This window comes from Pinus tabuliformis, chromosome 8, assembly GCF_031772625.1.
Source record: "Pinus tabuliformis cultivar Carrire ecotype Pingquan chromosome 8, CPIR1, whole genome shotgun sequence".
Taxonomy (NCBI): Eukaryota; Viridiplantae; Streptophyta; class Pinopsida; order Pinales; family Pinaceae; genus Pinus; species Pinus tabuliformis.
In genome coordinates this window covers 466,972,391-467,044,479 of record NC_142294.1, presented here as the reverse complement: position 1 = coordinate 467,044,479, position 72,089 = coordinate 466,972,391, and the positions used below count along the sequence as shown (strand labels likewise).

Here is a 72,089-nt window from a genome sequence, read left to right as displayed (position 1 = left end):
TTGATAGAGGGTCGATGTATTTTCTCTTAGTAACAGTAGTCCACAAATTGTCAAAAGAAATTAGCCTCCAAGCTAGTTTTGCTGCTAAAGATTGGGAGAAGCATTGAAGGTTTTTGATCCCCCAGCCTCCCCACTCTTTGGGACGAGCCACTTTATCCCAGGCGATCCACGGAGTGACCTTTTCTGACTTGGAACCTGCCCACAGAAACCTGCTGCAAAGTTTATCGATTTGGGAAAGGACTCCTTTGGGAACCCAAGTCAGGCTAGCCCAGTAGACAGGCACAGCCATAAGCACAGATTTTATTAGCACAAGCCTTCCCGCCCTGGAAAGCCATCTGAAGCTCCAGTGTTTCAGCTTGGATTCGATTTTAGCAAGAATCCAGGTCCAATCTTTGTTCCTGTAGTTGTCCGGTTTGAGAAGAAAGCCCAAGTATTTGAAGGTATCCTCCAGCGCTTTGACATCGAAGTTTAATACCATCTTCACGCTGTGCACCATATCTCTGGACAGACCTGAACACGTAAGAGAGGATTTCTTCTCATTTATACAGAGTCCAGTCGCCTTCAGGAAAAGGTCCATGATCCTTTTGAGCGTCTTACAATCCTCCAGGCTGCCATTACTGAACAGAATTATGTCGTCCACGAATAGAAGGTGGGTAACCCAGAGATTTTCAGCTGCTTCAATGCCTTTGAGAGTTCCTTGTCTTTTAGCATCCTGGATCATAAGGCTGATGCCCTCTGCAGCCAACAAAAACAAAAGGGGAGAGAGCGGACAGCCTTGACGCAAGCCGCGTTCAGGGTTGAAAAAACTGGAAGCCGCTCCATTAATCAGAACAGCTATGGAAGAGGAAGAAATACAACTCATAATCCATTTCACAAAGTCATACCTGAAACCCAGATGAGTTAGCAGTAGCCTGAGAAACAGCCAGCTGATTCTGTCAAAAGCCTTTGACAAATCGATTTTCACTACAACTCCTTTTTTTTTCCCGATTTTGAGACTATGGAGAGTTTCTTGAGCAACTCCAACCGCTTCATGGATTTGTCTGCCGTCGAGGAAGCCAAATTGCTCAGGGGATATGTTTCGGGAGAGAAAGGGTTTTAATCTGGAGGCAATGACTTTAGCTATGATTTTGTAAACACAGGTGCACAAGGATATGGGTCAGAAATCTGCAAAAGAGCCCTGGAGGTCAGATTTGGGGATAAGAGCGAGAAAAGTGGAGTTGAAGGGGTGGAAAATTGATCCCGTGCACCTTGACTCTTCTACAACTGCCACAAGCTCATCACCAATGAACTCAAAAAAGTGTTGGAAGAATTCGACAGTCCAGCCGTCCAGGCCAGGGCTTTTGTCCTTTTGCATGGATTTGAGAATGTCCTCTACCTCTTCCTTAGAAACAGGGGCCATGATGGAATCGTTGCCTTCCTCCTCTATGAACCTAGGGAAGAACTGAGCAACTCTTATGACTTCAGCGATAGTTGCTTCCTCTGGTTCTTTAAAGAGATTCTTAAAATAGGAGTTCCCAAGAGAAGCTAGCTCTTCAAAAGAAAGAGCCCTATCACCATTGGCTTTTTTCAATTCCCATATGGTGTTGGAATTTTTTCTCCCTTTTGCATAGTTCTGGAAAAACTTGGTGTTGTCGTCCCCCGCCTGCAACCAGATCGCTCTACTTTTTAAGTGCCAGCTCTCTTCCCTGGCCTGAAGAATCCGCTTCCTTTCCAACTCCAGATCTTTGAGTCTGGCCCGAGACTCTTCAGTTCTATAGCCAATACCTCCTGTATCTTCAAGAAGGGCTATTTCCGCATTGACATTTTCCAGAGTTTTTTCTTCATTTAGTTTCTTCTGGTGAGCCCAATTCTTGGAGGTGGCCTTCATCCTTGTTAGATTTTCCATGAAAGCCTTGCCACGACTTTCATCTTCGCTGAGGTTATCATTAATCCAGGTGTTGTGGAAGAGGCTGATATAGGATGCGTCCAGAAGCCAGGATGCATTAAATTTGAACGGAGTGCCCGGTTTTGGGAAGGCACCCTTCACTTCGAGGAAAACAGGGAAATGATCCGAGAGACCTCCTTCCCCAACCCAGTGTCTGAAAGCCTGTAGCTTTTCGGACAGCGAATCACAAATTAGGAATCTGTCGAGCTTCTTCCCAACCCAGTCTTCACCTATTCTTCGGTTTCTCCACGATGGACGCATCTTGAGCGGAGTGACATCCACCAAAGGAGAGGAGGCCAGTTTATTTATAAAGAAATCCGTGAGAGGGTCTGCTCGTGCTCTGACCCCCCAGGACTCTGTCATCCCCAGAGAAAAGTTGAGGTCTCCGCCGATTACAAGATTAGGGTGCGCCATAAACGACTTAGCAAAAAAGGGGTTCCAAAATCTCTCCCGATCCGTAACAGGACCGTATACATTGATAATGAGGAAGGGGATGCAAAGTTCGCTGGAGAATAGTTCCACAGCCAGAACATTTTCCCATCCCCACGACGAGATCTCTCTAAGAACCTTCGAATTGAAACCCAATGCCACCCCTCCTGAGTGGCCATTGGCGTCTAAGACATGAAAACTCCAACCCGGAAGAAGCTTATTGAGACAGCCTGTGACTTCTTCCCCTTTTCCCAAAGTTTCTTGGAGTAAAATAATGTCAGGTTTATTGGACCTGACCAATTCCTTCAGAGCTAGCTTTTTGGGTTGGCTAGCTAGACCCCTACAGTTGTAGGATAAAATGATCATCGTAAACTCGCAGAGGGTGTCCGCTTTGCTCTAAGCACCCCTGGAATAGATAGCTGCTTCCCATCTGCAATGTCTATGACTGCCTTCAACTGAGCCTTCGACAGATCAGTTTTCCTTCCTCTTTTGTTCCTCAGTCCAGAAGTCTCCATATCCAGCTCCAATCCACTCAAAGCGAGCCCTTTTCCTTTTCTATTGGCCAAAGGTCTGAGGTTATATGGGGGCTCAGGACTTCGGACAGAAGGAGGGGCAGAGCAGACAATCTCGAAGGGAAAAGAGGTCGGCAGAGGGGAGGAGGGGATGGTCATAATAATGCTGTCAGAGGAGGTTTGCCCCTTCCTCAAATCCAGCGATTCATTCGAGAGTTGTCTTAATGGACCAGCCTCATCACAACAAGGCATAGATGGAGCAATAGAAAGACATAAAGAGGAGGGAGGGGAAAGAATCAAACTCGCCTGATCCTCACCTGCCATTTCAGAGATTAGAGAGGGTCCCCGGGAGAACATCGGATAAGAGTTGTATTCATTTGCTGTTGACCCCGGATGATCCTGGAAATCTATCTTTCTTTGCTCCATGACCAAACCCTGGGAAGATGCCAGGGGATCGCTTTCCATTGTCAGAGCCTCTGTTTCCTGAGAGATCGCCTTCTGGTTTGCCTTCTGGGTGTTTCTGCTTCTCCTTTGTCCTCTACGTCGACGGTATCCAAGCGGACATTCCCGGGCCAGATGACCATATTGATGACATCGGTGGCATCTGAAAGGGAGGTTTTCGTAGTCCAAGATCTGAACGAACTCCAGACCTCGATACTTCAGGTTCATAGCGTCCGCCAATCCCGCCCTGGGGTTTAGACTAACCAGAATACGGGCGACTCCCCATTCATGAGTTCGAAGGTATGTTCTATCAATGTCGAGAAACTTCCCCAAAGTGTTACCAATAGAGGTGAAGGCAGAATCGGTCCAGAATTGCATAGGGAGGCCCGGAAGTTTGACCCAAACTGGGGACTCCACCTCTTTTTCTTTCTGGGCGTCAAACAGGGGCGTCCATCTTTTGAAGAGGATTGGCCTCTTACCGAAGCTCCAGTTTTTTCCCATCACCCAGTCAGCGTGCTCCTTTTGTTCGAATCGAACACAAAACCAACCTCTGTCCAAGTTTTTGATTTGTTCTGGTTGTCCCGGTGCCTCTTTCCATTCCAACTGAGTCCAGTCTTTTATATAACCTACCGAGAACTTTCTTCCTCGGACTCTACCGACTAATAAAGTTTCTGAGGCTTCAATAGCCTGGTCAATGAGAATATCCACTCCAAACACACAGCTAGGATGCTCCTCCTTCATTCTGATGGGATTGATCTTTTTCCTCTTTCCATCCCCACCGACCTTCCTGGCTTCTCCCGTTCCTGTCTTCTTAATGGCAGGATCAACTCCCTTATCTGCCTCATTCAACTCAGGATTATTAGCGACATAGTCTCTGTTTTCTTTTTCCTCCTCCGCAACCGGCCTTTTTATCCCAGCCCCTGGGATAAGAGGTAATCTTCTCACTAGATCCTCTTTTCCGATACCTGTCAGCTCCCTTCCCTTTTCTATATTAGAGGGGTCTTTGGTCAAGATGGTAGTCGGTTCTTCCAATGCAGGTTTTATAGCAGATGCCTGTTCCTGGCCTCCTGACTTCAAGCTCCCTCCTCCCACCACCTTGTCAGGAGACCGAGGGTACCCTGTTTTATTCGGGAAGAAATGTATTAGGTTTTTCTCGGAGACGTCAAGACCCCAGCAGGCAAGAAGGTCTTCTGGTGCTGGGTCTATATCGACGGACTCAAACTCATGAGCCATCTCGCGATGAGCACCACTTCCTGGGTCCACCATTAATATTCAAAAACGATATCTGTCATAGCATCCTCAAAAATGCGGACCCACATGCTTGCTACAAAAACCAGCTCTCCGCCTCCCTGCACGCACTGTTTCCTTCTTTCAATCTACGCTAACACTGCCAGTGGAATCCCTATTTGTCTGCATTCGAAGTCGCACAGAGATGGGTCTTCACTAAGCTGATCTAACTCCGCGGGAAAACCCAGTCCTCGACTTCCATGGCTGCATCTGGCTTTGCCTGCCGTTCTGCATCTCAGTTTAACCTTATCACAAAGGCATTACCAAAGAGAAATTTCTTTCTTTTTTTTAGAGAGAATCCCCTCGGTATAAGGTGCAATAGTTGTAGATATGTTATCAAGGCCTATTGTTAATGCATTTGTTATTCTTAAGCATAACTCAATCATGCATGAAAGTTATATTGAACAATATGCTCAAGGAAAAGATTTTAAAGATGTTTATGCAACTTCGAGTCAAGGAAATCATGTTGAAGAGTTGGATTATCATGTGCATAACAATTTGTTGTATCATCTTGGTAAGTTATGTGTTCCATAGGGTGAAAGAGTTAGTGTCATAAGGGAAGCCCGCGATTCTATGTTGGCCACTTTGGTGTAGGCAAAACAGTTGCTCAAATTTAGAGGTATTTTTATTGGCCTCGCATGAATGAAACTGCATCAAGATATTTTAAAGGATGTTCCATGTGTGCTACTAGCAAGCCAAGCAATAGGAAATTGGGTGTGTACACTCTACTTCATATCCCTTCTCGTTCTTGGGAAATAATTTCTATGGATTTTGTTGGGGGATCACTGATGTCTAGGAAAGGTCATCATTATCTATATGTTGTAGTCGATCGTTTCAACAAAATGTGTGTGTTGATGCCATGTAAGAAACATGTTACAGATGAATAGACTGCAAAGATGTTCTTCCAAAATGTATTGTTCACTTTTGATTACCTACTTCTATTATTTCAGATCGAGGTTCTCTATTTATCGGGAAGTTTTGGTCAAGTTATGGGAACTCATTGACACAAATTTGAAGAAGATCACAACATTTCATACACAACCCGACGGCTAGGTAGAAGTAGTGAATAGAATGGTAGTGCATCTCCTTCGAGGATATTGTGGTAAGCATCCTAAACTTTGGGATGAGCATTTTCATTACATCCAACATACCTACAATTGTGTCAAACATTCATCTACACAAGTATATCCGTTTGAAGCTTGTTTGGGTTATTTTCCAAAGTCTCCTTTGGATTTTATATTTGGTAAAGATATTACAATAGATGGGCATAGTGATGTGGACAAAGCCAAGAATTTCATTGAACAAATTCAACTAGTAAAGAGTACAAGAACAGTTGGAGAAAAGAAAAGCCAAGTACAAATCAAGACATGATAAGCATGGGTTGATCATGATTTCCAAGTGGGAGATCAAGTTTCATTGTACATCAGCAAGGAAAGACTACAAGGTGAAGGTAAAACTCTCAACCCAATCAGATATGATCCTTTCAAAATCTTGGAGAATATTAGTAATAACGCTTTCCAATTAGGTTTTCCACCTTACATGCAAATTTATTCTGTTGTGAATGTGGAAAACTTGAGATTGTATGGGCCTCCTATGATTGATGATCAAGAAGATAATGTTAATATTCTATCTATAGAATATTTTTCTCCTAAATATTTAAATAAGTTGCAAGAAGACTCAATTCTTGACAGGACAATAAGGACTTCATGCAGAGGCAATGTGGAGTATCTTCGAGTGCGGATCAAAGGAACTAATCCAAGTAAGCAAGGTGGATAAAGATCGAGAAAATGAGGGATTTGTACCTTCACTTACTTGCTGAGAAAAAATAGACTTTTGGTTTTCCAAAAGATTTCAGTGGGGAGGAATGATCCAAGGGATCAAAAACATGCTAAAAAATTCAAAGTGCTCAAAATCTCCCAAAATCCGCATCAAATCATAGATCTCATCATTCTGATTCCAACGACTCTTAAATTGCCTCAATAAAACATCGTATGAGGAAGTTATTATGTTCTGAAGTTTTTTGAAAACAATAAAAAAGGTCAACTTGCAGGGTTGATTGGGAAGTGTATAGCTGCCACGTGGCAATTTGTATGATGCCATAATGTTGATGTCATCAACTGAGTGGGATGTATAGTTGACAGGTTGGACCTGTGATAGAAGGGCACGTGGTGCATGACGATTGGTTGAAATGTTGATGTGGTGGACCAATCATAGGTTTCCACGTGGGCCAATAAGAGGATGCCATGTGGCCCTATGAGAGGCCACCAAGTATTAGGGTTTTCACACCAAAATTTTGTTATGGACCGAAATGGACCTCCATAAGGTTCAAACTGCCGACCGCATAACAACTAAGAAGCCACCTTACCAACGTGCCACGATGTTTCTTGTTAAAAATTGGTGGTGATTTCTTATTTAAGGTGACTGAGTTTGGCGGTTGGTGTTGTTAGCACTCCAGGAAACTCTCCGAGGTTGTAAGTCGGAGATGCTTGGTAACATATGATCTTTAATATTGTTCTCTGAACTATTGGAATAAATGATGGTTTGGATCAAGCCAGATAACCATTTCAACTATGTTTTTACCCAAGACATGCATGAACACCCCCAATAACACAAGGCTTTAGACTGCTAACGCTCAATAGTTTGTAGATTTAATGAATAGATGGAGAGCACTAATTATGCAAGAAGATTACATACATGAACCTATATGAATGGCTAGCTACAGGCAGCAAATGAACTTACTGACTATACTGGCAGATGCATATATAATCACACATATAAATGGCTAGACATAGGCAACAGAGAAGCTTGCAAATCTAATATATCAAAGCAGAGATAAGATGACAGTTATCTGGCCTTAAACACACAGAAAACCTAAAAAAATTGTTCGAGTGCAAGCATAGAACAGGAGAGAAATAGACATTAAACATGTAACAACAAAAGAAGCTGGTATTACTAAAAATGAATATGAGAAGCTTGAGTAGCAAAGTCTCATGAGTCTCCAGAAGTTGAACCCTTGTTACATGTAGTTTTCTACCTTTTAGAGGCCCTTTACAGTGCTCCTGAGCTTTCTAGAAGGCTCGGAGTCTTAGACTTGTCTGATTTGTCCCTTAACCGTTTGATTCCCTCAATAGGTAGGCATGTCTCGAAGGTTTTCCTCTTCTGACAAAGGAATGACCATATTCAGATATTTTGGGCAGCCTGCTGTGATGCCTGGGAGCTCTCTCGTGCCAAAGATGCCCCATTATGTTTGTTAGGATGACTGCTGCGCTGGCAGGACTGTTAATGTTCCATGATTTCGTTTGATTTGGGTTGAGGCGTGCAGTGGCCCTTCTCCTTCCCTTTCCGGGCTCTGTTTGCCAGCCGCCGTCTTTCTGCCGAATCCTTCTTCTGGTATGTAACATGACTGCAATACTCCTCTAAGGATGGCTTGCCACCTGAACTAGCAATGGAGTGGCTATCGTGCCTATGAAATCCCTGTACCGGTCCCTTTCAGATGATAGTCGTGAATGTTTTTCTGTTGTTGTGGCTGTTCGGGTCATAAACAACGAAAACGCTGCAGTACTGTTGAATCCCGCCCATCGCTGTCCTTTTCAGACTTCAAAGGTCCATAAACATGACCAATTCCTTTATCGGGTCCACCCTTCATGTCGCTGTCGCATGTCACACTGCCCCAAGGTTCCTTCGTATTTTGTTTATACAACGAAAATGCACCAAAAACCATTGAAAACGACTTTAGCGCGGACCTGAAATAACATGCAATAGAGTGTTATATAACTGTCAGTCCAGTTATCGCGTCGCAAATACGTATGTGCCCTCTGGCCCTTGGTGAAGCGCCACATATTTGCGATCCTGCGATGCGAAGTGGGTGCTCCGATAGTGATCCTTCATCGCTGATCACAAATCGCAGTCACACTTGATCCACGTTTACCCTACCGGCTTACCTCCGCCGATGCGATATTGCGATGTGATCTGATCGCAATCGCATATCACTATATGTAAAGGCCCTGCCCCCTGGCCTTACCAATCTGCAATCTACCGATTAGATTTGGGCCATTGATCGGCGAGATCGAACGACTGTCGTGCTTCCATTGTTTAAGCCTGCGCCTGTGGGTTTTTTTGTGGTTTTAGAGTGTTTTAGGCCTCCCGATAGTGTATTTCCGCCCTTCCAAGGGCTCTCCTCTTGCGATGGTTTTGACTTTGAATGATCCTCAAGAGGATTTTGAAGACTTTTGGGGCATACTTGGATCCTTTTTGATCCCTTTGTCAGTGGAGCTAACACTGGCTCCTTCTGGGGATGAAAGCCTCCCTATGAGGTTTCAAGAATCACAGATCAATGCCTTTCCTGTGAAAACAAAATTAAATCTTCGCCCTAGTGTTCCATTGGGCATGGAGTCTATTTTGCAAAAGAAAGAGAAAAAATAAAAACTGGAAAAACATATTTACAATGACAAGGCTTTAAAGCCTTAAACGAAAAAAGGTTTTAAGAACCGCCCATTTACTGGGCCATCAAAAACTGCTTTTCCTCCCATGCTCTTCAACATGAAGGTATTGTTTCCTTGGGTTTGAGAAATGATAAAAGGCCCTGTCTAGAAAGCATCAAACTTCCCATGATTGCTTTTCTTTTCTTTTAGTGCATCCCACTTCAGAACCAAGTCTCCAACCTGAAAATTATCTGTTTTTGTCCTATTGTCAAAAGCTTCTTTGACCTTTTCTAATGTACTAAAGCCTTTTCAACCAACTATTCTCTGATTTGATGTACCTCTGCCAAATCAGTGATCCTTTATGCCATGTCTTCTTCCTCATTCTGTTATTGTTGCAGGAACTTTGCCACAGGGAGAGTCAACTGAATCGGGAACACGGCCTCAGTGCCATATACCAGCTTGAATGGAGAATTTCCTGTGGATCTTTTAATGGTCACTCTGTCAGCCCAAAGTGCATATTTGAGCTTGGAATCCCAATTCTTTTTGTTGTCCTCCAACAGCTTCTTAATTATCCTTATCAGACTTTTGTTGGAACATTCTGCTAGACCATTTCCTTGAGGGTAGTATGAGGTGGAATGAACTAGTTTAATGCCCATTGAGTTACACATTTCCACCAATTCTTTTGCTTTGAAGGCTGCTGCATTATTTGTGACTATTTATGTTGACAACCAAATCTGGTGAAGATATGCTCAATCAAAAACTTCATGACCACATTATGATCAGCCTTTCTAGTAGGGATTGCTTCGATCCACTTAGTAAAATAATCAATGGCTACTAATATCCATCTGTGCTGGCCACTGGAATGTGGATCGATTTCTCCAATGAAATACAAGCCCCACTACTGAAAAGGTCCTTTTGCGTGTACTGGTTTTAAGGGCAAGGACTTCAATTGTTGTTTCCCTTCGAATCTTTGGCACCTGTCACAAGATTTAACAAATGAAAAGACATTAGAAAATAAGGTGGGCCAATAGTACCCAACTCTGAGGATCTTGTGGGCTGTAGTTTTCCAGTAATGATGTCCTCCACACATGCTGGAATGAAACTGTTGCATAACTTCCATTGACTGTTCTTTGTCTAGACACCTCAAAAGCATTCCAGATGGGTCCCTCCAATAGAGCAGATTTTCATGGATGCAATATTTTGCTGCCCTGAGTTTAACAGTTCTGGCCTGACTTTGAGTAAGGCCTGGAGGGATTTCTAGCTTCAGCAAGAAATTAGCTATTGTAGAATACCAATCACAAGAAGCTAGATTCTCTGTCAATGACTGCTTTTCTCCTGGTTCAGCTGCTTCCTCTTCTTCTGTTTGACCATTCTCTGAATTCGAACACATGAGGTTCATGTCCAATGTTCTGCAATTTTCTTCAGCTAATAGTCTGGCAAGACCCTGACCTCTAACAAGCTTAGTGGGCTTTAGTTATATATTAAATTTGATTAACTTCGTGATCCATTTAGCCCTTCTTCCATCAGCATCAAGTTGTGTTAAGACATCTTTTATTACAGCAGAGGGTACATATGAAACTATTTTGGAATGCAGAATATAAATTCTGAAAGCTTTCAAAGACTTGATAAGAGCGTATGCTTGTTTCTCAATAATATCATACCTCAGTGCAACATCCCTTAAGGTTTTACTAAAAAATGCCACTGGATGCTCTGAGCCTTCTTCATCTGCTTGCAATAAGACTGCTGCAAGGGTGTCGTCAGAGGAAAAAAGAAAATATGTGGAACTCCTTGCTGTAATCTGCACTGACTGATTAAAGTGGGAGCCTCCATAATTGCCTTTTTAATGGACTCAAATGATTTTCTTGCTACACCATTCCATTTGATCTCTGACCCCTTCTTCAACATAAAGGTAATATGCTTCACAAGTTCTGCAAAATTTGGGATAAACCTCCTTACAAAATTAATCTTGCCCATAAAGGACTGGATGTCCTTCTTCGATCTCAGGACAAACAAGGTCTGTATCACTTTTACTCTTTCTGGGTCAATTCGGACACCTACAGCAGAAACAATATGTCCCAACAACTTGCCTTCTTCTAAAGAAAACTGTGACTTCTTAGGATTTACTGAAATCCCAAACCTTCTGCACTTCAAAAACACTTTCTTCAAATGTTGCACATGGTCTTGATGGCTGCTGGAGTATACTATTATATCATCAAGGTAGATAAGGACAAATTTATCCTTCTCTCCCACAAATGCTATATCCATAGCTCTCTGAAAGGTGGCTCCAGCATTCATCAACCCAAAAGCCATCTTGGAATACATAAAGGTGCCCCAAGGAGTGGTAAATGCAGTCTTCTCCTGATCATCTGGATGCACAGCAACCTGATTATACCCTGAAAATCCATCCAAGAAAGACATCACTTTGGCTCCTGAGACCTTCTGCAGCAAGTGCTCCATCTTGGGTAGAGGATAATTGTCTTTCTTGGAGCATTTATTTAAGTTTCTGAAATCAACACAAAGTCTGATTTCTCCACTTTTCTTCCTCACCACTACTAGGTTGGCTACCCACTTGGAATATCTGAGAGGGACTATGATTTTGGCAGCCAGCAACTTTTTTATTTCTTTTTCAATCAGAGGGAGGAGCATAGGATTTATTGGTCTCAACTTCTGTTTGAAAGGTTTGGTGTCTTTCTCTAGAGGGATTTTATGCTGGATGATCTTCTTGTCATATGTTTTCAGGTCACCATATTCCCAGGCAAAGACATCAGCAAATTGCTTCATTAAATTGCAATACTCAGCACTTTGGTCAGCAGACAGATGGGCGGACAGATTTATGTATCTTGGCTGACCTGGACTCCCTACATCATGCTTACAGACTACAGACTGATCTTCATTTTGGGCAGCCTTATAAGGTACATCGTTTTGGTCAAACAGTCTTTCTAGAGGAATTAGACCCTTAGGAATATGATTGTTGGGAAGCTGGACAATGCTATCTTTGCCAATTTTATTTCTAAGCTAGGATTGGGGGGTCTCTTGCAAGGCTTCATTTTCTTGGTCAATTTGCATTTTGGAAAATTCATCAATGACTTGCAGAAACCTATTTATCTCATCATCATCATCAAAAATTTCCAATGCTGGACATTATCAGGCAAGGAAGGTCTATATTTCATTTGGACTTCATAAACTAGTCTGCGAGGCATGGGAGGGATAAATAGACTAGCAGACACAACAAGGGAATCAACAAGCTTATTTTTGGCTCTAGGAATATATGAAATATAGAAATAATCAAAAGAATCTCTAATCCTCCATACCTCATCTCTGTATGCTTTCAGCCTTGGGTGCTTTGCTTGAAATGTTTTATTTACTTGCTGAATGATCAAATCAGCATCTCCAAATACCTTCAGATTCTGGATTCCTCTATCCTTTGCTGCATTAAGGCCCAGTATCAGAGCTTCATACTCTGCTATATTATTGGTGACTTGGAAGGCCAGCTTAAAAGATAGTTGTGTGCTTTCTTGTTTTGGAGATATCAGCACCACCCCTACTCCTGCAGTCTCCCTGGAACATGCTCCATCAAAGAACATCTCCCAAACCTGATTTTCTTGCTCCCCCTCAGCCTGAACAATTGGTTTCTTGAGCTACAACGAGGCCTTCTGAGATTCTTCAATTTGGAGGATACATGCTCCAAAATCAGTGTCCACCGCATAAATAGGATGATTAGAAGGATTATTTTCATCACTGATGATATATGCCAGCTGTGCTTCTCTATACAATCTCCTGCTTTCTCCTCCAAAAACTGGGACAATGGCATAAGATAGGTCATTCTGCAATGTCCCACCTAGTCTCTTAATCCACCCTCTGGACAACAGCATGCCAAACTTAGGAGGGACATCTGCCACCACAATATCCATCATTATGCTCTTCATGGGCAGCTGGGTTAGGGTAATGGCTAAATCTTTAATCAATCCCAGACATTTCACCTTTCTTGAATCAAATGAGAATAGGTCATGATATGGTCTAGTGATGTCAAGGCCTAACTCTTCCATGACAGTTTTAGGCATCAGATTGTGACTGGCACCTGTATCTAGCAGGCAGTTGTGGAGAATTTTGTCATGAATGGTCAAGGAGACATAAAAAGATGGAGAATTATCATTAGCAAGTTCAATCATTGGGCTTAGCACAACTGCAGGCCTATTGTTAGGGTCCCACCCTAACCCCCTTATTTATGTCATGGGATCACGCCATAGTCAAGAGTCAATAAAGCCCATATTAATATTTGTAAGTGGTTAACCCGCAATTAATGACGGGACCACAGTTAGTTGCAAATGGGCCGTAGTATTAGATAGATGGTATTAATAAAACCCATGGTATTGGCCTGTGGTATTGCATGTATAAGTCATATATAAAGGATAGAGACTCCCTGGGAGGAGTATCGTGTCTTATTTTTGTAGTCGAGCTTTGCTCTATTGGAGGTTGCCCCCTCGAAGAGGCAAAGTGAACATTACTCTTTGAATAATAAAATCATTGCTATTCTATGTTCTGGGTATCTTTTCTTCGCATATTTTGTATTTGGGTATCATTTTGCAGGTTAAGAGCATAACAAGTGGTATCAGAGCACTTTCCAGGGCCGGTGGGATCGCCAATTCTTAGCAAAAAAAAATTTGGCTAGAGACGTGTTCCGGCGTCTTTAAACCACGGGATCTGTCGTTGAGCGCATAAACCTGCGGATTTGGGGAGGCATGCACGCAGGAAATACAAGAGGTGGTCACGTCTATTGGACTCCCTTGTAACCCCTGTGGGTACCCCTTCGAGTAGTAGCGCATTAGACAGAATCACGCACGGACTGTCTTCCACGTACCCTCTGGGTATATCGGAAGCCCCTAGGCTCCCTTGAAACCTCGCCATAGATAAACCGTCGGCCGTCTTGTGGCTACAGTACACCGAGAACAGCACTCGGAGAGATTACTCGCCCGTACGATAGGGTAGTCTGGTTGTACAGCTAAGGGTACGGTCGATCCTCCTTAGTTAGAGCCCTGAAACATTGGGCCGAGTACTACTACCAGACCCTTATGTATATTGCAATCTGTAGCACCTGACACTCCTCAAGACCGTAGTTCCCTTTTCTCTCGGGGGATCGCACATCATCTATTCCAGATCCACTGGTGCAAAGGGGTGCAGAAGCAGCCGACATCAGTCCCGCAGTCTCGAGTTTGCATATCAGTCATTCCGATCTATTAGAGCCAGCCATTCCGCATTCAGATCTCTCAGATCCACCAGATCGGAGTTGTTGTGAAGGGTTCCTATACCGAGGTATAATTTTCGCAGGAAGTTTGGCCACATTGACATTTTGAGGATTTGGCGACTGCAGTATTGATAAGGAAGGAGTAAAACTCCGTTAGGAGTTTTCAAAAAAAAAAAAAAAGTCTGAGATCTTCTCGGGTGCTTATTTGTTATCTAGCCCATCAGAATTAATCAGGACGACGAGCTGAGCACGGTGGTACCATTCAATTATTAGTGAAAAATTTTTGGCGGTCCCAATTTTTCATCAGGTTGGTGTATGGTAGAAACTAGAGCTCAAGCAATGGCCAATGAAAGACTGGACGAACTTGACAAATCCATCCAATCCATCAATAGGCAGCTTAACGGACTATCTCTCCAGGTCCAGCAATTACTCCTGAAGGACAAGGAGCCAGCCCACGAGGAGGCGTATAATGACAATGTATACAATGAGGGTGAGTCTAGCCACTCTCCTCGCGTCTGGCACACCCACCCACCACCCAGTCAGCGACCTCCCAAGTTTGATATGCATAAATTTGACTGTTCTCACCCATCCACATGGATAGCACAAATGGAGCAGTATTTCAAACTGAATCATATCTTCGATGATGCGACTAAGCTTATGTTGGGGAGCATGTACTTGGACAATGAACGGTGGCAATGGTGGGAATGGCATCAACGTTGCAATGGACCTTTTAAGATGTGGACCCAATTTACCAAAGCTCTTCGAGACTGCTTTGAACAGGAGGACTCTTTTTTGGGTCGTCTTACTAAGCTCCGACAGACAAGTACCATGGATGAATATATTACAGCTTTTGAAGTCTTAGCCTTCCGCACTTGGGGTCTCTCAAATGATTTCTACACGGAATGTTTTATCAGTGGTCTTAAAGAAGCCATCAAAGGTCAAGTCTTACTGCACCACCCTCCCACTTGGACAGAGGCTTGCAAGGTAGCCCGTAACGTGGAACGTGCATTAGCAGCCCAATACAGTCGCCCAAATTTCCCCACTAAAGGTCATCTCCCACAGGCTCACAACACGACTCAAACACTTAAGGTCCAAAAGGTGTCATCGGCGGAAATGGCCGAAAGAAGGAAGCAAGGACTATGTTACTACTGTGATGAAAAATACTCCCCAGGTCATAAATGCAAGGAGCCCAAATTTTTTCAAATAGATGCCACTGACTACAGCTCAACAGAGGAAGATCCACCACTTGAGGAACATGAGGCGCTAGAAGAAGACAACCCAAAGGAGAATGTTTCTGACGAACCAGTTATTTCGCTGCATGCGTTGGTAGGGATTTCTTCCCCTCAAACTCTCAAAATCAAGGGTTTTCTTAAACATCGCCCAGTAGTAGTCTTGATTGATAGTGGAAGTACCCATAATTTCATCCATAAAAAAATCGCAGAAGCAGTGCATTGTTTTGTAAGAGCAGTTTCTAACTTCCAAGTCCAAATTGCGGATGGGGGCACAATGAAATGTGAAGGCCGCTGTGAAAATGTCAAACTTCAAATGGGGGATTATCAGTTGAAAACCCACATGTTTGCCATACACATGGGGGGTTGCGACATTGTCCTCGGCGCTGAATGGCTCCGCACGCTTGGGCCAATCACAATGCATTTTCAGGAGTTATATATGAGTTTTAAGCATAACAACTACACACATACCCTCCGTGGACTCCAGGCGGGAGCCCTCTCTATCATCAGCTCGCATCGGATGGAAAAATTGTTAAAAAAGGGCAATCATGGAGTGGTAGCTCAATTTAATGCCATCCAGGTCGTCGAAACCAAGTCTCTGCCAATTCATCCTGAGATGCAACAGATTTTAAATAACCATCTGCCGGTCTTTGACAAGCCTCATGAGCTTCCACCCTCGCGAGGGGAACATGATCATAGCATCACCTTGGTTCCAGGGGCCCAACCCCCAAATGTGCGGCCATACAGATATCCGTTCACCCAAAAGAATGAAATAGAAAAAATCATCAAGGAACTTTTGGAAGCAGGTGTCATTCATCCCAGTATTAGTCCTTATTCATCCCCAGTGGTCATGGTACTCAAGAAAGATGGGGAGTGGCGGATGCGTCCCGACTTTAGGGCCCTCAATAAGTTGACAGTCAAAGATAAATTTCCCATTCCGCTGGTTGACAATCTGCTGGACGAACTCAATGGGGCTCAATTCTTCACTAAGCTGGATCTTCGCTCAGGCTACCACCAAATTCGCATGAAGGAAGTCGACATTCCCAAGACTACTTTCCGAACTCATGAAGGGCATTATGAGTTCCTGGTCATGCCATTTGGTCTTTGTAATGCCCCCTCTACTTTTCAAAGCCTTATGAATCACATTCTCAAACCATATCTCAGGAAATTTGTCCTTGTCTTCTTCGATGACATCCTCATCTATAGTGGCACTTGGGCTGCACATCTTCAGCATGTAGATCTACTCTTACACCTGCTCCGCAAGCATAAATTATTTGTCAAGATGTCCAAGTGTGCATTTGGCATGGAAGAAGTTGAGTATTTGGGCCACATTGTGGGGCGTGAAGGTGTCAAGGTGGACCCCAAAAAGATCCAGGCAATGCAAGAATGGCCTCAACCTAAGTCTTTGAAGAGATTGAGAGGATTTTTGGGTCTCACAGGCTATTATCGTAAATTTGTCCGCAACTATGGCCGCATAGCGAAGCCCCTCACTCAACTCCTAAAGAATTTTTTTTTCTTTTGGAATGAGGAAGCACAATAGGCATTTACCGCTCTCAACAATGCCATGTGTTCCACTCCAGTCTTAGCACTACCTGACTTCACCAAATCCTTTGTCATTGAATGTGATGCTTCGGGGACCGGTATTGGGGCGGTCTTAATGCAGGAAGGGTGACCTTTGGCCTTCACAAGCCAACAACTAAGTGGGAGGAATCTGGGCCAATCTACCTACGAAAAAGAAATGATGGCCATCTTACATGCCGTCGAGACCTGGCGACCTTACTTATTGGGGTGACGTTTCCAAATCCGCACAGATCATCACAGTCTTAAATATTTTTTGGAGCAATACCTATCCTCCCCACAACAAAATAAATGGCTCGCCAAAATGCTGGGATATGATTATGAGATAATTTACAAGAAAGGCAAAGACAATAGTGTAGCAGATGCCTTGTCTCGCCAATTTGAGGAAGAAAGTACTCTGCTAGCAATTTCCCTCCCTATTCCAGAATGGATTGAAGAGGCTCACAAGGAATGGTTTTCACACCCCGGGCTATCCCAACTCATTTCTCAATTGAAGGTAGATCCAAATTCCACCAAGGGCTACTCGTGGTAGGATGATATTCTTTGCTACAAGGACAGAGTCGTAATATCCCCAACATCCACCCTCAAAGGTCGCATTTTGGCAGAATTGCACTCATCGCCCATTGCAGGACATTCGGGCTTTCAGAAGACGTATGCTCGCACCAGAAGATCATTTTTTTGGACAGGCATGAAAAAGGACATCCTTACTTTTGTAGCAGAATGCGATGTCTGTCAACGCCACAAAGGGGAAACAGTCAACACACCAGGCACATTACAACCATTGCCCATTCCGACATCCATTTGGACGGAAATTTCTATGGATTTCATTACAGGTCTTCCAAAGTCCGGAAACAAGTCAGTCATCATGGTGGTTGTGGACCGACTATCGAAGTATGCTCATTTCTGTGCACTACCCCACCCATTTACACCAACTTTGGTCGCTCAATATTTCATGGATCAGATTTTCAAATTGCATGGCATGCCCACTTCTATTGTGTCCGATCGCGACCCGATCTTCACCAGTAATTTTTGGCAGGAACTCTTCAGGATACAAGGCACTCAACTAAAACTCAGTACTTCCTATCATCTGCAAACGGATGGTCAAACTGAAGCCGTCAACAAATGTCTAGAAACCTACCTTAGGTGTTTCACTTCAGAAAAGCAACACCTTTGGGTACAGTGGTTACCTCTGGCTGAATGGTGGTATAACACCAACTATCATGCCACCACCAAAATGACTCCCTATGAAGCAGTATATGGTCAACTTCCACCTTCCCCTACTTCTTATCTCAAGGGGTGCTCCAAAGTACAAGTAGTGGATCAACTCCTACAACACCGCGCAACCATGCTCGTCCATCTTAGAGAGAATCTTCATCAAGCTCAGAACCGCATGAAGCAACAGGTAGACCAGCATCTCTCAGAGCGCCAATTTCAAGAAGGGGATCAGGTCTTTTTGAGGCTACAACCATATAAGCAAACATCACTCAAAGACAAGGGTTGTCAGAAGCTATCTCCAAAATTCTACGGACCATACCAAGTACCTCAGAGCATTGGAGAAGTGCCTTACAAGTTGTCTTTGCCACCTACTGCAAAAATCCATCCAGTTTTCCATGTATTGTGCCTCAAGAAAGTGATCGGGAACAATTGCCGAGTTCAAACCAGTCTACCTGAATTGGACGAAGAAGGGTCAATCTGGCTTCAACCCGAACAGGTTCTAGACACAAGAAACAAACACCTGCGCGGCCGCGTGATTAAGGAAGTCCTAGTCAAATGGAAAGACACCTCTCCGGAAGATGCAACTTGGGAACCAGCCACTATTCTTCAGCAGTTTCCGCAGCTTCAGCCTTGAGGACAAGGCTAGTCTTAAGGGGGAGGGCATGTTAGGGTCCCACCCTAACCCCCTTATTTATGTCATGGGATCACGTCATAGTCAAGAGTCAATAAAGCCCATATTAATATTTGTAAGTGGTTAACCCGCAATTAATGACGGGACCACAGTTAGTTGCAAATGGGCCGTAGTATTAGATAGATGGTATTAATAAAACCCATGGTATTGGCCCATGGTATTGCATGTATAAGTCATATATAAAGGATAGAGACTCCCTGCGAGGAGTATCGTGTCTTATTTTTGTAGTCGAGCTCTGCTCTATTGGAGGTTGCCCCCTCGAAGGGGCAAGCGAACATTACTCTCTGAATAATAAAATCACTGCTATTCTGTGTTCTGCGTATCTTTTCTTCGCATATTCTGTATTTGGGTATCATTTGGCAGGTTAAGAGCATAACACTTATCATCTTGCAAATTGACAAAGTCAATGGAGGTTTGTGTGGCTTTCAGCTCAAGAGCTTCAAGGATAGGCTTTCTAAACACTTCACTCTTAACCAGTTCTATCAGAGGCATAGATATTTTTAACTTCTGAACTTCTGATTCAAAGCTGAAAGATAGAGGTAACTTGTCAGAACCTCTTACCTCTTGAACTGGTGCTTTGAGGATGACTGGATCAGCTGCTGGTCTTCTTTGTCTGCTATTCTGGATCTCTGTTTGGATGGCAGCTTTTTGGGCAGGATTCTCCTTGACATTATTTGCATTTGACCTCAGATTATATCTTTGCTGCTCCTTAGTTTGTAGAATAGCCTCTCTGTCCCACCTTTAACTGTCTTTCTCCTGCAACAAAAACTCTTCGTATGCAGCCAATGTCAAAAAGGCATCACTGCCTTTATCTTGCATACAGTGAATTTCATCCTCATCTTCAATCTGTTCCTCCTCCATGACTACAATTTGGAAAGGAGCTTTAACTCTTTGATACTCGTTAGTTTCTTTACCCCTCTAAACGATTTGCATTTTCTCATTTGTTCTTCTAAATGGATTTGAATTTCTTAGAGCAAATGTATTTGGGAGCCTTGCCTTCCCAGATTTCTGCTCAACCTCCAGCTTAGATATTTTAGCAGCCAATGACTCGATCATTCTAGTCATTTTATCAAGTTTGGTATCTGAAGATGAAGCAAAGGAAGAAGAAGCCTCACCTCTCTGCTTCCTTCCATCATTGTGACTTTTGAGCTTTTTTGCAGCCATAATGTTAGATTCTACCTCTAGTGCTGCAACCTGCATTTCAGCTAGGGTAGCGCATCTTCTTTCTCTCAGCAGCAAATAGAAATCAGAGTCAAAGGCACTAGCGTAGGCAAGTTTGACAGAGGTGGGGGTAGGCTTTACCTCAGCTGGCATCTTACTATACATATGATTGAATCTTTTATTAAAATCGGGCAAGGATTCCCCATTTTCCCTCTTCAAGTTCCCAAACTCCGTATGATAGTATAGTAGGTCCTTTTTATCTCCCCAATGTTTTAGGAATGTATCATCTAAAGCTTCAATATCCGCTATATATTTTGGGGCTTGTTCTCTAAACCATTTCCTAGCCTCCCCATCTAGGCTTTAGACAAAGACTCTCATCCACACATCATCTTCACTAATATCCAGATTATCAACATAGCTATAAAATGACTCAAGGTGTTCTTCAGCAGTGACACCTTCAGTCCCAGTGAACTTAGGCATATACTTCTGATATTCTCCAGTGGGCATAACATTCAAAGGAGTGGGCAGTATTAGAGGTCCATACCTAGCGGCTATGATTCTTTCCGTTTTGGTGGGTGCTTGCAGACCTGCCATAACTGCGGTGACTAAAAGAGTGCTAGAAGTCTGAATGATAGAAGGCAGAGGAGTGATTGACGAGACCAAAGGAGTATGGTGAATAGGAGGTGAGGTTCCCTTTGGGCTAACAACGAAAGGAGAAACTAAAGAATAAGGAGCTTTATGAATTTATGAGGGCTTTTCTTCACTGCTAGTATTAGAATTTGTACTCTCAACATGTATTTTTTCTATTGAAGGATCTTCTTGAAGAGTTATAGAATATTGTTTAGGTTTACCTAAACTCGATTCTCCTTTCTGCGATACTTTCTTCTCCTTGATGGTCTTTTCCGGGTCAGGTACTGGGTCAGCTTGCGATTTCTGAGGATTTCTCCGAATATGCCTCATAAACTGAGCCAGAATTATGAAGTGGAGTCGCCAAGAGGTTCGACCTCCAGTAGAGTCACCAGATAGATTATTACAACCAAAAATGTGCCTAGACTTTGTCTATCATCAAAGTTGGGTCTATGTCATTTCCCAGGGAAGCTGAGCTTCAGTTTCCAGTCGCTGGCAACGGCGCCAATTATGTTAGCACTCTAGGAAACTCTCCGAGGTTGTAAGTCGGAGATGCCTGGTAACATATGATCTTTAATATTGTTCTCTGAACTATTGGAATAAATGATGGTGTGGATCAAGACAGATAACCATTTCAACTATGTTTTTACCCAATACATGCATGAACACCCCCAATAACACAAGGCTTTAGACTGCTAATGCTCAATAGTTTGTAGATTTAATGAATAGATGGAGAACACTAACTATGCCAGCAGATTGCATACGTGAACCTATATGAATGGCTAGCTATAGGCAGCAAATGAACTTACTGACTATACTGGCATATGCATATATAATCACACATATAAATGGCTAGCCATAGGCAGCAGAGAAGCTTGCAAATCTAATGTATCAAAGAGGAGATAAGATGACAGTTATCTGGCCTTAAACACACATAAAACCTGAACAAATTGTTCGAGTGCAAGCATAGAATAGGAGAGAAATGGACATTAAACATGTAACAACAAAAGAAGATGGTATTACTAAAAATGAAGATGAGAAGCTTGAGTAGCAAAGTCTCATGAGTCTCCAGAATTTGAACCCTTGTTACATGTAGTTTTCTACCTTTTATAGGCCCTTTACAATGCTCCTGAGCTTTCTAGAAGGCTTGGAGTCTTGGACTTCTCTGATCTGTCCCTTAACCGTTTGATTCCCTCAATAGGAAGGCATGGCTCGGAGGTTTTCCTCTTCTGACAGAGGAATGACCATATTCAGATATTTTGGGCAGCCTGCTGTGATGCCTGGGAGCTCTCTCATGCCAAAGATGCCCCATTATGTTTGTTAGGACGACTGCTGTGCTGGCAGGACTGTTAATGTTCCATGATTTCATTTGATTTGGGTTGAGGCGTGCAGTGGCCCTTCTCCTTCCCTTTCCGGGCTTTGTTTGCCGGCCACCGTCTTTCTGCTGAATCCTTCTTCTGGTATGTAACATGACTGCAATACTCCTCTAAGGATGGCTTGCCCCCTGAACCAGCAATGGAGTGGCTATCGTGCCTATGAAATCCCTGTACTGGTCCCTTTCAGATGATAGCTGCGAATGTTTTTCTGTTGTTGTGGTTGTTTGGGTCATAAACAGCGAAAACGCTGCAGTACTACTGAATCTGCCCATCGGTGTCCTTTTTGGACTTCAAAGGTCCATAAACATGACCAATTCCTTTATCGGGTCCACCCTTCACGTCGCTGTCGCATGTCGCACTGCCCCAAGGTTCCTTTGTATTTTGTTTATACAACAAAAATGCATCGAAAACCATTGAAACGGCTTTAGCGCAGACCTGAAATAACATGCAATAGAGGGTTACATAACCGTCGGGTCTAGCTATTGCATCGCAAATACGTATGTGCCCTCTGGCCCTTGGTGAAGCGCCGCATCTGATCCGCCGATTTGCGATCCTGCGATGAGAAGTGGGCGCTTCAATAGTGATCCTTCATTGCTGATCACAAATTGCAGTCGCACTTGATCCACGTTTACCCTACTGGCTTACCTCTGTCGATGCGATATTGCGATGCGATCTGATCACAATCGCATATCGCTATATGTAAAGGCCCTTCCCCCTGGCCTTCCCGATCTGCGATCTGCCGATTAGATCTGGGCCATTGATGGGCGAGATCGAACGACTGTCATGCTTCCATTGTTTAAGCTTGCGCCTGTGGGTTTTTTTGTGCTTTTAGAGTGTTTTAGGCCTCCCGATAGTGTATTTCCGCCCTTGCAAGGGCTCTCCTCTTGCGATGGTTTTGACTTTGAATGATCCTCAAGAGGATTTTGAAGACTTTTGGGGCATACTTGGATCCTTTTTTATCCCTTTGTCAGCGGATCTAATAGGTGTTATAACGGACATCAAAAGAATTGATACCTTTCCTTAGTTTATGAATGAAACATTAAACATATAGTATGTGAAGAATCACTTATCTATTAACAAAGTGCTTGTTGAATTCCTTTCAGTGCTTCCCACAACCAATTTTTCCTCAATGCCTTAGAGTCTTTCACAATTATTTCCACAACTTCTCCATGATGCTCCAAAAGAGGTCTGCATAGACAAAAACATTCAAAGGGATCAAAGCATCTCACATATAAAATCAAAGGTAACTAAAGTTCTTAACTTAACATACAACACATAGTTTAATCAATAATCAATTATAAACAATGTGAGTGATCAAGGAATCTCACTGATCTAAAAATGGAGGAGGTGTTGACTTTCCTCTTCTCCACAATCAAACAAAATAAAAATAGGACTGTTTTGATACTTTGCAAGGTAAAATGGGTCTTGATACAAAACATGTTTTTTAAGTGTCTCTTCAACTCATGAGTTAGCCTTCACATGTAAACTTAACATAAGCAACATAATAGCACATAACTCATACATGCATAATGAAGAGCATAACAAATATTTGTTAATGGAGTTCACCCCTCTTGGGCTACATCTCCGAGCCTGCCAACATAGCTAGACCACTCATATATTCAGTAGAAAAATGAAGTACATAAATGTTTGTTAATGGAAACATGTGGTTATTACCCCTATAAGGTAATGTTCTCCTGCAAAGAACTCTCACATACAACATCAACACAAAACATCTCCTACAAATATTCCATACTCCAACTGAAATGAGCTAAAATGAGCATGTGAGCACTTCAATTCCACATTGAAACACATAAACAAAACTTCCCTCAACATAACATAATGAGAAAAGTAAACTTGAGTTGAAATCTACAAGTATCAACTATTGTAGTAGACTTAGGAAGGTGAGAAAACCCCTACAATGCCTTCTCCATGCTCAAATACCTTCCAGAGCTGTTTCCAAACCCTAATTGATCCATACAACCTTAGCCTCAAACCTGCAAAAATATTACTTAGATGTGCTCAAATCATAAATTATAGGTCACCATTTGATTCACAACAACTGAAAAGCCCTACGTGGACTCTTTCTAAGCTCAATTTGGCCAAAAACTCCAAAAGATATGGCTCTCCAAGCTCTCATATGAGTTTTACTATTAATTGTCCTACAAATGGGACCAATATTCTAACTGTCCTACAAATCCGCCTTCTTTTCACTAACCGAGTGACAAATTCACCCTCTACTAGTTCAATTTGTTTGAACTTTAATTTTGCCAATAACCCTTAAGTCTGAAAAATAGGGTCACACTGGCACATAACGCCATGGGCTTGGCCTTAATGCCTGCCCTTGTCAACCTAGCACCTAAATCTTGGTGTGTGGTCACATATGGTGCCACGAGTCCAAGGTGTAACACCCTCCTCCCACATCCACCGAATTAACCATGCCAACCCAGGTAAACATGAACCGAGAGGCTACTATGATCAGATTCAACCTCCTATGTGACCTCAAGTAAGTGAAATAGACTAAACATCACACACAATCATCCAACATCATCAACAGAACCCTTAGGAGACAAGTCAGCCACTCAGACAGCATGTTCATGGGTCCCACTAATGTTCTCGACCTCTTAAGTCATTGTCTCTCTCATGCTATGGGCAAGGGAGTGACCAGAAGCACAAAGTCGCTCTCATAGGCCTACCTGCCACTGACTATGGGCTAGAATTTCCAGTTCTGTGCCAGCAACCCCAAGATTTAAGACACTTTTCAGGCCTAGAGCCCAGGCCATTGCCCAGAATGGAATGATATCTTAGAATCAGGAGATGTACAGGGAAATAATGATGCAAAAGTAATAAGTTGATCAAGAATTTAACCAGTCCCCTACTAGCCATGACCGACATTTCATCAAACATATCACGAACATGTAACGTACAGGTGTAAATAACAAAATTAAGTGTAGGGATATCATACTTATTTGAGAATCATTATGAACCATTTCTCCCTCATGCCATTTGTTTCATTATCGTCTATTATGTCATAGACACATTATCCATTCATGTAAAAGTAAAAACATGTTGAGAGCCACTCATTTTTGTTTTCCAAAATGTACATATAACCAACATAATAAGAACATAAATACCATAAACATATCAACTATCAAAATATAGATATATACATCAGTACATTTTCACAGGAAAATCAAGGGAATGAATTTGTCATTAATGAATGCAATAAACCAACCAGAGATGGGACTACCACGTTCCATCCAACCATAGAATGGTTGGGCCAAATCTCTCTTCAACCATTCACCCCCATGCCATATCCAAGGATGAATGTGGGATCTCATAGACCACATCAATCAAAACTCATCCAGGGCTTCCAGAATCCATCCAACTCAACCCATCAAACAATGATTCCACCTCACAGTAGAAAATCACAAAACCATCATCAAATTGGTCTCCATCCAAGCCTTCCAGGGCTTCTAGAGAGTTTGTCCAACCAAGGCTTCCAGAACTTGTAACTCAACCCACAACTTATACAAGGCTTCCAGAGTGTTTTTCCAACCAAGGATTTCAGGACTAGTAACTCAACCCACCAAGGGCTTCCAGAGAATTTGTCCAACTAAGGCTTACAATACTAGTAACTCAACCCAAGTTGTTACAAGGCTTCTAGAGAATTTGTTCAACCAAGGTTTCCAGGATTAATAACTCAACCCAAGCTAAGGAAACATGAGAACCAACCAAAAACAAACAGCGAAAGTAAACCCACAATCACCATGGTTATCCAAGAAATGGCAAGGCTAGGCAATCCATTGTTGATCCAAGAAATCCTCCATGCCAATGACAGATCACAACCGAGAAACTATATGCATATGCCATACATGCCAAAACTAGTGAAGAAATCATACATGCAACTCTGTACCTGCAAGCTAACATGATGTAGTTGTTAATGCCAATGCCTTCATGTGCTTTACTATTCTTCCTTTTCTTTCTTGCTCCAAGAATCCAAGTATGCCACACCCTCCAAGAGTGCTCCAAGAAAACTCCAAGTATCCAAGAGTATGAGAGAGAGAGAGAATAATGAGAGAGCTCTAACACTGGATTGACAAAAGGTTACTAACTGATTCTCAAGCATTTTTATGAATGAGGCCTCCATTTTCTTCATTTTCAATTATTTCCTTCATTTTCCTCCTCACATACAACCTGTGACCTTTCACCTCCTTTTTTTCCTAATTTCCATTATTCTCATAAATAATTGTTCCAAAAATGCCATTTGGCCTTTCCAAATCCTTAGCCATTTCCTTTCCAATTTCCTTAGCCATAAACAACCAAATGAACACCCTCTAGGATGTCTTGCCCAACATTCAGCTTGGAATAAGTGTCCCATCAACCATGGATATTGTTATAACTTTTATTACATGGAATTTTCACGAGGGTTGTTACAAAACCCTCCTCCTTGGGGGAAACCGTCCTCGGTGTTCAATCACACATATACCTCAGCAACCTACTAAAAGAAGACATACTTCTCATGGAGCTTTATAACACAGCTCGATGCAGTATTTACAATGAAATATATGCTCAAGAGAAAAACATCATGACAACATGACAACATACCGCATAGTGGGGCTTTATAACACAACTCATTATGGTATTTACAATGATCATCTTGTTGAGTTCCAACCCATATGTCATCGTAACATCGTGATAACATAACAACATGACATCATAATAACATGACACCCGTACCGCATAGTGGAGCTTTATAACATAGCTCGTTATGGTATTTACATCCATACACGAGTGTACATATAGCAACATAATCAAGATATATATATATATATATATACCCCAAAAATATGCCAAATCATATACCAAAACATGTACTAAACACCATGTCTAAGGATATATCAAAACATCATATAGCACATATCGAACGATCATAAAGCATATATCAACCACCATAAAGCAAATACCAAACCATCATAAAGCATATTCCAAACCACCATAAAACGTATACCAAACCACCATAAAGCATATACCACACCACCATATCAAGTTGCTTTTCCTCAATCGACAAACAAGGAAGGATACATGGCCCACATCTGATCCGCCATCTCCTACGTAGCTTCGTTCGGCCCAAAGTGCTTCCATTGCACTTTAACTTTCTCGATTGTTTGATTTCAGAGCATGAGCACCTTTTTCTACTATATACACTAAGGCTCTGGCTGGAATTCTCCATCTGGTTCCACCTACAATACAAACCAGTCAATCACGTGATCAACATCCTTAAAATACTTCTTAAGAAAAGATACATGGAAGACATCATGGACTTTCACTATCAAAGGTTGTGAAAATTGACAGGCTACTGGCCCAATCCTCTCAATGATGCTGAAGGATCCACAAAGCTATAGTGCTAGCTTGGAACATGAGCCAATCCACAAGGAGCTCTTCTTTCGGTTTGATGTGCAAGTACACTTGTTCCCTAACCTAGAACTCCTTGAACAACCTGTTCTTGTCTACATAACTTTTTTCCTATCCTATACTGCCTTTAGATTCTTCTTGATCACCTGCATCTCTTTTTCCATGTTTTTCAACATCTATGGTCCAATCAACACCCTTCTAACCAGATCACTCAAACTGATTGGAGTGTTACAGCTCCACCCATACAATGCCTCAAAAGGACTCAACCTTAGTGACCCTTGATAGCCATTGTTGTATGTGAACTCTACCAAAGGGAGATACTCTTCCCACTTTCATTGTTGATGCATTACATAGATCCGCAACATGTCCTGTAATATCCTGTTGACCCTCTTTGTCCATCCATCTGTTTGCGGATGGGAAAGTTTGTTGAAGGCCAACTCTGTGCCCAAACCTGTAAATAACTCCTTCCAAAACTTGGAAGTGAACTTCGAATCCCTATCTGATACAATCTTTTTTGTAACACCATGCAGTCTAACCACATCTCGGATGAATACCTGTGCCATATCACTAGCTAAGAATGTAGTGATCCAAATTGGATCCATAAAGAATAATTGGAAGAACCATGGCTGTACCAGGTCAGGACAAACTTCAAAGAATTTAGAACAGCGATCAAAAACACCTCTAAACCAGTGGTAGTTGGAAGCCAACATGGAACGATGAGGACCTCGTCAAAGCATGCTAACCGAGGCACATGAAGACGGTGCGGGAGGCGAAATTAGCCCCTGGGAGGCTCGGATCGGGAAACAGAGGGAGTTTTTGATGTGCGATTAGCACTTAGCGCTAATCCCGCATCGTTGGGGGAAAACCCTCAAAATGGGGGAATCCCTGAGCACTCGGTCGCATGAGGGTCGGGAAAACTGTGGTGAGAAAGGCTAAAGGAAAAGGCGGGACCCGCACTCCAAAAACTGGCGGTATTGATCCTGGCATCCCTAGGCGGTAAGCAGTTTCGGCCAAAAACGGAGCGATTCCACTCAGTGCCCCACGTGTGGCAAGCAGAGGAGAGAGAAAACCGCTGCTCATCGCGCACTAACGGTCGAGCAAGTCAACCACGCAAAATGAGCGGATGGCATTGGATCTGGGGGCTCCAGATCTAATGGTTGAGATCGCACCCGATGGAGAAGACGGAATTGACGGGGGATTAAGCTGCGATATGAAAGAATTTGAAGTCTGAATTGACTGCCAAGGTGGCAAATGATTCATTCCATAACGTAATTGAAGAAATGAACTGATGAGGCAAGCTAGCGCAGTTCGCAGGAGGACAAGTGGCCGCTCCCTGTGAGTTTGATGATGACACCGAGACAGGGAACTCCAAGCGCAACTGTAGCAGGCGATCTGATGGAGTTGGAAGAGGAATCAAACAACCATGAGCTCAAGTGGCTTTAAAGCCATGCACAGACCAGCTGAAGGGGGTCTGTCAGGACTGGAAAGACGGAACACACCAACACATGAGTCTATAATACCTCTATTCCATAATTCTTAACTGAGATCACTCATACGGTGATTATAAGATCAAGTGGTATTAGAGCTCTAGGCTGTAAGGTTAGACAAGCTTGTGTTGGTTTAGCTGTTGAATTCTCACTAGATCCAAGCTCAAATTAGGAGAAGGAGAGTTAGTCAAAACTAACCCTAAGATTGGGAGATTCTATCCTCGGAAGACAATGTCAGAGGAAGATTCTATGGGACTAGACCCTCAATTCATAGAAAGTTTCCTAGCTATAAAGTCTATGGTAGAATAAATGTATAGGGACTTTAGAAATCATAAGGATGAAAATTCATTAAGCTCTAAACAAGATAAAGAATAAGATGAATCTCATACCCGTGACCACTCAAAAGGAAAAGGGAAAGAGGAAAACTTTCTCACACTTCCTAATAGCCTTGTGCATAATAAGAAAGCATCTTTGATTAAGCTAGATCTTAAATTCGACTTGCCTATATATGATGGAGAGCTAAATGCTAAAAAGTTGGACAATTGGATTAGACAAATTGATGTGTATTGCAGAGTGCAGAACATCGACTCAGATAAGAGCAAAATTCAGCTAGCAAGCCTACGCCTAGGAGGCACTGCCTTGGTTTGGTGGGAAGTGTTATCACTCAAGAATTTTTTTTAAAATTTTTCACATCAGTTCAGTTGTTTGTCAAAGGCACATAAATCCTTTCTATCAGTTTCGCAGCGCAGCTCAGTTTAGGTGATTTCGTAGCGGAAAACACCGAGTTTGCACTAACTGTGCTGCGAAATGGGGGATTCGTGCGAATATCACCTCTGTCTCCTATGGATTCTGTGGGAATATCTGACTCAACGTGTCACAGTGCTGGATCAGCTTGCAAGCGTCTTTATCAGTTAAAAAAATGAGGATCTGTGGCGAATGGTTTGCCAAATGCATGGGGCAGTAAAACAACACGTGTGTTAGAAACAGTTCCAGGTGCTAAAAGGCGGAGGATGGAATTGGGATGCGGTGCGAAGAATGGCACAAGTTATTCCCAAACCACCATACACATTCATTATAATTATTGTCACAATTTTATCCTCTCACGTATTTCATTGCTTTGGGATTGTCGGGGCTTCCAAGTTCAACAGAACCTCACAACCAAATTGTAGCAGGGTGTACTGTCTTGCCTTATGTTACCAACTCGGGTTCGTTTCTTCTCCGCAGATTATCTTTACTTACAATGGGTGGTGGGTATCCCTTTTCCTAATGAAATGGAGGAGGAGGCAATTCTCAGTTCACCTGAGGTCTTAGACACCGGAATCACAAGCCTGCTTCGGTGGAAGCGAGGATTTCATGCCCAGTCAATCCGTCCCATCCAAGTCTGGTGGACGTTAAAATTTAATTTAATGACATTTATTTATAACTTTAACAGGGTATTGGATCGACCCTGTCAGATCTGCGAACATCGAGCTAAGAGCAGCTTATCGGATAATCTATAAAGTGAAAGGCGCAACAGGGATCTGCAAACTCCGAGAGTAGTACTCCGAGAGTAGTACAAAGACAAAATGATAAGAAAATTCTCAAGAAAGCAATGTGAATTTCCCAAGCTATGATGCAACTATGGTTGCCAAATAAGCATGGATTTACATTGTGAGCTTTGAGGTTCTCTAGCTCAAACTCGGCAGGTACACCATGAATACTAAAGAAGACAGCAAGAAGAACTGTTCAGGATGGGAAGCTCGAGATCCATCAGGTGTTTTGTCACCTTACCAATTTAACCGAAGAGTCCCAGGCCTTGATGATATCTCATTAAAGATAACTCATTGTGGAGTTTGTTACGCCGATGTTGTATGGACCCGGAATGAACATGGTGATTCAAAGTATCCATTGGTGCCAGGGCATGAAATTGTTGGAATTGTGAAAGAAGTTGGCATCAATATAGTCCATTTTAAGGTTGGCGATCATGTTGGAGTGGGTACATATGTCAACTCCTGTAAGTGATGTGAATATTGCAATGAAAGAATGGAAGTCAATTGTGCAAAAGGGTCTATTTTCACCTTTAATGGTATCGATGTAGATGGCACAGTGACGAAAGGAGGATATTCTAGTCACATTGTTGTTCACCAAAGGTACTGCTTTAAGATACCAGACAATCTACCACTGGCTTCAGCTGCACCTTTGCTCTGTGCAGGAATTACTGTTTGCAGCCCTATGATTCATCATCACATGAATCATGCAGGCAAGTCTCTTGGAGTAATTGGGCTAGGAGGTATTGGTCATATAGCAGTAAAATTTGGAAAGGCTTTTGGATTGAATGTAATAATTTTGAGCACATCTGCATCAAAGAAGGATGAAGCATTGAGCATTCTTGGAGTAGATAAATTTTTATTGTCATCTGATAAACAGCAGACAGAGGCCATTAATTTGGAGCGCCTAAGAATAGACATTGAAGATTTGAAATTGGAAGCTGTGGAATCTTTGAAGGACTTTTACTATGCTGCAGTAGGGTAACATCCAATATTCCACCATCAGACTCAGAGATCAGTATGCTCGAAGGTAGCAGTTGCAAATTATGGTATCATGGCTTATATTTCGCAATCCATCAAAAAGGGTATCTTACAAAAGGTTTTATAAATAGCTATTTGTGTGTAGATATGTCTCATGAATTTAGGGCCTTGATAACCGCAGAAGACCAATCTCTTGCATTATTGCAACAAGGTGAAATTGTTTGGAGCAAATTCAAGACACAACACTCATTCCAATACTGAAGTTATCTCAGCTCTCAGGTTCTTCAAAAATAGTTCAGATAACTGATTATGCCCCTAGTGGTATTGAGCTGACAAGATCTTGATGCTGATTGCTTTCATTTCCAGATCATATATATCTCTTATCAAATAAGAGAAGTAGATGAGGACCAGGGACCATTAAAAATACAGTAGAATTTATTATGCATATTACAAGACTGTGTTTTTGAAATTACACAGCAGTTTCGTAGCGCGCTACGAAACTGCTGTAGGTGGTGATTTTAAACGCAGAGCTGCATACGAAAAGTTTTGGTTGGCACACCTGTCTACCAAGGAAGCCTCCAGCATATCAGGAGCATGGTGTTACCCTATTCTCTTGGGTTATTAAAGAATTAAAGTATCCACTGCTGTATACTCGGTGATGGGGGACCAGAACCGAAAATTTAGGGATATTTTCAGCCAATACAGAACAGATCAAAGCCTTCGGTATTCAAAGCCAGCATGGGACATTAATTGCCCATCTTATGCCATCTCATGCCATCTCAGCTGAACGAAGAGAAAGCCAGGTGTCAAAGCTGCAAGGAGGAATCTTCAACGAAGGAGATAGAATTAGAGTTATAATTAAATTAGAACTTTTTAGAACTTCAGTTAGTGCTGATTGTATTTAATAGGTTAGTTCAATAGCGGATAGGGGTAATTAATGGCAATCATCGAGCTCCCCTCATGCTGGAGGTGGAAGCTCTAAGCAGTTAGAAGTATGTGTCTATATAGAGGAGAATGATCTATGTAATTGGGGGTTGGATGTTTTGATAAAGGACAAGACTATTTTGGTTTATGTATAGCAGATTTCAGTAATACAAATGACTGTTGTTTCTTCTCAGGATTCACAATAGATCTAATGGTTCAAATGTATGATGGTTTATTCTCTTTAGTGTTCTTTTACAGTTTTGTTACTGCATAATCACTCAGAACTCATGTGTCATGCTCTGACTTCCTGTATGCCTTGGCAAACTGTGTTTTATGTAAGTTATGTTTGAACATTAGATGTAAAGTGCCCTGATTTCTATGAAAGGATAGTGTTTTTTGTTTGCTGAGATGTGTGAGACTCCATAAGCCCAATGGGAATCACTTTGATATTTGTCCAGCCAGCTTATTTTTCATGTGTTTTAAGAGTTAGCCATCTTTCCTTGTCATTAGTCAATATTCATAGTCTGTGAGAGAGCCCTCTCTGACTAGGGAGGCTAAGCCTTAGTCTAAAGCCTGGTTTGAAATAGTTACACAGAATCTTGCTGATTGGCAGCTTTCAGTGCTTGATTTTGTGATAACATTTTGGTGCGTCTGCCGGGAGCCTGAAGATTATTCATTCCCGAAATTATGAAGCTGAACTTCTGAAGGTAGCAGGAGCTCAGAAGGTTTTTGAGGCTGCAAACTACCTTGGCGACTCCATTGTTGAAGAATTCAAAATTTATAGGTTCATGGTGATTCCACTGGAGTTATGAAGGACCCAGATGCTACCATTCTTATCTCAAGGTATGCATGCATAGATTTTTCAGGAATTCATGGTTTCCCAAATCATTTTCCCAAGGATGCATATTTTCTAAGGAATGGTCCCAAATTTAATGGAGAAGATTTGAGTTTAACTCTGAAGCATATCTCAGATTTCTGTCATTTTGCTGAGCTTCTTAGAGTTAAACATGAGGATGTTTGCATTATGTTATTTTATGATTCACTTCAAGGGAAATGCAAACAATGGATTGAAAGTTTTCCTATCAAATCCGTTAAGTCATTTCAAGACTTATGGCTTATGTTTTTGGAGGAATGGATAGATAGGTCAGAGGTGGTGGCAAACTCTCCTTCAGTTGAGGGTCTCAAACAATGGAATGATGATCATATTAATGAAGAAATAGGTGAAAATTTTTCTTTGTCCTTGTCCTCGTATCTAAAGTCATTTGACTGTAAAGCAGAGGATAAGATGAGATTTTTGGATGAAGTTGCTGAGGACATTGAAAAAGAAATTGAAGGTTTAGAAGGTCAAATTCAGGCATACAGTTTTCATAATCATGATCATTATTTTCAGAAGTTTTCTATGGCAGAACACAAGGAGAGAGTGTTGCTTCCTTTATCTTTCACGATTAAGGAGCTGCACACTGTTGTTGTAGATCAGTTTGCACAACCTGAAAGTTACAAGAATCATCAAGCTGATCATGTATTCTGGGATCCTGTAGCTGACTACATGGAAGAGTTTTACTCTCAAGTTTTTCAGTTTTTCTATGAAGATCAGAGGCAATTTCAGTGGCAGTGGTCATCACAATTTCATTGTGGCTCTGAACTCCGATGCAGTCAAAAAACTCAAATATCAGATAAAACAGAGGATTGGCTACATTGGAAATTTCATATTGATTGAGCAGAAAGAAGTTGAAATTGTTAGGGTAGGTAGGTAGGTAAATGCAAATAAGCTCAAGGTCAACTGAGCATTTTTCAGTAGAAGTAGTTTTCTTTCTCCTACAGTCATGCTTGTCAAGCAAATTTCTGTTTGTCATAAATGGATAAGGCACTGGATCTGCATGTTCTTAGTGTACTGCAGGAGCACACTATCCCAAGTGGAGCCACTGTTATCACTCAAGAATTTTTTTTTAAATTTTTCACATCAGTTCGGTTGTTTGTCAAAGGCACATAAATCCTTTCTATCAGTTTCGCAGCGCAGCTCGGTTTAGGTGATTTCGTAGCGGAAAACACCGAGTTTGCACTAACTGCGCTGCGAAATGGGGGATTCGTGCGAATATCACCTCTGTCTCCTATGGATTCTGTGGGAATATCTGACTCAACGTGTCACAGTGCTGGATCAGCTTGCAAGCGTCTTTATCAGTTAAAAAAATGAGGATCTGTGGCGAATGGTTTGCCAAATGTATGGGGCAGTAAAACAACACGTGTGTTAGAAACAGTTCCAGGTGCTAAAAGGCGGAGGATGGAATTGGGATGCGGTGCGAAGAATGGCACAAGTTATTCCCAAACCACCATACACATTCATTATAATTATTGTCACAATTTTATCCTCTCACGTATTTCATTGCTTTGGGATTGTCGGGGCTTCCAAGTTCAACAGAACCTCACAACCAAATTGTAGCAGGGTGTACTGTCTTGCCTTATGTTACCAACTCGGGTTCGTTTCTTCTCCGCAGATTATCTTTACTTACAATGGGTGGTGGGTATCCCTTTTCCTAATGAAATGGAGGAGGAGGCAATTCTCAGTTCACCTGAGGTCTTAGACACCGGAATCACAAGCCTGCTTCGGTGGAAGCGAGGATTTCATGCCCAGTCAATCCGTCCCATCCAAGTCCGGTGGACGTTAAAATTTAATTTAATGACATTTATTTATAACTTTAACAGGGTATTGGATCGACCCTGTCAGATCTGCGAACATCGAGCTAAGAGCAGCTTATCGGATAATCTATAAAGTGAAAGGCGCAACAGGGATCTGCAAACTCCGAGAGTAGTACAAAGACAAAATGATAAGAAAATTCTCAAGAAAGCAGTGTGAATTTCCCAAGCTATGATGCAACTATGGTTGCCAAATAAGCATGGATTTACATTGTGAGCTTTGAGGTTCTCTAGCTCAAACTCAGCAGGTACACCATGAATACTAAAGAAGACAGCAAGAAGAACTGTTCAGGATGGGAAGCTCGAGATCCATCAGGTGTTTTGTCACCTTACCAATTTAACCGAAGAGTCCCAGGCCTTGATGATATCTCATTAAAGATAACTCATTGTGGAGTTTGTTACGCCGATGTTGTATGGACCCGGAATGAACATGGTGATTCAAAGTATCCATTGGTGCCAGGGCATGAAATTGTTGGAATTGTGAAAGAAGTTGGCATCAATATAGTCCATTTTAAGGTTGGCGATCATGTTGGAGTGGGTACATATGTCAACTCCTGTAAGTGGTGTGAATATTGTAATGAAAGAATGGAAGTCAATTGTGCAAAAGGGTCTATTTTCACCTTTAATGGTATCGATGTAGATGGCACAGTGACGAAAGGAGGATATTCTAGTCACATTGTTGTTCACCAAAGGTACTGCTTTAAGATACCAGACAATCTACCACTGGCTTCAGCTGCACCTTTGCTCTGTGCAGGAATTACTGTTTGCAGCCCTATGATTCGTCATCACATGAATCATGCAGGCAAGTCTCTTGGAGTAATTGCTAGGAGGTATTGGTCATATAGCAGTAAAATTTGGAAAGGCTTTTGGATTGAATGTAACAATTTTGAGCACATCTGCATCAAAGAAGGATGAAGCATTGAGCATTCTTGGAGCAGATAAATTTTTATTGTCATCTGATAAACAGCAGACAGAGGCCATTAATTTGGAGCGCCTGAGAATAGACATTGAAGATTTGAAATTGGAAGCTGTGGAATCTTTGAAGGACTTTTACTATGCTGCAGTAGGGTAACATCCAATATTCCACCATCAGACTCAGAGATCAGTATGCTCGAAGGTAGCAGTTGCAAATTATGGTATCATGGCTTATATTTCGCAATCCATCAAAAAGGGTATCTTACAAAAGGTTTTATAAATAGCTATTTGTGTGTAGATATGTCTCATGAATTTAGGGCCTTGATAACCGCAGAAGACCAATCTCTTGCATTATTGCAACAAGGTGAAATTGAGCCCCTAGTGGTATTGAGCTGACAAGATCTTGATGCTGATTGCTTTCATTTCCAGATCATATATATCTCTTATCAAATAAGAGAAGTAGATGAGGACCAGGGACCATTAAAAATACAGTAGAATTTATTATGCATATTACAAGACTGTGTTTTTGAAATTACACAGCAGTTTCGTAGCGCGCTACGAAACTGCTGTAGGTGGTGATTTTAAACGCAGAGCTGCATACAAAAAGTTTTGGTTGGCACACCTGTCTACCAAGGAAGCCTCCAGCATATCAGGAGCATGGTGTTACCCTATTCTCTTGGGTTATTAAAGAATTAAAGTATCCACTGCTGTATACTCGGTGATGGGGGACCAGAACCGAAAATTTAGGGATATTTTCAGCCAATACAGAACAGATCAAAGCCTTCGGTATTCAAAGCCAGCATGGGACATTAATTGCCCATCTTATGCCATCTCATGCCATCTCAGCTGAACGAAGAGAAAGCCAGGTGTCAAAGCTGCAAGGAGGAATCTTCAACGAAGGAGATAGAATTAGAGTTATAATTAAATTAGAACTTTAGTTAGTGCTGATTGTATTTAATAGGTTAGTTCAATAGCGAATAGGGGTAATTAATGGCAATCATCGAGCTCCCCTCATGCTGGAGGTGGAAGCTCTAAGCAGTTAGAAGTATGTGTCTATATAGTGGAGAATGATCTATGTAATTGGGGGTTGGATGTTTTGATAAAGGACAAGACTATTTTGGTTTATGTATAGCAGATTTCAGTAATACAAATGTCTGTTGTTTCTTCTCAGGATTCACAATAGATCTAATGGTTCAAATGTATGATGGTTTATTCTCTTTAGTGTTCTTTTACAGTTTTGTTACTGCATAATCACTCAGAACTCATGTGTCATGCTCTGACTTCCTGTATGCCTTGGCAAACTGTATTTTATGTAAGTTATGTTTGAACATTAGATGTAAAGTGCCCTGATTTCTATGAAAGGATAGTGTTTTTTGTTTGCTGAGATGTGTGAGACTCCATAAGCCCAATGGGAATCACTTTGATATTTGTCCAGCCAGCTTATTTTTCATGTGTTTTAAGAGTTAGCCATCTTTCCTTGTCATTAGTCAATATTCATAGTCTGTGAGAGAGCCCTCTCTGACTAGGGAGGCTAAGCCTTAGTCTAAAGCCTGGTTTGAAATAGTTACACAGAATCTTGCTGATTGGCAGCCTTCAGTGCTTGATTTTGTGATAACAGGAAGGCAGAACCCAAGCTAACATGAAAAGACATGGTAAGACTATCTCTGTCTGGAGTGAATTTGTTTCTGCCATCAAGAAGCAATTCTATCCATTGGCCTACATGCAACAAGCCATGATGAGTTGGCAAACTCTTCGGCAGTTGAAAGGGAAAAGTGTGCAAGGGTACACTCAAGAATTTAGAAAGAGAGCATTGATTCTAGGGATCTCATTAGACTCACCAGAGACTCTTTTGAAGTACATTGGTGGTCTACATAGCTACATGAGGCATACCATCCTCATGTTTAATCCCACCAGTATAGATGAGGTATTTGTACAAGCTACTCATCTAGAGGCTAGAGGAAAGAATGGAAATCCAAAAGTTGGGGGACCATCCCAACCCATTGCAAGCAAGAGCAAGGAGAAAAGAAAGCAGAAGTGGAAAGCAAGGAAGGCTAACACTTCACAGAAAATCAAAGCTTCATGCACACACTGTAAAAAGGATGGGCATGATGATGAGCATTGTTGGATTCTGCATCCAGATCTGAGACCTAAGAAGTCCGAGGGCAAGAAGAAGAAGACTGATACAACTATTCAGAAAAATTTGGGGTCAGACTCAGGAGATGGAACAATCATTGCAGCCACAGGTATAAAAGGTAAGAATTCTGAAGCATCTACTAGTAATTCTACTCAATCTGTTATTGATGAAGAACATGACAGAAAAAAACATGAGCTTTTCCATATTCGAGTTGTTTCCAAACATCAAAATATTGATACTTTGTTTGATAGTGGCTCACAAGTAATATTGATTTCTGAAGCAATTGTAAAGAAATTGGGATTAGCAACTACACCTCACAAGAAACCATACCCATTAGGATGGTTGAATGATAAAGCACAACTACAAGTGACTAGACAGTGCAAACTCAAGTTTTCTTTTGGGTCACCATTTGTAGATGAGGTTGAGTTAGACATGATTCCTTTGGATATATGTGGAATTGTTTTAGGGAGTCCTTACTTGTATGATAGAAAAGCTATTTTTTATAGAGCTGAGAACAAGTATCTACTTGTTAAAGATGGAATCGAATACTTTGTAAGAGCTCATAAGCTCAAGAATAATTATACTCTCATAAACTTAGGGCAGATGAAAAGAATGATAAATTCATGCAAACAATTCTTACTAATGGTTATAAAGGAAAAGAAACCTGATAAAACCAATATATTTGAGGGCTGTAATGCTAAGCAGCAAGCTGATATAGAAAAGATTGTTTCAGAGTATGATGTTCTGTTTCAAGAACCTAAAGGTCTACCACCCAAAAAGGAAATAGTACATGATATTATTTTGCAGCAAGATGTTCCATTGCCTAACATTGGAATGTACAGGTTGTCTGCTTTAGAGAATGTTGAAATCAAGAAGCAGGTGCAGGAGTTGCTCGAGAAGGGGTTCATCAGGCCTAGCACATCACCATGTGGGTCACCAATTGTTTTGGTGAGAAAGAAAGATGGCTCGTGGAGAATGTGCATTGACTACCGAGCACTGAATAAGATAACAATCAAAAATCATTATCCCCTTCCTCGCATAGATGATATTTTAGATCAATTGAAGGAAGTTGTTTATTTCACCGAGCTGGATTTGCACACTGGATACCTTCAGGTCAGAGTTGCAGATCAAGATGCATGGAAGACTACTTTCAAATCAAAGTAGGGATTGTATGAGTCACTGGTTATGCCTTTTGGCTTGACCAATGCCCCTGCAACTTTCATGAGATTAATGAATGATGTACTCAGACCTTTTCTGGATGATTTTGTTATTGTATATCTGGATGACATTATGATTTTTAGTAAAATGTGGGAGGAACACTTAAAGCATGTTAAGTAGATATTAGATGTTTTGAAAAGAGAAAAACTTTATGTTAAACTCTCCAAATGTGAATTTGGCAAAACATCTCTAAATTATTTGGGTGATATAGTAGGGGGTGGTGAATTGAAAATAGATCCCTCTAAAGTGGCAGTCATTGTAAACTGGCCTAAACCCAAGTCTGCTACAGAAGTGAGAAGCTTCTTAGGAGCAGCACAATATTGGAGGAATTTCATCTCTAACTTTTCCTCAATTTTAGCTCCCTTACATGCTTTGACAGGATTGAACAAGGTGTTTCAGTGGGGAGGCAAACATCAGAAAGCCTTCGACACATTGAAAGAAAATATTAGTATAGCACCTGTACTAGCACTGCATGGTCTACAAAGACCATTTGAGATCCAAACAGATGCCAGTGACTATGCCATGGGAGCAGTGTTGACACAGCACGGTAAACCCATATGTTATCATTCTGAGACTTTTAATTCTGTAGTAGTTAACTATCCTACATATGATAAAGAATTGTATGCATTAGTTCAGAGTGTGAAAAAGTGGAAACATTATTTAATGGGCAAAGAGATAGTGATACATACTAATCATCAACCACTTCAATATCTACACTCCCAAACTAAGTTGCAGCAATCAAGACATTATAGGTGGATGGGTTTTCTACAACAGTTTCATTTGGTCATCAGATATAAAAAGGGCATACATAACAAAGTTGCAGACTTGTTATCTAGACCCTTTATAAATGCATCTACTATACTTAAGCATAAGTCTGTACTACATGAAAGCTACATTGAACAATATGCTCAAGATATAGACTTTAAAGATGTATATGCAATTTTGAGTCAAGGCAAAAAGGTAGAAGAATTGGATTATCATGTGAAGGACCGACTCTTACATCAATGTGGGAACTCTGCATTCCACAAATAGAGAGAGTAAATATAATTAGCGAGGCACACACTTCTTTGATATCAGGTCACTTTGGGGTAAGTAAAACAGTTGCACAGCTGCAAAGATTTTGTTATTGGCCAAAAATGAATGAGACAATTTCTAGATATGTGAGGGGGTGTACCATGTGTGCCAAAAGCAAGCCCAGTAATAGAAAACTAGGCCTGTACACTCCATTGCCAGTTCCTTCTCACCCTTGGGAAAGCATTTCCATGGATTTTGTTGGGGGACTGCCTAAGTCGAGAAAAGGTCATAATTATCTGTATGTGGTTGTGGACAGGTTCAACAAAATGTGCATTTTGATACCTTGTAATAAACAGATTACAGTTGAACAAACTACAAAACTATTCTTTGAACATGTATGGGTTCATTTTGGATTACCCACTTCTATTGTATCTGATCGAGACACCCAATTTGTGGGGAAGTTTTGGTCAAGTCTGTGGGAGCTGATGGACACCCAACTGAAGAAAAGCACAACTTTTCATCCACAAACCGATGGCCAGACAGAAGTAGTTAACAGGACAGTGATCCAACTACTTAGAGGATATTGCAGCAAACATCCTAAACTTTGGGATGAACACTTGCGTTATGTGAAGCATGCTTACAATAGAGCAAAACATTCTTCCACATAGAGATTTCCTTTTGAAACCTGTTTTGGTTTTACACCAAGGTCTCCTTTGGATTTTGTCTTTGGTAAAGATACCATGGTTGATGGACACAGTGATGTGGACAAGGCAACTAGGTTCATTGAACAGATCCAAGAGATCCACCAGGCAGTACAGGAACAGCTGGAAAAGAGCCAATCCAAATACAAGGCAAGGCATGACAAGCATCGGGTGGAGCATAGTTTTCAAGTTGGTGACCAGGTCTGGATGTATATCAACAAGGACAAGATGCAAGGTGAAGGTAAAAAGCTAAATCCTATCCGGTATGGACCTTTTAGGATACTTGAGAAGATTGGTGAAAATGCTTTTCGCCTTGATCTACCATCTTACATGCACATCTACTCAGTCATAAATGCAGATTTCTTGAGATTGTTTGAACCTTCAATGATTGAGGATCCTGAAGAGAAAAGTCAATTGCCTTCTATTGATGACCTGCTACCTGAATATCTGAATGAATTGCAGGAAGACACAGTCTTGGACAGGAAGGTGAGGACAACGCGCAGAGGAGATGTTGAGTACCTCAGAATTGGACTCAAAGGTTCAAAGCTGAGCAGTGCAAAGTGGATTGAGATTGGGTAAGTGAGACAACAGTACCCTCACTTAATCGATGCTTGAAAGAAAACCAACTTTTGGTGGTCCAAAAGCTTTTCAATGGGAAGGCCGTGATCCGAATTGGATCCATAAAGAATAATCGGAAGAACCATGGCTGTACCGGTGTTATAGACATATTTGGGCACTACAAATCCAATCACATATGTCGATAAACCAAGGGCTCTAAAACCCATAAAAGTGTTGTTTCAAACCCTAAAGGATCAAGGTCAACTGATTATATCATTTCCCAGAAGTTCTCCCTGAAAAACTACTCAGAACTAGTCAAAACTAGACCATACAGACTGCTCCATGCTAAGGGTGCGATGCATCTCACCTGTTACACACAAGGGGTGCGATGCATACTGAAAAGCCCTTCTGTAGGGTGTGATGAGTTGGAGCAGACAAATGGCAGAGACACTTTGCTAGGTGGAAACTCGGAGAATCTTCTAGAAACTGCTCATATGACACTTACCTCTCTGAATTCGCCCAGGGATGAGTAAGAGATCATGAAATCTCCAAGTGGAACCAAGAACTATCAGTGAAATGACACTAATCAAAAACCCAGAAGCTGACTCACCTCTCTGCAAATATCTATAAATGGATCCCTCATCCCAGAGATCCAGGGGCTGGAATTTTGTAATTTGTAAGGAAGTGTTGTTGGTTTCTCTTTGAGACATTGTATTGTTGGGTGATATTGCTTTTCATGAGGTGAAGAGGGCTCTCATGCTGGGAGGATGATGCTAGATCAGACAACTGGGTTGTAATCCTCTCTTCTACTTCTACTATCAATAAAGTTATTTGAGTTTTTCTCCATATACTTGTGTACTCGTAAATCTTGTATTTGTGGATGCAATTGTATGGTTAATGTACATCTAATTCTACATTGTTTATGGTATCATAGATCTCTATGCTTTGATGGTATTTTGATGTTTTGCCTCTACAGGTGTTCGTTGAAGCGGGACAAGTGAGAAAGGAGTGGAGAACTCTATCAAAGGAGAGAGGAAACAAGCAAGGAGCCAAGCGAAGGATTGAGGTTGGTGCTCTCTGCTTCTCTCTTATCTATCATCCATAAAGGAGAACACAAGTTTCTTTGAATTGTTTGTTTCTAAGATAGCCACCTGTCTTAGTGGGACTAGCAGATCAAATAGCGACACTAGTTTTCCCAGAAACAACCAGGTTGGGACAAACTTCAAAGAATTTAGAACAGTGATCAAAAACACCTCTAAACCAGTGGCAGTTGGCAGCCAGCGTGGAACGACGAGGACCTCGGTCAAAGTGCATTGACCAAGGCCCATGGAGACTGCGCGGGAGGTGAAATTAGCCCCTGGATCGGGAAACAGAGGGAGTTTTTGATGTGCGATTAACGCTTAGCACTAATCGCGCATCGCTGGGCGAAAAACCTCAAAATGGTGGAAGCCTCGAGCACTCGATCGCATGAGAGTTGAGAAAACCATGGGGAGAAAGGCTAAAGGCAAAGGCGGGACCCGCACTCAAAAAACCGGCGGTATTGATCGGGGGTATCCCTGGGTAGTAAGCAGTTTCGACGAAAATGGAATGATTCCACTTAGCGCCCGATGTGTGGCAAGCAGAGGAGAGAGAAAACTGCCGGTCATCGCGTGCTAACGATCGAGCAAGTCAACCGTGAGAAACAAGCGGATGGCGTTGGATCTGGGGGCTCCAGATCTAACAGTTGAGATCGCGCCTGATGGAGAAGACGAAATTGACAGGGGATTAAGCCGCGATATGAAAGAATTTGAAGTCCGAATTGACTGCCAAGGTGGCAAATGACTCATTCCATAACGTAACTGAAGAAACGAACCGACGAGGCAAGCTGGCGCAGTTCGCAGGAGGACAAGTGGCCGCTCCCTATGAGTCTGATGATGACGTCAAGACAGGGAACTCCAAGCACAGCTGTAGCAGGTGATTCGATGGAGTTGGAAGAGGAATCAAACAACCATGAGCTTGAGTGGCTTCAAAGCCATGCACAGACCAACTGAAGGGGGTCTGTCAGGACCGGAAAGATGGGACACACCAACACATGAGTCTGTAATACCTCTATCCATAATTCTTAATTGAGATCACTGATAGGGTGATTATCAGATCATGTAGACTTCACCGAAATGAAGTATGCAACCTTTGTTAACATGTCCACAATGACCATGATGGAACCATGCTGTTGCATTGTTGTTATACAACAAATTGACCTCCTCATCAACTCAGAGGGGAAAGACATGATGACTGAAGCAAAGACCACAATTACAGGCCTTGATTCCACACTAATGTTGGTTGCACACTGAAAACCTGCTTTATAAAGCTTGTTACCAAGCCTAAGGGTGTGTTAGTGACCCTGCTAACTCAAGTTGTTAGGCAAGGGACAACATTAGTGAAACTAGATGCAGTTCCAAGGGTCAAAGGAACGAATTGACTCACAAATATCTAGATATTTGTTCCTAAAAATACTCAAGAAAAGTAAGGAAACATCCAAAATCGACCTATTTGGAGAAATTCTAATCTGAACGAAGGAGGCAAATGGGAAAGAGCTAAAAAGCAGGGAAAGTTCATTGCTTTTTCCCTAGTGAACTCTATGAGGAACTTGGAAACCCTAACTCGATTGCTACATAAGCCATGAGAGGGTCATTGTGAAAGGGGTTAGAGCATTTGAAAGGATAGCCTACTTAGCTTTTGAGAACTGTCTCATATCTTAAGAAGTTGGCAAGAAGCGAAAGAGAGAGAGAAGCTGAAGGGGAAAAGGAAGATTGATACAACAGATGGTTGCAATCACTCTTCCATTATTAATACAGAACTGTAGTTGTGCTGCCTACTCTATGGTGTCGATACTATCGTTCATTAAGTTGTTTATTCGATACCTGTTTGCATGAGTATCTTAGTTGTATGCAATTATATGTTCTTTATGTATTCATATATTGGTTTTCAAGTTTGTATGTGGTGATTGTGCTTGCCTCTTCTTTGTGCAGGAATTGATTTGCAGCCGGCTTTGAGGGAGTTCCACTTGGCTGCATTGTGATCTCCAAACAAATCCATACAGAGGCTCGAGGTAATCCCCTTTCCATACTTTGTTAGTTGATAATTGTCTATGAACATGTCTATAACTTCGTAACATCTGCAGATAATCTTACAGTCTGTCGAAGGTCCCGAGAAGACCTTTGAGGGTATTTTCATTCTCCATACATCGTGCATTTTACCCCATAGCAGAATTGGCGACTCTATTGAGGACTATACATCTAGTTCCTATTTTACCCAAACTCTTCTCGATTCTCTCCTCCTTCTAAGAGTTCCTTATACTTCTACAATCCCTTTCTGACCCACCAAATATCTTGCTACATCTTGCCTACAAGTATTCATCTCTGAATATGATCTTGAATTCCCTCTCTTTGATTGATTTCCCACACTAACACAGGTTAGTAGGCTACACAGAGCTTTATAAAGCACTGTGCCTATTCACAAGGAGCGTTAGTGGGCCTACTAACTCTCTATAGCCACTGTTACAGAGCATTAGTCTCCCAATACCTTTATTTTTAGCTGTGTCTGTGAGCCAAAAGGGATAGGAAGTCTTCTCATGGACTGAAAGAAGATCTGTCACTGCATTTTGTCAGCAAAATAGGTGTCCTAGAAATTTATTTTTAGGAAAAAAGTTTTGTTTTTCTCTCTTAAAAACATTTTTTCTAATAGAAAGACTCACAATTTTTATTTCATCCTTCTATTTAAATTGTTATAAGATGCTTCATTTTGGATTCAAGTAGTTGTTAAGAAACATTGGAAAATAATCTTTTGGTTATGCATGTGTTAAATGACTAAAGATGCATGGAAAAAACTACGAATATGTGAAAAATATGAATATGTAGAATACAACTTGTTTTCATCGAATTGAAAAAATTTTCAAAGCATTGTTTTGTGCATGATTTATTGAGTCAAGAGTCTCATCACATTTCATATGTCAACTCCCCTACTGAAGACAATAATCAAGTACACATAAAATTTACCTAAAATCAATCAGTAACTCTTTATTGAGCAAACAAACATTAGTTAGGCTAGGATCTTGGGATAGGCATGTGAGTGAACTGCCCAAGGTCGAAAACCAAACTAGTGTCATTAAAAGAGAGAAAATTTCCTTCTGCACTCATACTACTGGGACCACTCCAGTAAAAGCGAAGCGAAATACAAGACAACATCGAACTGTAAGTGAAGGTAGCCCGCCTTCTCTTACAACTCCTTTGGGTATTCTATGTATTAGGGATCCCTTCGGGGATTTCAGAACTAAGTCGGGGACTCAGGTATCTTGCCCGCACAGCATGCTGTATATGACTATGTCCCTCCCAGTGGTGTCTGTGATCTGAGGTATCTTTAGTGGCCAAACTTATAGGGACTTACACAAGGTGACTGGGATGGGTTGTCTGAGTACCTAACATGGACAGATCTACTCTGTCTTCAGTTTTTGGGAGGGTGCTCGTCTTCACGAGAGTACTTGGCCCCTCAATCTGAGGTTTAGGCAAAGCTCTAGAGTAACCGTAACCATACATCTGGCCATCCTTCTTTGCTATTCATTGAGATACTGGGTTTCATCTCCAGTGATCGATGCTTATCAGACAAGGCAATTTCCCTCTATTTGTTGATTGATCCATTTAATGTATTTTTTATATCTTCTTTTAGGTACTTGAGTGCTATCATTTGAGACTTTAATGAATATCACGATAAAATTTATTGATAAGAATTAACAGTCATCGTGGCTGCATCTGACCTTCGTCATCACTCCAGACGATTGTTAGGAGTTCCTCCACTCATTATGGAAGATCCGCCGAGTTCCACTGAACCGGATTCCCCATCTTCGGGGGATCAGTCTCGTACATCTCACATGGGATCTTTTTGAACAACCGATGATTCAAGTTTTCTGGAGGATTTCTTTACCGAAGGATTTCTTCCTCCCTTTAACCCTCCACTCACAAATCCGTTGGAACCTGTCTTGGCTCCCTTGGTACTTGTACTTCCTGCTTCTGTAGTTGGAACATTTCCATCTATCCCGTCGACGACTAACGGGTTGTGGGACTTTAGGGACACTTTTGGTCCTCCACCACTTCCCAGTCGATAGTCACCACAACACCGGTAATGGCGAATCCCACTATCCCCTTTGTCCCAGGTACAACCACTCACATGACACCCTCTACGAGTGGAACCCAACCGATGCCAGATTCCACCCCTATGGTGTCAAACTGCATACCTTCGACAAGTGCCACATACAGCACTACCTATAACACTCAATGTGGCACTATGGGCGCGGCTACCGTCTACCAATAATATGGTGAGCCGCCAATGTACAGTTCAAACCCCCAGTTTCATATACCTGGGGAGGTTCCCAATATGCACATGCCGGTAGGGAACGTAACAGTTCCCCCTCCATTCTCAGGCATGCATGATCATTCACTAATTGACATGAGCATTCCCTCTGTTAATCAAAGACAAATGGTTAGTTCTATGTCGGGTGGGAATCCTCAAGGGGTTCCCAACCAATCCATGGGGATCCCTACTCACGTATTCAAATGAGTCAAGGGGGCACCACTTATCCTGGGGGAAATTCTATACCCCAATACCAAAATCCTCATGGAAATCCACTACAACACCATACCTCAAAGCAACTGCTACACCTTGCAACCCACGTATAATATTGGGAACCAAACGATGGGAGGAGCGCAAAGCTCCTCAAGTCATCCATCATCACCATGGTCTGAGTCGGGGGCACCAAACTCTCTGCCTTTCTTGGCAACGTTGGATATACCCGACTTATACAAGCTGACGAATGACCCCATCTATCACAACTTATAATGGCTGTCGATCCCGCATAAGATACCAACAGACATCCCAAAGTTCGATGGAAAGCAAAGGGAGGATTCGGGCACCCATATCACCACCTACCATCTTTGGTGTGTTTCAAACTCTATGGTGGATGATAGTGTCTGGTTACGTCTTTTTCCCCGCACCCTCACTGGCAACGCAACAAAATGGTATATTGAGTTACCACGCGTGTCAGTAAACACCTTTGATGCTTTAGCGATGGAATTCCTAAAGCACTTCCAGCTACCCATCTGCTATGAGACCGGCACAGAGATCCTCACTTCATTTCGTCAGGATACTGCCACCCACATCTTCGATCATATACATGAATGGAGATGTAGGTGGAGGTTAGTCAAAGTTCCCCTACCAGACTTTCTCTTAATGGACTGGTTCTGCAAGTCCTTACTCCTACAAATCGCTAGAGATGTCGCTCTAGGTGGTGCGGTCACAGAAGACCAATCCATACATCGTGCCTAGCACTTAGATCTGATATATTCACAGTCTGGCACTCTTTACGACATAATCCCCAATGCCCCTGGCAACCCTAATGCTTCTCCTACTTAGCACCCTAGAGCGCACGCCGACTGGATTGTCAGCGCAACCTCTGGGGCCGATGTAAAACAACTCAGTGGTCACATTTCCAAGATGACAGTGGAACCCTCTACCAAATCGACTGCTCTTCCTGCCACTGCGATAAACTCTATGCAGTCTACACAAAAATCTAGTGGCAAGAACAAGAAGAATAAGAAAAAGACCGCTCCTTCTGAAGAGCAGTCATCAAAGCAGCCAAACCTAAAATAGAAGGCCGCTGCGCCTACTGACGATGAAACGGATAAACCTGCCAGATTTCCTTGCAAACTCTGTGCTGAAGACCACATGACCTGGCATTGTGCGCATCTTTAGGAATGCACAGAATACCTTGCCAAAAGGGATACTGGTAAGGAGCCCGCTGTCCTTAGGAATCCTTTTCCCGCTCAGTAACAGCAAAATCTTATTGCAAACCAATTGCAACCCCCACAAGGGGGCAACGATGGTTCGCAACATCTTTTATCTGGTGAAGGATCTTCTACCATTTATGCATTTGAAATGGTAGAACTCGCCACAAGAGCCAAATCATATGGAGATCCTGTCGCTCATGCAGCGTAACCTTCCTAAAGTCCAAAGCCACCACCACCCAATGATTTGCATATCGAAAGGCCGGTTGCAGACCTTGTAATTCGACCCCCAAAAGGGGTACTTCAACGCACAATGCACAATACATCTGCACGTGCCACCTAAAAAAACATTGTAGAAGATTTGGTGCAAGCGTCGTCGGCTATGTCGGTGCTCGAAGTATTACAAACATGCCCAACACAACGGAAAGCTTTGCTTTCGGCTATTGGTGGTATTAACCCAGAGGATTCCATGCTTGCTAATTTCGACATGGACAAGTGTAAACCTCCCCTTTCTCACCAGCTTGCATTCCAGGTGCATATAACTTCGAAAGGTAAAGGTATACACAGAACTGTCATTGACAAAGGTGCTTCTACCTGCGTCATGTCGGCTTCATGCTGGCTCGCCCTGGGTTCTCCAACCCTATCCCTATCGTCGAACTCCCTTAAAGCTTTTGACGGCCACACCTTTATCCCAAAAGGATACCTAGCCAATTTCCCCATCACTTTGTATGGGAAAACCGTAATGGTGGACATAAAAGTCGTAGACAAAAAACTAGACTATAATCTCTTGCTGGGTCACAATTGGACATATGCCAGATGACTGTCGTATCTACTGTATTTCACATCATCCTATTTCCATTGGATGGAAAGGTAGTTACAGTAGATCAATTGTCTTTTTGCACCCCTGATTATTCACCATTACCAAGTGGCTCTGTACCCCTAGTAGGAGGTGGAACTGACTGTTATGTCAGTTTAGGTACTGGTCTACTGAAGGCTTCTTCCCTCATGGGTTGTTTTCCTCTTCAGCCACCCAAGGTTTCACAGACGGTCAACATGCTTTCATCTATTCCTCATGAACAAACCGATCCATGGATCCTACTGGCTCCTTCAGACCTTGACACATTCGGAGAACAGATGCCACTGTCACCAGCTGAATTGGCCTACCAAGCCATTCAATCCACATCTGCATCTCTGGTCACATTGGTTACTACTGATGGTACCACTGCCCTTCCCATAAATGCTCCTCCTTTCGATCTACTCGATCAAGTCCTACCTACGGATGAAGCTATCCGAGAAATCATGAGTTTAGGAGAGCGACCTTGGGAGGATTGGCACCATCGTGTTTCGATATTTGATTTGGACACGATGCCTCTTCAAATCCTGTCCCCTGACATACCAGAAATCATTTCCTCACCCTATACGACCATCCAGACTTTGGAGGCAGAAGGAAACATGGGCAATATTTTAAATACATTGCTCATCGATATTTCTGTCAAGACAGGTATCATGGAAAACATCCAGATTGGAGCCGATTGCAATCCTGAGGAAATTGCAAGCTTCACCTGCCTATTTAAGGAATTCTGCAATGTATTCGCCTAGTCTTATGAGGAAATTCCCGGCATAGATCCTTCTATTGTCGAGCATGAGATCAAGCTTTACGACAATGCAAAACCTATCCATCAAAGACTTCGACCAGTCCATCCCCACAAAACGACAGCCATAAAAACCGAAGTGGAAAAATTGTTACATGCTAGTTTCGTCTATCATGTTCCTTTAATGGAATGGGTTTCCAATCTAGTTCCCGTCGATAAAAAACAAGGAACCATCCACGTATGTGTCGATTATAGAGACTTGAATGCTGCATGTCCCAAGGATAATTATCCAACACCGTTCATCGACCAAATTATCAACGACTGTGCTGGTTGTGAATCATTTTCACTCACGGATGGATTCTCAGGTTACAACCAGATTTCTATAAATCCCAAAGTCCAGCATAAAACTGCCTTCTTCTGCCCATGGAGTGTCTTTGCCTATAGAAATCTCCCATTCAGTTTAAAGAATGTTGGAGCGACTTTTCAAAGAGCCATGGACTACGCGTTTCACGATATCAGGCATATCGTTCAAGCTTACTTGGATGACCTTCTAGCCCATTCCAAGCAACGAACACAACACCTAAACCATTTAAGAGCGATCTTTCTAAGGTGCCGATTTTACAACATCTGCCTGAATCTACATAAATGCATTTTCTTCGTCGAGTCTGGACGCTTACTTGGATTCATTGTCTCCAAGTATGGGATTAGGGTTGATCCCGATAAGGTAAAGGCAATTATTCAATCGCCAGAACCACAATCCGTTCTACAGCTCCAATGTTTGCAAGGGAAAGAAAAAATTTTACGCCGATTCATTGTAAATTATGCCGAATTGATGAAAGCCTTCATGCACTTACTTAAGAAAGGGGTGTCATATCTGTGGGATGATCAAGCTCAACGATCATTTGATGCCTTGAAAAAGGCGCTTATATCAGCCCCACTCCTCAGCGCTCCCGACTATAACCGCGACTTTCTTCTCTACCTAGCAGCCTCACCATCCTCTCTTGGAATGATCTTGGTTCAAACACATGATTACCAAAGTGAACATGTGATCTATTATCTGTCCAAAGGCCTGACTGGGCCCGAACTTAGATATTCACATGTGGAAAAGCTATCATTGGCAGTCGTCTTTGGTGTCAACCAATTCCGACACTACATATAGCTGCGACAGACTACTGTCATCACCTTGGAGAATCCCATTAGACATATTTTGTCTCATCAGGTAATTGGAAGAAAATATTCAAAATGGATCGTGATCCTCCAACAATTTGATCTGGTTTTGACAACTGCCAAGGCAAAGAACTCTTTAGTCTTTGCCGAACTATTGTTGGACCTTCCCGTCATTGATCTAACTGAGATAGCCCACGATCCTCCCCCGGATGAGGCTATCTATCTTATCAACACTACTGACCCTTGGTATGGAGACATTCTTGTCTACCTCCAAGCCCAAAAGTTCTACCCCGAACTCACGACAAGCGACCGTCGTCGCATCCGTCACCAAGCACGACACTATCTAGTGATTAACGATACATTATATCGTTGCGGTGTAGATACAGTTCTTCGACGTTGCCTCACTCATGAAGAGGCGAAGCACATTTTAAATGACTACCATGCTGGGGCATGTGGCGGTCATCTTTCTGGCATATCTACTACACAGAAAATCTTGCGCGTAGGCTATTACTGGCCGACCTTGTTCAAAGATTGTGTCAAAGCCATCCGGAAATGCCATCCTTGTCAAGTATTCACAAAGAAAATGCACACCCCTCCAGCCCTACTACACCCGATGATCTCCGTTGGCCCTTTTTCCAAATGGGGGATAAACTTCGTCACCTGTAATCCTATTTCTTCTGCTGGACACAACTATATCATAGTAGCTATGGACTATTTTACGAAATGGGCCGAGGCTCTCCCTACCTACAGCGCTGATGGAGAAACTACAGTGCTATTCCTGTTCAATCAGGTTATCTATCATTTCGGTGTACCCTGCACAATCGTTACAGACCATGGATCTCACTTCCAGAACCATATGATGTCTGATTTAACGTCGCTGCTTGGTTTTCGTCAAGATCAATCATCCTCCTACTACCCCCAAGCTAATGGTCAAGTGGAGGCCATAAATGGCGTCTTAAAAACCATGATCTATAGGTTGGTAGGAAACCATAAAACCATTTGGCACCAAATGCTATATTTGGTGCTATGGGCATACCAAACTTCAGTAAAAACTGCCACGGGCTTTACACCTTTTCAACTGGTATACGGCCTGGAAGCAGTTATACCAATTGAGTGTCAGATCCCTTCAATAAAAATAGTCGTTGAACTCCTGCGCGACACTACTGCTAAAGAAGAACACTTACTATACCTTAATCATATGGACGAAACTCATCGAGATGCCGAATTGGCATTCGAGGCTCACAAGCACTAGGTGAAATCCTAATACGACAAAAAGGTTAAGCTTCGTTCTTACCAAGAGGGCGACCTTGTTTTTCTCTATGATTAGAAACATGATCTCTTGGGGGCAGGAACACTCCAACCATTATGGCTAGGTCCCTATATCATCAAGAAAGTCCTCTCAAAAGGGGCATATGAACTGCAGGACTGGGAAGGAGTTCCACTCAAGGAGCCCAGAAATGGGCTCTATCTAAAAAAGTATTATACCTAGTATTGCACTAGGCATGTGCTGTGTAATTTTATGTAATTCTCAATAGAGCACTTTTTGAGATATTTTATTTCTCTTTAAAAAATAGAAACATCTCCGATTTTTCATCATTGAGCTCGTTAAATCTATATGACGATGGTCTGAGCGACTCTTTTTCGATCTTTTTCTAGCTCATTAAACTAAAAAAGACCAATGGAGCATTCTTTTTAGGTGCTTTTTTCTCGCTCTTTAAACTGAAAAAATCTTGAGTTTTGTCTTTAGGCTCATTAAACTTTATAAAGATGACCCGAGCATTCTTTTAGGTACTTTTCTCGCTCGTTAAACTGAAAAATCCAGAGTTTTTTGTCACCGGGTTCGTTAAACATATACGGCAGCAAACAAGAGCACTTTCTTTTTGGGACCATTTCTCGCTCTTAAATCGAAAAATCCCCGAGTTTTTCCCCTTCTTCGAGCTCGTTAAATCTACAAAGAAGGAATGAGCAGTTCTTTTACCTCTTTTTCTCGCTCACTAAACTGAAAAAGATACCCTGATTTTTCTTCATTTGACTCATTAAAAATTTGATGGAGGTATTGAGTTTGTCGACGCGTGACTCATTAAAAATTCACAACGAAAAATGAGTTTAGTCCATCGCCCCATACTCGTAACAAAATGAGGTCGACTTCTATTGAAAATAGGTTTCTCTTTATTCGGATTCAATAGATTAACTAATGGAAAAGTAACTGATTTGGGTATACTATTAACCTTTTGTTGCACCCGGTTAACAACTATGACAAAGGGACCACCATGGAGTTGCTCTTTACGATCTTTTCAGACTCTCTAAATATGAAAAGACCACTGAGTTGTCTAGGCCGGACTCTTTAAATTACACATACAAGATATAGAGTCACTCCTTTTACGATACTTTTCAGACTCTTAAAACATGAAAAAATCGAGAAGTTTGCCTATTTGGACTCATTAAACTAATCAGATAGGGCAGAGGGTCATTATTTTTGCAGTCCTTTTCAGACTCTTTAAATTGAAAATATCGATGAGTTTACCCGTTTGGACTCATTAAATTAATCAGACAGGGAAAGTGGACAATACAACTGTATTCTGTATTAGAAAGCGTGGTTTGGCAGCAGTTGTTCCCTTGAACATGGCACTCCCTGAGATAAACCTTCCTTTTGACGACCTCTCAATATGAACCCTACCATCCTATGAGTTTAGCCTATATACCTTGATGATTGCATCTTTGTATCCTAATAGTGTTTGGTGTTCATGAGTCTAGTGTTGTCTGGTTAAAACTATTGTCGTGCCTTCTATTGTTCAAGGATTAACCATTTGTTTCCTCCATCAACCCATCAAACATATCCTTTCATCATGCCCTCCATTGTTTAGACCAAAATGCTCAAAATGTTCCTCAAAAAACAAAATCATTCTTGTCCTGTTTCATGTCAATTGATGTAGGACACATTATTGCCTACCTCTCGACAGGTTTCTTCCTATCGACTTCAACACTCTATCTAGGAAGATAACCCAAAAACACATTTAGTGCCTTCGTACTTGCAGACATTAGTGGCAGGTTGCCTTGTGTTTGATCAAGGGTTCTCATTATTTGCTCCTGGTTAAGCGATTCTACAGGTGTTCGACGACAAAGACATCTTTCACACTCGTTAGATTGCACTGTGCATCTTGGAGACCATCACCATTATCGGTGGCCTTCCTCGCATCTGTTAACGATCTCCATTATTGACTGGTAATCAGATGATTTCGTGCATGTTCAACGTCAATGCATTTTCACATGTATCAATCTATGTTGTTCGGTGAAGCGGAAATCAAGACCTTGGGTAGAGGCTTGCATCATTCAGCCTTGTTTCCTCTCCCAAGCTATGGATATTGTTTTTTGGAGACAACTTATCAGGATGATCCTATTATGACACTGGACCTGCATTGTACTTATCGACGGCCAGTATTGTCATATCTCTTTGGAGAAAATCACTCTGACATAGCTACTAAGCATGGGAATACCCGACTCAGGACATGATTTTAGTAGTTTTATATATATGTGTTGTATCAGGTTTCCCTTGCCGCCCGAAGCTTCGATCCTCTCTCTCTTTTTGAAAGGAAAATTACAATTAAAGTAAAGTATTTCGGCCATCGTTGCAGCCTCTGATCTCATACTTTAGGGGCATCTTTTATACAACAAATTGACCTCCTCATCAACTCAGAGGGGAAAGACATGATGACTAAAGCAAAGACCACAATTACAGGCCTTGATTCCACACTAACCCTGGTTGCACACTAATAACCTGCTTTATAAAGCTTGTTACCAAGCCTAAGGGTGCGTTAGTGACCTTGCTAACTCAATTTGTTAGGTAGGGGATAGCGTTAGTGAAACTAGATGCAGTTCCAAGGGTCAAAGGAACGAATTGACTCACAAATATCTAGATATTTGTTCCTAAAAATACTCAAGAAAAGCAAGGAAACATCCAAAATCGACCTATTTGGAGAAATTCTAATCTGAAAGAATGAGGAAAAGGGGAAAGAGTTGAAAAGTAGGGCAAATTCATTATTTTTTCCCTAGTGAACTCTATGAGGAACTTGGAAACCCTAACTCGATTGCTACATAAGAAATGAGAGGGTCATTATGAAAGGGGTCAGAGCATTTGAAAGGATAGCCTACTTAGCTGTTGAGAACTGTCTCATATCTTAAGAAGTTGGCAAGAAGGGAGAGAGAGAGAGAAGCTGAAGGGGCAAAGGAAGACTGATACAACAGATGGTTGTAATCATTCTTCCATTATTAATACAAAACTGCAGTTGTGTTGCCTACTCTATGGTGTCGATACTATCGTTCATTAAGTTGTTTATTCGATACCTGTTTGCATGCAATTATATGTTCTTTATGTATTCATATATTGGTTTTCAATGTTGCATGCAGTGATTGTGCTTGCCTCTTCTTTGTGTAGGAATTGATTTGGAGCCGGCTTTGAGGGAGTTCTACTTAGTTGCATTGTGATCTCCAAACAAATCCATACGGAGGCTCGAGGTAATCCCATTTCCATACTTTGTTAGTTGATAATTGTCTATGAACATGTGTATAACTTCATAACATCTGCGGATAATCTTACAGTCTGTCGAAGGTCCCGACTAGACCTTTGAGGGTATTTTCATTCTCCATACACTGTGCATTTTACTCCATAGCAACTGTCTTTGGAAAACCTGTGATGAAATCCATGGAAATTGCCTCCCATTTCCACTCTTGAATCATGATTGGTTGTAGCAGTCCACCTAGATGTTTAGACTCTTCCCTCACTTGCTAACAATCAAAGCATCTAGCCACAAACTCTGCTACACCCCCCTTCAAATTCAGCTAAGATTAATATCTCTTGACCGACGTCAGTGTCTTCTGATAACCTAGGTAACTTGAATATGGTTTCACATGAAACTCCCTCAAGATCACCTTCCTGAATTCATTGTTATCCGGTACATATATCTTGTCTTGGAACTTGACCAATCCATCTGCTATAAGACGGTAGTCCATGCCCTATACACCTACATCTATACATGTACTTGTTCATGTACTGCCACTTCTATCTGTACCACTACATGTACAAGTACATGCACTTGTACCTATACCTGTACTATCACCCTGCTAGAACCTGTGCACAATCTCCATATAGCTAACATCCTATTATCCTACCTGCAAGATCCTATCCCGTAAGTCTGTCCCATAGGAGCTCACAACTACCAAGTGGTGTGCCTGTACCAGTCTATTGAGAGCATATGCCACCTTGTTCTCTTAAACTTTGATGTGCCTGCTCATGGCCAACCATCTAGCCTATCTGGCATTCAGATTTGGGTGGTCAAACAAATATCTCAACCTAATGTGATCACTCATAAATACAAATCTCCTACCAAGAAGATAATGTCTCCACATATTCAATGCATGTATGACTGTTGTTAACTCAAGATCATGTGTCAGGTAGTTCTGTTAGTGCTCATTTAGTTTCTGCGACTCATAGGATACTACCTGTCCATCTTGCATAAGGACTCCACCAAGTCCTCTCTTGCAAGCATCTGTGCATACCACAAACTCCTTGTCCATGTCTACAATCTGTAGTATTGGTGCATGTGTCAACAACTGCTTAAGCTACTTAAAGCTAGCCTCACACTCCTCAGTCCATTTGAACTTCTTACCTTTCCTCTATAAGGATGTAATGGGATAAGCAATCTGCGAGAAGTTATTGATGAACTCTTGTAAGATCCTGCCAAGCCCATGAAAGAAATCACCTTATCTACACTCTTAGGAGCTATCCACTCCATGATGGCCCTTATCTTCTCTGGATCCACTGCAATTACTTCCTTGGAGGCAACAGTCCCAAGTATTGCACCTCAGTCCAAAAGAAACAACACTTGTTGAGCTTAACATACAATTAATGCTCCCTCAACAACCTCAACTTTGCTACTAAATGTTGGACATGCTCTTCCTCATTTTTAGAATATACCAGTATATCATCAATGAACACAATAACACAATTTTCCAAATATGGATGCAACACACTACTCGTCAAACACATGAATGTAGTTGGAGCATTAGTTAAGCCAAATGGAACAACAACAAACTCATAATTCCCATACCTAATCTTGAATGCAATCTTGTAAATGTCATCCTATTTGATGTGTACTTAATGATATCCAGATCTCAAGTTAATATTCATGAACATTGTTTCTCCCTTCAGCTAATCAAACAAGTCATCAATCCTCGGCAAAGGATACCTGTTCTTGATATTCACTTTGTTCAACTGCCTATAATCAATGCATAATATGAGAGTACCATATTTCTTCTTCATGAACAATACTGATGCGCCCCATGGTGATAATCTTGGCCTAATGTATCCCTTGTCCAACATTTCCTTCAACTACAATTTTAACTCAACCAACTCAGGTGTGATAATCCAGTAAGGTTCTTTAGATGTTGGAGTTGCCCCTGGCACTAACTCAATAGAAAAGTCTACCTCCCTTTGAGGTGGCAACTCTGTAATTTCCTCGGGAAATACATCCTAAAACTGTTGCAAAATTGGGTACTTGTTCAACACATCTGCATCCTCAACCTCCTTACCCTTATCACTAGAAATGTGTACTACAAATAGCTTGCACCCCTTCCTGCAGCTACACTTTCCTTGCATAATTGTCACCATCCTAAATAATGTGGATTTCTTCATACCCTGTAAGACTCTTGGTTCTCCATTGTCATCAACACACTTAATAGCTTTACCATAGCAGTCTATCTTGGTTCTATGTAGATACAACCAATCCATGCCAAATAACATATTGTATGAACCCAACAATAATACATTTAAATGTGATGTTGTAGGCATACCATTTAAGTCAAATGCGCAAGTTCTTACCCAATGATGCACTCGCTTCTTTGTACTTGTAGCCAAATGCACTAACCAAGACTCTACATGCAACTCCTTATTCAAACCACAATTATCCACCAAGTCAGGACTAACATAGTTATAATTATATCCAGGGTCAATAAAAATAGAAATAACTTGATTGCAAAGCTTACCGTCCATATCAATGATTGATTCTTGGTGTTCTGCCTGCCTGTTGTCCATGGCTGCATATATAGAAGGAGTACTCTAGCCTACATCTCCAACAGTCTACACCTATTGTGCACTGTATATCTGAGGTCTACCACCCTGATTCTATAAACAATCTCTCCTATGATGATCTTTGCCACAAGTCCAACACTCTATATGATTCCAACCTTCATCTTTATTCTTTTCTTCACATTGATGTCCCTGTCCTCCATCTGATGCATTGAACCTCTTAGGTGGTGCAACATTCTCCTTGTTATTTGTACCTTATGGCCTTACTCGCTTTTTATCCCAATTTCCTTTTTTCTGTACATTACCTCTCTAGCCTGGCTTAGTCTCAGTGTTGCGCTTTATTGTTCATAGCAATGCTTTAACTTTTGAATGGCCTCCTCCAATGATCTAGGCTCATCGAATTCAATCCTATCTTTGAATGCAACTAGTAGTCCACTAATGAATATCTGAATCTTAGCCTTCTCCTCCTTGAGGTAAGGCACATACCTCAACAGTTCCAAGAACTTACTAGTGTACTCATCATCTGTCATGGATCCTATCTTTAGTACACAGAATTATTTTTCCCTGTCATCAAAGTATCTCTTCGACATATACTTTTTATTAAAAGTTTTCTTTCAGGAATAATCACATAAATGCAATTTTGTCAAAGCGTTTCGAACCCACCAGTGAGGTTCATCTTCAGGACTAGATGATGAATTAGATCTAGGCTATGAAATAAATAGAGGTAGGAAGCTACTAACTAGCCATTGGAAAAAAACAGCTAGTTTGACTGAAACCATTTTTTAAATATATTATTTTATTTGTATAAATACAGATAATATATAATTACATTAATATTTTTTATAAAATAATAATTTTATTATTTATGTCCCTGACATTCTTCACATCTTCCCACCAGATGTCTACTTTACCTTTAAGACTGAAAGTAGCCACTCTAGCTTTCATGTTCTCTGAGTAGTCATGCAACCTGAAGAAATTCTTCATACCGAGTAACCAAGCCTTTGCATCCTGTGATATCTTTACCTCTCCATCAAAATTAGGTGGATTTTCTTTCTTAAACTCATCCAGTAAGTACCCCATATCACTCCTCCTGTAAGGATGATAATGGTGACGATCATAGTGCATATCTGAATCAGAACTAGAATCATACATGTGTCTATCCCTTCTCCTCTCCGGAGTGTCCAACAATCTACAATCTCATATTGTGTCATCTCTATCTTATCAGTGACTGCCATGCGACCTACTTACATATGCCCCATTAGTTTTTTCTTCTTTCTCATGACTTATCCTAAGTGGTCCTTGCCGCTGCAAACTTGACAAGCTATGGAGTATCACTGCATTTGCCTCTACTAGCTTTTCCTGTGTCTGTATGATTATGGCATTATCTGCCTTACAAATTCTTATCTCTTCTTTTAAACTTCTCAGAGTTACTACCAAATCAGAAAAGTTCCCAACACCATTCTGCTCTTCGAATTCGTAGGGAGAGTCTCTGTAGTCAACCATCTTGCTAGCCATTTGATATTTCTTCCTACAAGGCATAATATGTCAGATAAACCAAATCAAAATAAATCAATCTACCTTATTATAGCTCGGGGAGGATACCTTATCTGCAAGATCGCCAAATCAACATGATACGTGTATAACATAACCATTACAACACATCGACATACGCAAGTAAATGTATCAACTCATAAACATCACTCTAACTAGGGTCCAATCAACAGTGCAAGGCCATATCAACAATGCATGATATGACCTCATGCATGACAACAACCATCACTCCATTGTATGCATTGCCACATGCAACCAACAATATTCATAAGCAATACCAATTGAACTACACCTACGCATAAATGCATGTAATCGAACATAAGCTATCAAATCTTGAAATCAACCTACAAGACTCATATATGTAATCCAAATATTCAAGAATGTAACCTAACATACAAGGATGTAAGTAGGCACCATAAAATGAACATGTAAGCGACATATAATCCATACGCAGTTAGTCACATACTTATGACAATGCCTTTCAAGAAATCAATATCAAATTATCCATGATAACCATACTACAACCATACTCAAGCATCAAGCAATGCAACAAGTACATTGTATGCAAGTATAAGAGACACACATGAAATTGACATGCATGCATGATCAACACCTTCAACCCATCTGGTCTGAGAGGTTAACCATGCTTTGATACCACTTTGTAACACCCTCCTCTCACATCCACCCAAGTAACCATGTGAACCGGGGTAAACATGAGACGTGAGGCTACTGTGATCGAATTCGACCTCCTATGTGAGCTCAAGGAAGTGGAATCAATGAAACATCACACGCAGTCATCCAATATCATCAACAAAACCCTCAGGAGACAAGTCAGCCACTCAGACAGCTTGTCCTTGGGTCCCACTGTTATTTTTGACCTCTTAGGCCATAGTCTCTCATGCTATGGGCAAGGGAGCGACCAAAAACCCAAATTCGCTCTAATAGGCATGTCTGCGAGCGATTGTGGACCAAAATTTGCAGTTTTGTGCCAGCGACCCCAGGATTTAAGCCACTTTTTCAGGCCCAGAGCCCAGGCCACTGCCCAGAATGGAATGATAGCTTAGAACCAAGAGATGTATAGGGAAATAATGATGCAAAAGCAATAAGTTGATTAAGACCTTAACCAATCTCCTACTAGCCATGATAGGAATTTCATCAAACATATCGAAAACATGTAACTTATAGGTGTAAACAACATAATTAAGTGTGGATTTCATACTTAAATGAAAATCGTTATGAACCATTTCTCCCTTATACCATATGTTGCATTATCATCTATTAGGTCATAGACACATTATCCATTCATGTACAAGTAAAGACATGCTGAGAGCCATTCATAGCTGTTGTCACAAATTGTACATATGACTAGCATAATAGGAACAAAATTACCATAAACATATCAGCCATCAAAATCCATATATACATCAGTAAATTTTCACATGAAAATCAAGGGAATGAATTTCTCAATAATGAATGCAATAAACCAACTGGAGATGGGACTACCATGTTCAACCCGGCCATAGAATGGCTGAGCCAAATCTCTCTTCAGCCATTCACTCTCGTGCCATATTCCAAGCATGATTGTGGTATCTCATAGAACACATCAATCAAAACTCATCCAGGGCTTCTAGAGGCCATCCACCTCAACCCAACAAACAATTATTCCACATCACGGTCGGACATCACAAAACCATCATCATATTGGTCTCCGTCCAAGCCTTCCAAGGCTTCTAGAGCATTTGTCCAACCAAGGCTTCTAGAAATAGTAACTCAACCCACAACTTATACATGGATTCCAGAGAGTTTGTCCAACCAAGGATTCCAAGACTAGTAACTCAACCCAGGCTATTACATGGCTTCTAGAACATTTGTTCAACCAAGGCTTCCAGGACTAATAACTCAACGCAAGCTAAGGAAACATGAGAACCAATAAAAAAGAAACAATGAAAGTAAACCCACAATCACCACGGCTATCCAGGAAATGGCAAGGCTAGGCAATCCACTATTGATCCAAGAAATCCTCCATGCCAATGATATATCACAACCAAGAAACCACATGCATATGCCATGCATGCCAAAACTAGTGAATAAATCATACATGCAACTCGATACCTACAAGAAAATCTGATGTAGATGTTGATGTCGATGCCTTCTTGCACTTTCCTGCTCTTCCTTTGCCTTCTTGGTACAAGAATCCAAGTATGCCACACACTCCAAGAGTGCTCCAAGAAAACTCTAAATATCCAAGAGTTTGAGAGAGAGAGAGAGAGAGAGAGAGAGAATAATGAGATGGATCCAACATTGAACTGACAAAAGGTTACCAACTGATCCTCATAAGATTTTTTATGGATGAGGCCTCTATTTTCTTCATTTTCCTCCTCACATGCAACCTGTGACCTTTTGCCTCCTTTTTCTCCTAATTTCCATTATTTTCATAAATAAATTGTGCCAAAAATGGCATTTTCCGCACCTCCTAAGATGCCTTTCCCAACATTCAGCTTGGAATAAGTGTCCCATCGATTGTGGTTATTGTTTTTAACTTTTATTACATGGAATTTTCACTAGGGTTGTTATACAAGTGTTGGGATAGCCGCTCACCCTTCCCATCGGGCCCCTTAAGCATTGGCACGCAGTCACATTGGGGTCCAAAGGACCTGGGGCTAGCCCCCACTTCATAGCACCTCTACCTTCCACTTGGAGCCACGATCCTGTGGCAAAGTCATGACCAAGGGCTAGGCTTTCGCTAAGCCCCCACACCTTCAGGGCTTAAACATGGAGCTTATGGTCTTGTGGGTGTGCATCATACCAAGGCTTAGGGTCTATCACTAGTCTCTCTCCTTCCAACGTGCCAAGTGTCATATGATTTAATGCGAACAGGGGTCGGGGCTAGAAACCCAACCCCTTCCTCCATTGAGAGCTAATGTAAAGTTCAAATATAGGTTCAGTTATATGCATATTAAGAACCACTACTCGGGCCTATTGGTACGACACTCCGTTGTTGGATTGGAGGTCAGGGGTTCGAACCCCTTGGGCCTCACCAGAATCGATAACAAAAAATTTCTCCACTGTTGGGGTGCCACGTGGCATCTCATGATTGGACCACGTGGTACCATATTACGGGTCCACCTCAAATGACCATAAACCAATCAAATGTGCCCAAATTTGAACGAACTAGAGTTTAACACTTGACAACCTCTCATTTTCTCATACCTTGCATAGTCACCTTGCTGAATCAGCAATACAGTCAACCCAGTTAACTGCCCAGTCAACAGACCTTCTCAAATTTTAATTGTTGGGCCAAATAGTTAGCACGCAATAACTTGATCATACAGTGTCGAATTGAGTTGAAACGAACATTGTTGGATTAAAAACAATAAGCACTTTGATTTAATGTTAGTTTCGAGACTTTCTAGGCACTTCTATTTTTGAGATAGAAATTGATCACCTAATCACACCTCCCCACTAATAACTTTTGGACTCCAAAAATTTACTTTCCTAGTTAATATAATGAGGCTAAAACTCAATAACACCTATAAATGCAATCCAAAATGCTTACTTTTCAATTGGTTCCCTTCAATCCCTAATCAAGGCACTTCACCTATCTTCTTCATGAAGACATATTGTCCTGTTAAGAATTGAGCCAACATTCTTATCATTGATGCAAGAACAAACTATTGATGAGTGGAATTTGAATATTCTCTTTAATCTCATCATTGCACAGCTCAAAAACAAATTCATCTTGAAGTTAAACTGTTGAATACAAACTTGACTCCATCTTGGAATTCATAAGCAACATAAACTTGCTTTAACATCTTCAAATTGAGCTTGTACATAAAAAGTACACTGCTGCAAAATTTTCAATGATACAATTGGCCTTGCCTACAAAACATAGTCATCTTGTACAATCTTGAAAATAAATATTCTATTCACACAAGTTTCATATCGAATACTTGCATCAGTGAACACATGACAAACTTGTAGACAACTTTGAACGACAATCTTGTACATTCGCAAAAGTCCTTGAACATGTGGACTTGTAAACTAGCCAATGCATACATCAATGGAAAACACATAATTGTTGAACATATTAAAAATGATTGTTCACTTTACAAAAGTACCTAAAAAAGTAAACAACAAGTAATTACAAATTTACAAAGCAAGTTTAGAATAAGTCTACCCAACTTTTCCTCTCCTAGGCCTATGGGTTCTATATTTGCATCATCCTTGCCTTAAAGGTTGCTTAGGATTGTTTCGAGTCCTCCACCTTCATAACCTATCTTGGAAAGTAGCCTCATACCTGTTCCTTTGGTATGTTGCTCAAACGCTGCAAAAGAGGTGTATGCACATAAGCAAAAGCAATTTTACTTGAAATTCTAATTACCTCCTTAAACTTGTCATTCATCTTTTCAGCTTCTGATGATGATGACAATGATATTGCAGATGACTCTAGCCACCCACTCTTATCAACTAGCATATGGTGTGCTTCTTGAAGATGCTTGTAAAATGCACATGCACCATCTTACTCATATGATCCATAACCATTGTTTGAACTATGACCACATACTGGTTTCATTCTGGAGGTTTGTCTTGTTGGCATAGGAGTAGAAATTTCAGCAACTTGTTTTTCTAACACATGCTACAACTAAAGTCACATGTGGCTCTTCTCTTCTTCAAACCTCTCTAGCATCCTTCTCAACTCTATGTTCTCCATACGAAGAGACAAATTCCGCTCCTCTAGCTCCTGGAGACTCTTTGTGCTGCCCATTCTTGCAATTTGGTCAACTAGTGCTCTGATACCAACCTGATCTAAAAATAGAGGAGGTGTTCACTTTCCTTTTCTCCACAATCAAATAAAATAAAAAATAGGACCGTTTTGACACTTTGCAAAGTAAAATGGGTCTTGGTACAAAACATGTTTTTCTAGTGTCTCTTCGAGTCATGAGTTAGTCTTCACATGTAAAATTAACATAAGCAACATAATAGTACATAACTCATACATTCATAATGAAGAGCATAACAAATTATTTGTTGACAAAGTTCGCCCCTCCTAGGCTACATCTCTAGGCCTGCCAACTGTTGGCTATGTGGGGCCTAACTCAGGTTCATCGTTACTTAGCCAAACAAATCCCTACACTACTGGCCCTCTCGGCATCAGCCCGCGGAGTGCGAACCGAAGTCTCACCCGAAGTAGTATGGGGGGATGCTAGAACCAAGTTTCTGCACCCTGAGATGGCTGTGATGTCAGTCCATACCCTCTCTTCCTTCTTTCATGTAGGTCACTAAGCCTTTTATTCCGCCCTTTAGTACCTCCATGAAGGTGCATGATTGACCTTCGCACAACCTTAACCTGTGGCCCAGGTAATTTCAGGCTTCTATGATAGCGTATTGTACAAGTTCCCAAATTATCTTTAGTGTTTTACTTATCTTACTAAATAATCACAGGTAGTGCTGCGTAAACTGAGATTCTCACTTGTGTTCAATTACCAACATAATTACATGCATTCGTGCATCACATAAGCATTGTGAATGAAATTCATACACAATATGACAAGATGCATTAACATGAAATGAATACACAAGAATTATACAATACTTCTCTTTATTGATATCTTTAGATTATTACTGACTTTATCCGCCTGCACACATAGCTGCAGGGGTCTGCGCACTCAGCTGCAGACTTCTACCCTAGGCCTCTGTGCACTCAGCTACAGATTTCTACCCTAGGCCTCTGCGCACTCAGCTGCAGAGCCTCTACCTACGCTAAGACCCGAAACTTAGACTTCTCTACCAAGACTCCAAGCCTTGTCTTCCACTCTTACAAACTTATGACTACTTAGAGCTTACTTACTTAGCTCTTTTTATACAATCCCATGGTCTACGGACCATGGGTAGATCTTTACAACCGACTTTACACTTTACAAAATAAGGGCGTACAACACTTTATGACTCATGACACCTTCGCACTCCGCGACCACAAAATGCGGAGACTTTACAAATTTATTACAAAATTGACCCAAAACATGGGCTTTTAGCCCCAAAATTGTCCTTGGGGGATCTCGTTCCCAACAGGCCCCCAACACAGACATAGTGACTCACCCTTGAGTCATTATGCGGGCGCGAAGATCTTAGCGCAAAGACCTCCCAACTCAACTTGTATGACCGCAACCTTGACAGTGCACTGTGCGGTCGCCTTCTTCGCTTCTTCAACCAACTTCTCGGTCACTGCTCCTAAACTGTCAGCCTGAAGCTTTTGCTGAGTTGCTTGTAGATTCACAAGCTTTCCTTCAATAGAGGCCGTAACCACATAAGCCTCATCCAACCAGGGCTTCAGTCGCGCCTTCAACACTGCCTCCTTGTGCTACACTACATCTACCTATTCTTTCAACTGCTTGGCCTCCTACAGCTTTTCCAATCTCTGTGTGAGAGCGACAGTTTGCGTTATGCCTTTTACCTTGTCATAGCACTGCTACAGTTCTTGTGCTTCTGTCTCTAGCCATTGTAGATTAGGGTCCTCCTGCAAGCTCATCAAGACCTCGAACGACTATTTAAAAAGTTGTGGGCAATCTGCTATTGCACTATCGACTACCGCTATTTCTTCTGTGACAGCAGTTGCACACTGCTCCTTTACTTCTAGCAGTGTTGAAGGCTGGGCCTTCAACTGTAGTTCAATGATCTGTAGGTTCAACTCCAGCTGAACCCTAGCCATCTCTATGTGAGCATCACGCACCCTTGTAGCCAGCTTGCGGACGCGCACCTTGATCAGTTCTTCCTCTAGAATGGCCAACTCTGGGACCATTTGGCATGCCTCCTCCACGACCTGAATTATACGCTTGTTCTAGTCAGTCACCTCGGTCACAACAGTGATGGAAGAGTCTCTCTGTATGACCATATGTTCGTTATTAATCCTCTGCTCTCTTATCACTTTAGGGTGTGGTGCTCGCAGGCCCTCAACTCTGCGATCACTCCATCTAGCAATAGGTGGAGCACCTCACTAGGGAGCACTGCCAAATTCAACCCCACTCCCTTGAGGGTGCTGACAGTGGGCTTGTCAGCTTCATTCTCCATGGTCAGTGCTCCATTGGGCAACACTATCGCGCTGGAGACCTTTGCGCGAAGCATCTCGGTATCTTTTGAATTGTCGATAGCAAGGCTGGTGGACACCATGCCAGCCAATGACGCGTAGGTCTATAGCTCCTAAAAACCTATCTTTATGGCCCCCAATATTATTTGATGTTGTTGCTCAAACTTCTATAGGGCCTCCGCGGTGACATCCCACACCATGTCTCCAATGTCGTGAAAGTTGCCCTTTGTGAGGGTGATTGGGTCTAGCGATGTCTTAGTGGCCTTGGATTTCTTCCTCCACCCTCCTTTTTCTTGCTCCCTTGGACACTTAATGTGGGTAGACATTTCCTGTGGGTCCACGTCGTGCTGCTCTATTTTCTCGTTTGTCTCTTCCTCTATCTCGGGCAAAGGCGACCCCGTGCCTTTGTCAGAGCCCTACTCTATTCCACCTGTTTGCTTCTCCTTCTGCTAAGAGGCATTGCACTCCACCTGGGCCTTGTCAGTGGCCTCCTTCTTCCTCTTCTTGGCCAGCTGCACCGTCTTGAGCTTGGCCTCCTTCTTCCTCTTCTCAGCCAATTGCACCATCTTGAGCTTGGCCTCCTCCTTCTTGTGGTGCGTGACGAACTTGCTTGCTCCCACCACCAAGGCTGATGTAGTGCGCCATTCTGTCGACCAACAATCAAGCACTGCATCAATTGCATCATTTGTTTCCAAGTAATGCAAGTCGTACCATGTCTGCACAGGGTCCTTCCGCACCCTAATTGACACATGGTGAAAATATGCCTTGAACTCCGCATAGCCTTGTAGGTTGACAAACACAGTAGGTGAAAACCATGGTTTGCGATTGATAACCATGCGGACGTTCATCTCCATCAATATCCAGAAGATCTTGTTGTCCTTGATGCACTGCGTATCCTCGGACACCCACAACGAAGTGTACTTTGCGGCTTCTGATAAGTCTTGCATGACCAAGGGGAATTGACTATCCTCTGGCAGCTCCCATGCTACCAGCAAAATAGACAACAAAAGCCACTCGTAGTGGAACGTCTTGCTGAGCTCCTATGCCTCATGGCAGTTTGCAAGGAACTCACTACAGAGATAGTGTGCCCAATTGAACTAGACTCCTTCAGTGCACTGGGCTGCCAGTGCAATGACAGGTGCAGGTACCTCATCAGTGCAACACTTCCTCATCACCTTCTGCGTGGCCACCTTTGCGGCAGGGTCACTGATACTTGATATGGCATATCCGCGCGGCTTCTTCACAAGCTTGAATTTCTCCTTCATGGCCTTTGCAAGGGCCTACTTGCCACCTTTTCCACCAAACATCATGGCTGGATTTTCACCTATGTAGGGTAGCCACGTCATCTTATGGATCAATCTATCAGTGATGGGTATTGACTCCTCCAGCCTTAGACACTCATCATGCACAAAACATAGCAGTTGCTTGATGACGAATACTATAATCGAGGTGCGGTTGTAGTGTGACACCCATATCTGGTTGAGCAGACCTGCCTTGTCTACTTCCCTAAGCCACTTCCGTGGCTCCAGTGCAGTCATCCCGGCCGTTGTATCAATAATGCGGTGCATTAGCTGCTCGCTCACCAGGTGCAGGAACTTCTCATGGTCAGCTAAGTCCCAGTCTTCTAGCTTTAACAGAGGAACCCACCTCAAGCGCGGTGCTTCAAAAACAATCTCATCCGACAACAAAGAGGTTTGCAAGGGGACCTTGCTCTCGTTGATATATTTTGGCACCTTGGTCTTGCCCTTGCGCGGAGGGACATACTCAGGCAACCGAGTGATAGGGTTAGCACCTTGGACTTCAACTTCCTCCACGTCTATCCCCACGTCCTCATCACCCATTGGGATGTCTTCAATTTCTTCCTCCTTCGGTTCCAAATTGATGGCTTTGCCCTTTTCTTGTGCGGCGGGATTGTCCTTTGCTGGGTTTCTTCTCGGCGAGGCATGCACCGGTATTGCAAGCTGCTTGCCTTTCTTATCCTTCATGCTCTCCTTGGTTGGGGTCAATTTTGGTCTCGGCGTCCGTGGAAATTTGGGAACTTCCGCTAATACTTCGGAAACCTCTGGAGCAGCTTCCTCTGCCTCCATAACAACTTCCGGCACAACCTCCTCGACTGTCACTGCTTCGGCATCCATAACTTCGACAGGTGTCAACATAACAATATTTAATAGTTCTTGTGTCACCTCTGGTAATTTCTAAAGCACCGAACTCGCTATCAGAGCTTCAAAGAATTCTCGGTTCATGTGTGCCTGAGAGCTCAACATCTCAATTCTCAAAATGCCAAGTGTTTTTCGCTAGGCAACCACCTGTAATTTATAAGGCATTTTGAATTCAAATCTGACCATTCCCCCCACATTCGGTTCATTAATGCCATATTGGCAATAAATTTTCAAGGTTTTGGCCCATAAATTTCATCTTAAATGTCGGTCACCTGCTCCATTTGGCCACATTTCGACCGTAAAAGCATGAACAGTGACTTTAATAGTCACTGTCCGGCTGACCTGCGCGATTTAACCCTGGGTAGCGCAACTCCTTTCGCATTGTCACGAACCCTGGGACACTTCCTTACTTCGCACAATCCTCCAATCACGCAGCTCCCCAACTTAGGAAGTGTAGTTTATAGTCTTGCACCTCCTTTCAGCTTCCTGGAGTGCTAAGACTATGCTACCCTCATATAGTCACATGGTCGGACCACCAGTGTATGGCTTGCAGTAAGATTTTGAGTCCTGATGGAGGGTTGGCCACCACAACCCTGCGTGTGGAATCTTCTGCACGGTCGCTCTTCCTACATAATGACCTCCCATGGCACCCCCATGAGCGTCCATGAGGATACTTCTCCTTTCAAATTCCAATACATATTGTCACAATATTTCATCAGCCCCCATTTTGTACAGATGCCCGACAATGACAAAAATGTCTTCCGTGTGCACCACTAACTCCTTCTGCTGGTCAGTATAACCTTCCAAGGCAGTTCCTGTCGCTAGAAAGTGTATGATATCTTCAAAATGACCATCTACGATGCACACAGAAAATAGCTACACGTCATGCAATCCCTACTCCAAATTAGTGGGCGCTTCCCCTGTTTTGATGTGTGACAGATGGTCTGGTCCCACGTTCAGTCATCCAGGCTTCACAATAGCCTCAAAGTCATACTCTTGGAACAATAACAACCACCTGCAGATTCACACCCCAAACACATGCTTATTTACCAGGTATTTCAATGTGGAATGATATGTATACATCTTAAAATGGCCTCCCAACAAATAGTGTCTAATCTTCTAGAGCATGTAATCCATGGCTAACCCTTCATGCTCAGTGGTGGAATAGTTCTTCTCAACCTTGGATAACCTTCTGCATGCAAACGTTATAGGATGGTCCAATTCTCCTCCGCAACCTTGTGTCAGTACCGCTCCTAGTGCTATACATGATGCGTCAACATGTACATGAAACTCCTTCCAATCCGGGAAGACTAAAATCAGCGCGGTGACCATATTTTCTTTTAATACATCTAAGCTTTTCTTACAGTCCTCATTCCAATAGAACATGAAATCCTTTTTCAACAACTTCTCCATAAGTGCGATGATCTAGGCATAGCCCTTGATAAACTTCCTGTAATACCCAGTATGTCCTAAGGTTGCGTGCAGCTATTTGGCACTCCTCGATGCCTCCAAATTAAGTATCACCATGATCTTCATGGGATCTACCATCAGTCCTTGTCTAGAAACCACTGACCCAACTGAGTCCCAAAAGGAACACAAAACAGGCACTTCTTTAGATTGAGTGCGATATGGTACATTTGACAGGTATCTAGCATCAGGCCCGAACTTGCCACATTGCGTTTCACTAGCCCAAGCACAGTCTAGTCATCAAAGTACACCTCCATAAACTTATGAATAAATTCCTTGAACGCAGCAATGAATATGCGCGAAAAAATTGCAGGCACATTCTTCAATCCGAAAGGCATTAAAGTGTACTGAAAACATCCCCGCTCTGTCGTGAAGGTCATCTTGCTTCTATCCTCCAGCATGATTTTGATTTGATGGTACCCAGAGAACCCATCACTGAAGGAATACGCTTCCTGGCCACTTACATTATCCAATACCTCATCAATGAATGAAGTTGGGAAAGGATCATGTACACAAGCGTCATTCAACTTCCTGAGATCTATGCATATCCTTATTTCATCCTTCTGCTTCTTTTCATATACCACCATTGGGCTTACCCAATCATATTCTTCTACGGGCTCAATGATGGCTGTTGTGAGCATCTTTTCTAGCTCTAAGCAGACCTTCTCCTTGTACTTCGGATTGAGGTGGTAAGGTATTTTCTTAATCGGCTTCACGTCGGGTTTTAACATGATCTTCATAACCCCCAAGTCTCCTATTATCCCTTTTAGCTTCGTAAACTTGGTAGGGAACAAATCCTGGTATTTGCGGAGCAATTCAGCAACCTTATCCACCATTGCATCGTCCCAGTAATCTCCAATATTCGTGAATTTGAGCTCCATCTCCGTACCAATATTCACCTGCTTCGTTTTCAGTGGTGCGGTTATATCAGGATTCTCAATTTGTGGTCCCTCAACTTCGCGGTGACCCTCTGTTTCAGGGATGTTAATCTTTCGCGGATCCTCATCTTCTTCTTTAGTGATCACGTTATAGCATTCCAGTGCGTGGCTCAGTTGAGTGATCCAATCGGGTTGAATCAGGTCCAAAGGATCCTACGGTATCCTAAAGATTGCTACTTTCACCTCTTGTAGCGCTTCGTCAATACATTCAAACCCGTCTTCAAAGATGAATGTCATTATGAATCCTTCCTGCAAAATATCCCATTCACCTGTACCATGGCAGAGCTTTGTTTCCAAGTACCATATCATCAGGATGACATCCAGGGTATGAAAGAACAAGTGCACCCATTCCGGTTGGGGCTTCGCTCCATAAACCTGAGCCCATTTGGCCAAGTGTGCATGCAGATCGTCCTTCCCATCATATTTGTCTGTCATTCATACCTTCGGCTTCCCAAAGCATGTGCGTATCATCCTCCTACACTCGCGCCAATCATGAAAGCTACCCTTGTGCATACCCCACCATCTCGCAGTTGTAGTGCGCTGTGCC

At 42.0% G+C, this 72,089-nt stretch overlaps 2 pseudogenes; both read left to right on the top strand.

Moving 5' to 3' along the window:
- The first annotated feature begins 30,724 nt into the window (after positions 1-30,724).
- Positions 30,725-31,543, top strand: LOC149236077 (putative cinnamyl alcohol dehydrogenase 1 pseudogene; annotated as a pseudogene).
- Positions 31,544-35,403: 3,860 nt separating this feature from the next.
- LOC149236076 (putative cinnamyl alcohol dehydrogenase 1 pseudogene) lies at positions 35,404-36,226 on the top strand (annotated as a pseudogene).
- The last annotated feature ends 35,863 nt before the right edge of the window (positions 36,227-72,089 follow it).